The 71839-nt window shown below is 44.4% G+C and overlaps 3 protein-coding genes across 4 annotated transcripts in view; 2 read left to right on the top strand and 1 right to left on the bottom strand.

Moving 5' to 3' along the window:
• LOC119160163 (membrane metallo-endopeptidase-like 1) overlaps positions 1-5283 on the top strand; it is a 6182-nt gene extending 899 nt beyond the window's left edge. Inside the window, exons 2-4 of the mRNA XM_037412870.2 lie at positions 975-2450; positions 3456-3718; positions 4878-5283. Coding sequence (XP_037268767.2) covers positions 975-2450; positions 3456-3718; positions 4878-5283 — 2145 coding nt within the window. The remainder of the gene's footprint in view (positions 1-974; positions 2451-3455; positions 3719-4877) is intronic.
• Positions 5284-11246: 5963 nt separating this feature from the next.
• Positions 11247-25721, bottom strand: Pngl (N-glycanase Pngl). 2 transcript variants are annotated; one of them, XM_037412377.2, is made up of 4 exons: positions 25582-25721; positions 23932-25047; positions 21426-21621; positions 11247-11468 (listed from the first exon to the last, which is right to left on the bottom strand). In XM_037412377.2, the coding sequence occupies exons 1-4, from the start codon at positions 25588-25590 to the stop codon at positions 11299-11301; spliced, it is 1491 nt and encodes a 496-aa protein (XP_037268274.2). In that variant the 5' UTR covers positions 25591-25721; the 3' UTR covers positions 11247-11298. The 2 variants fall into 2 exon arrangements, with proteins under 2 accessions (XP_037268274.2, XP_075747611.1); XM_075891496.1 differs by lacking the exon at positions 11247-11468 and adding an exon at positions 18823-19046.
• Positions 25722-25885: 164 nt separating this feature from the next.
• Arpc2 (Actin-related protein 2/3 complex, subunit 2) lies at positions 25886-67020 on the top strand. Its single transcript, XM_037412378.2, has 10 exons — positions 25886-26044; positions 27550-27643; positions 29879-29932; positions 40135-40180; positions 44206-44392; positions 52950-53043; positions 53929-54055; positions 57601-57701; positions 61609-61709; positions 66474-67020. The coding sequence occupies exons 1-10, from the start codon at positions 25971-25973 to the stop codon at positions 66496-66498; spliced, it is 903 nt and encodes a 300-aa protein (XP_037268275.2). The 5' UTR covers positions 25886-25970; the 3' UTR covers positions 66499-67020.
• The last annotated feature ends 4819 nt before the right edge of the window (positions 67021-71839 follow it).

Raw genomic sequence — 71839 nt, 5'->3', positions numbered from 1 at the left:
TACAGCATGTTCTTCAGGACGAGAGAAAAAAATTACAGCGTGCAACTAACTTCTACTTCCACTCGTACTTGACCGATTCTAAAAATTTTCGGGCAGCTGATTCGCGATGCCGTAATACTACTTTAGCAAAGCGATTCGATAGTTACTCTAAAAGGCGTTGCAGCGCCTCTTGAGGACTTTACCTCAGGAAGAAGAGACGCACAATTAGGCTACTGCCACGAGGTTCAGTTGTTGGTCCACACAAATAAAGGTGCCACGATTTATGAAAAATTGGATTGCAAAGCACGATTCCCAACATTAATCATGGTAGTAGGAGATTACTGTATGAGAGAGAGAGGGGCGTTCAAATGATACAGGTTTCCTGTAGTGTTTTGCAGGAAAAAAAGATCAAGTCCGTCTGTCAGGCGACGAGCACGAGCCGCCGCGGCTCGTGAGATACTGCGGGTTACGCCTGACGCAGGACAAGGTTAAACTAATAAGAGCTTCGACTCTAAAAAAAAAGTTATCACGTGCACGTGATTTGGTTCCAAATTTAGTGATTTTCGCTGATAAGGCCAGTTCTGAAGAGCGTTATAGTATCAGGCTTTTTTTCGAACTGTATCCGATTCATTCGATAGTTCTAGAGCCGATCGCACATCCTCGCAACAGGGTATTGCATCGAGCCAGTTGGTATTTATCTATGCGGGCACGGATTGTATTTTGTGCTGTTTGTCTGTGTCCCTCATAAATTTTGTTTTTTAGCACGTTAGATTCCAATAAATAATTTTTATCGTAATTTGCGTGTCGCCTGCTACACGGCACTTCAAATACCGCGAAGTAAATGTCGTGTAATATACAAATAATTTGAACAATTAAGTCAGTTGGCTTACTAATGGCTCTAACGAGTTTTCGTTTTATATATTGTGTAGGTATTGCGTAGCGCTTATCTCTCCGACTTCTGTGTCAAAAAGCACAGCGCTCCTTATTCATCGCAGGAACTTCCAGGCGAACGCAACGGTGGTCCCGCTGCTAGCACCGGCACTTCCGAACCGACTGCTAGTCGTGCGCGCGACACCTCGACGCCGATTTTCTTCGTCGGCATCGCACTGATAGCTCTCTTTATAGTTCTCTCGAGAGCGCTCCTACCCGCGACGGACGACGCGTACCCCTCAAAGAAACTTGTATCGGCGAACCGCAGCGTGTGCCGGACAAGCCACTGCGTCGAGTACTCGAGACATCTGCAACGTTCTCTTTCCACAAAGACCAATCCGTGCTTCAACTTCTACCGCTACGTCTGCGGCACGTCCGAGAGTATACTGACCATGACTAGCGAGCGTCTCAAGACTGAAGTACTACGCGCCTGGATCGACGACCGCGCGTTCAGTGGCAGGAATGGGACCAACCAAAGGACACTGCTCGCAGCCTCACTGTTTCGCTCTTGCGTCTCTGGAGACGGTATTGAAAGCGGCTCATCTTCAGACAGCGTGACTCAACTTCGAGCACTTATGAATGAACGGGGCCTCCAGTGGCCAAACGTTTCGGTGCCTGCCCCGCCACGACAGGACCTCCTGGAAGTGCTCGTTGACTGGACTTTCAACTGGAACGTTGACGTTTGGTTCTCGCTGCGCGTGATTCTGGCCGACACGTCTCGCCGCAACTTCACGTTCCACGTGCGTCACAGCGCGTCGCTCCAGCGCTGGTCCAAGGAACGAGCTTCTATGCAAGACGGGGAACAGTACATGGCCTTCGTGACCGCATACGCGAGGGAGCTCGGGGCCAGCGAATCAGAAGAGTTGAACCCTATGGTCATGGACGTGGTAGAAGCGGAGCCGGAAATCGAGAAAATTCTCTCCGACTTTCCTTGGGACAGTTCCAAGCAACAGAAAAGCGAAATGAATGTCGAGCCTTGGAAGAGCGCAATTCAGCGTAAACTAGGGAATTCCGCTTACAACGTCACCGCGGAGGACATCGCAGTCATCTCTAGCCAAGGCCTTATCGCCGCGGTGGCTATTTTGCTGTCCAGAAACGATAAAAGACAAAAGTACTATTCTTCTATAGGCTGGTCAGTGGCCAGAGAGCTGGGTCGCCTCGTCAGTGGTAGTTTGAGGGCGCTGCACAGCACGAAAGGCGCGGACCTGCAGCTGTGGTGTTGGGACAGGATGGACAAGTTGAGCATGACCACCCTGGTAGCACCAGTGTACCGAAGCCTGTTACTGGGTAGCGCTGTGGCGCTATCGCGAGAGATTTTCGACATGCTTCGAAGCACTATTGCTCGCACGCTTAGCAAAAATTTGTGGATGGACAACCGGACGAAGGAGATCGCTTCCTCGAGGATAGCGGCACTGTCGCTCACCTTCTGTTTTGCCAAGGGAATCATTCCTCACGTTCCCCTCGAAGAGCGACCGTCACAAAGCGACGGAATCAGAACGACTTTCGAAACTTGGCAAAGAGCAGCCACGGCTTACCAATCGGTACGTTCATAGAAGTGACACAAGCAACGAGTGATACTCTTGTTTCGTTCTAAGCACTACCAGTCAATGTGCTTTAAGTAATAAAACTAGTACGACATCGATGGTCCTGGTTAAGCCTAAGAGTTACATTGAATAACAGTGATACCATTGCGTGAAACACGTCCGTGTTTGCAGGCACTGTCTCGTTAACATTAAGGTTACGGCCAATTTACTGTGAGTACAATTATTAAAAATTAACTTCGTGAATTCATTGAAAGAGCGGAAAGCTTTCTTGTCAGCAGCAGGGATTGTTGTGGCACCTTGCCGACGGAACAGATCTGAACCACAAACTGCTTCTTTCTGCGTAGATTTTGAGATCCGCTTCGTCAGTGCGACGAAACTCGAAGTTAATCCAAAGAACACACCAGACCGCACAAACGCCAAGGCGCGACGACCCCTCCAGTCACCTCAGTCGGTGACGTAGGCGGACATTTTTTTCGGGGTGGGGGGGGCACCTTTTTGGTCTGAAGTGAGGGCTAGGCGCCTATATCATTTATGCGCCAACTCTTGTCTTCGTTTCTTCGCGCTGTACATATTTACCACAAATATTCATTTTGCAATCTGTATGCCATGACGAAACACAAGATAAAGGTGGGGGGGGGGCTGTGTACCACCCCTAGCTACGCCACTGACTTCAGTTAAGGAGTAGGGTCATTTACAATTTTCGCCACACCTATTGGTGTACCAATCTGCATGCCTATGAACTCGAATACCACATTAGCTATAGTATAACATTGAACATGCATCAGGAATGATATGTTGATGAATAATTATATACTAAATTCACCTCACCCTGTTCATACAAGTATTCTAAACGTACTCGCTGAGCATTAGCAACATCATAGCCATTGACGTGCATCAGTAATTTAATGCGTGAACTTCGTTAGTGGCATGGCACGCTGCTCCCTAAGGAATCCTGGGGTCTCACGTTTGCGGCTTTTCTTTCTCGTGCTTTTAACATCCTAGTTGTCCCTGGAAGCGAAGGCGAGCTTGCATTCCCACGATCTGCTGATGAGCAACGCTTTCTTCCACGACGACACGGCCACGGTGCAGCTGCAGCCGACTCTGTTGCAGATGCCCCTGTACGCGGACTCGCTGCCCGTCAGCTTACGGTACGCGGGCCTCGGATACGTCCTTATGCACCAGATGATGCACGCCCTCAACGATATCTTCCCTTTGCTGGAAGGGGACTTACAAGACCCAAATTTACAGAGCCACCCTTCAATCCAGTAAGCGGCTGTAAATTCTTAAGGGTAAAAAAAACGCTTTTGTAATGAAAGCTGTGCTCTGTATACACAGCAGAATGTTTCCAATATAGCTTTAAGAAACATTTTGTAACCATACTACACAGAAAAAAATTTGTTGCCATATCAGTGTGGCACTAATTTGACGGTAAGATTATCTCTAAATACCCATATTTTTTCTGTGTCAAGTTTGTTTGTGAATGCGTGCAGTGCGCAATAGTGTTGCATATGTAGATCCCCTTAGAAAATTACGAAAATGCGATAGGGTATTACGACACCACTGCTCCTTTCTCGCTCGTTGTGCTTTAGCCGCTCCCTCTTCCAGTGACAGTGCGTACCCCGAACGAAAGGTACATCGCTGACAACGCGAAGGCAGAGAGTCAATTGGAAGGCATTAACACAGCGCAAAAAAAGACGGGGGCAAAGAAAGGGTGCCGCACAGCACTCTGTGTGCGTCGCCCTTCATTGTCTCCATCTTCTTTTGCGCTGCGTTCACTCCAATGTTACACAAATACACCAAAGCTTCAACGCTAAGTCATTGAAAGACAACAGCGAGGCGTTGATTGATTGATTGATTGAATGATTGATTGATTGATATGTGAGGTTCAACGTCCCGAAACCACCATATGATTATGAGAGACGCCGTAGTGGAAGGCTCCGGAAATTTCGACCACCTGGGGTTCTTTAACGTGCACCCAAATGTGAGCACATGGGCCTACAGCATTTCCGCCTCGATCGGAAATGCAACCGCCGCAGCCGGGATTTGATACCGCAACCTGCGGGTCATCAGCCGAATACCTTAGCCACTAGACCACCGCGGCGGGGCTACAGCGAGGCGTGGCAGCCACACAGTAATTTTTGAAGCATTTCTGCTGTTGGGGTGCCTTTATTGAAATTAGCAGTTGCTAAAGCACGAGCGAGAAAGGAGACGCTACCAGGTGCGGTAATGCCATATTTCCGTAACTTGCTGAAAGAGTATCTTTCCAGGCTTGTGCACCCGAGATCGAATAGATTCCGTTATTTTTCTAACCATTAATTTCATGACGCACGCTCAACAATCACGGGACCATGCCATGGGGCATTTTAACTATGTCGAGGCAGGCACGCCTCTGTACAAACGATATCTACGTGTCCGTAAACGCAGGGAGCGCAACCGACGCGTCCAGTGTTTGCGGAGCTTCCATCGAGAAGAGTCGGCGTCACTGGGCAACGCCCTCAGCCGCTACAAATACTCGGACTGGTTTCGCGGCTTCGCCACCGCGCCGTACCTGTACGAAGCGGTGTTCGAACCGTCGGGGAATGCCATCGGACGCACGAGCCGCGCCCAGCGAGAGGAACGGCTCGTGGGCATCGAAGAGCTCAGCGCCGAGCAACTCTTCTTCGTGGGCCTCTGCTCGACGCTGTGCGCCAGCGGCGATCCTGACACCGCCCTTGCGTCGGCCGAGGAGAGGTGTAATGTGCCGCTCATGCACATGCCGCAGTTCCAGAGCGCCTTCCGATGTGTCGCAGGTCAACCCATGATCCCGACCACGCGTTGCTCCTTCTGGTGACTGCTTTGGCAGAGTGGCAAAAGCCGCCCAAGCGAATAGACGCTGTCTGACGTCGATGTTCTACGTGTGCCTACCTTGCATGTTGCTGTGTGAACACGAACACCACGCAAAGCACGAATCAATGCCACGCTCAAGTTTCGCTAAATGTCGGGGATGTACTCATCACGATTTTTCTTACGCGCTGGCCCAGCGTTTCAGTTTAATATTTTGTGCGATAAAATAGGCGTTTCTTGGTTGGTGCATACTACGTAAACGTTTTTCGCTGCCACGTATCATCGCGCTCGGTCCGAGCTACACCGCGCGAGTGCGTGGCCAAGCGCACTGTAGGTAGTCTACTGTAGGCTAGGTTGTACAGCAGCGCCGATCGTGATATGTTTTCAAGCTATCTGGCGTGAGTTTGGTTGTTCCTGCGACTGCGCATCGCTCCGAATTGATTTCACGCTCATCCTCGTTTTGACCTGCGGTGGTATCAACTTCACGAATGATTATTTCGAGGGTGTAAGCAAGCAAGTGGGAGCGACGCACGCTCGCAGGGGCACCCAACTCTCTCTAGGTGCGAAATACCTCCAATTAACTCGTAAACAAGCCACTATCGGCGCCACTGTGCAATCTTGCAGTGCGCTCGGCCGCGCGCTCGCGTGGCGAAGCTCATACTGAGCGTGATAGAACAACACTACGCTTCGCCCAATCGTACCACCACCATTTATGTCCTCCTGTAAAGCGTGTTTCGCGGCACGGATACTCACCTTGAGGCGAAGCCTACATTGGGTATCACATGCATGACAAGACGCAGGTTCGGTCGCTGCCAGCGGCAACTCATCTTCTCGTCCACTTTTCATTGTTCATATTTATATTACAATTGATACTAATAACGTACCTTATACTTTCCTTGGCATTACTATCGGATTTATTTGATATTGTGTCCAACAACAACAACAACAACAACAACAACAAAAAGATGAGTCCTTGAATTTCCTCTTTCTTTTCTTCGAGAAATAAGGAATGAAACACAAACAGAACACGGGCGGCATGTCCAACTGTTTCACTCAGGTTCGACACCGATATTGAGTACGTGCAATAAAGTATGCGCAGAAAGGCAGAGGTACACTAACGGCCCAACCCACTTTCAAAGAACCTGATTTCTAAGCTTTGTGTGGGTATTTACGTGTGAATGAAAAAAAAAAGGGGGGGGGGGCATTAATGACGCATTTATTGGCGCATCGTACGTCCCTGTGCGACTTCCCCATTTTATTCGTGCTTGCGAAACTTCAACCAATCCATGCGTCAAACAGCTGGATTAGTAAACATAAACATGCTGCCGTTACAGTATACGGTTTACTAAGCAATGTCGAATGAAATTGTACATGACTCGTTTGTGAAATGTTGAGTGCCTACACCTCTCGGAGGTATCGATGTGTTGATCTCACCAGGCTTTCGTTGTTAACAAACGTATTTTCAACGCTGTCTTGCCCGCAAAAAGCTAAGCGAATTCCGTAACAATCAGCCTAATCCTGCCTCCTTTAAACTCCGCTACAATAAGCTGGTAGGAAACAACAAGTGTTACGTTTATAATGCTAGCCTTGGTATCGTCGAAGAATTGCAATCACATGCTTCTCACGTAGGTCGCCCTCGACATCCTCCTACAAATAGTTCACAAAGAAGGGCGGTGGTCTATTATCATCTTCCACAGCCCAGCTATCCATCCTTTATTCTAACAGTAAATCTGACTATCATCCGCGATAGATTCGCGCGGGGCTCATGTAATTGCCCTTAAGAAAATGTTGCTTTATTCAAATGCGCATGACAATGAATTGTTTGATAAAGCGCAAAACTTTACTGTCTGTCGCTGTGATCGCACCACGCGTCGAGGTGGAGGCGTGCTCCTGGCCATCTCTAAATGCATTCAGTCGTCATGCATTCAGATTAATCTCGACATTGAAGTATTATGGGTTCTGCTAACAATCGGTCACTTAAAAATTATCTTAGGGGTATTCTATCATTCCCCTTCATCTACACAAACATTCTTAAGTGAACTCCACGATTCCAGAAGCATAGTTGCTTCGTTTTCCTTCGATGCCCTTGTTCTTAGTAGGTGAATTAAACCACAGATCCACCATGCTTATCACCCTTTCCGGCCCACGCCAAGGATATCATAGATATCTGTTCTGATTTTCGTCTGTATCATCTGGTCACCCAACCTACCAGAGTAAAGAGTACTGCTTCAAATACATTTGAACTAATTTTAACTAACACACCTACCTTAGCTTCTAAAATCACTTGTCTGCCCCCTATCAGTGATCATTCCCTGCTTGCTTTTCACCTTAAAATGCCACCTCCCAAACGAACTAATGAGAAAAACGTAATATGTAATTTTAAAAGATTAAATTTTGATGCCATTAATGCTGAATTGTCTAATTTCATTGATTCCTTTTTTTCTCAATTTGATGATTGCTGTGTACAAGCAAACTGGGATGTTTTTGCTGAAAAAGTAGATGAACTCACCAAAAAATACATTCCTAACCGTATCATCATCTCTAATCAGAAGGCACCATGGCACGGCTACATCAGACGACTATCTAACCATAAAAAATGACTACAAATCTGCGAGACTAACACCCACTGAAGAACGTTGCGCGATTTCCAAGACTGCACACAACACTTACGTTGCCGCCCTGAAATCCTCCAAGTTTCACTTTCTCATACACTGCCGGAAAGGCTCTCAACCAATGTATGCAAATTTTGGCACCTAATTAACCCTTTGCCAGATAACAAAATAGCTCTAGTAGATTATTTTGTACATTGTATACCTTGTAAATTAGCAGATTGGAACAATCTACCCAAAGACATAGTAACTATTACTAATAATGATCTTTTCTATCAAGAATTACTTAATTTTGTATAATTAAAAAGTGTACAAAGCATTATGTTATGGTATGTATTTTTATGTATTATGTTAATATTGAATAATGAGTTTTTGTTAATTGAATAACTCAATTTCATGCTGTATTTTGTTCCTTGTAAACTTGTAACCACTCCCCTCTATAATGCCACATGGCCTTGAGGGTAAGTAAAATGAAATGAACACTATGAACATGAATTGGCAAGGTTTGGTTGATGTTGCAACTTGATGTATTTCAATGCATATCTTAAATTTTTAAGATACGTACCACAAGACAAATTTTGTTTCATTTACGATCTCCCAAAGGCAAGTGAGCATTTTCACCCTTCTGGACCCATTTTAAAAAAAAACACCAATGTAGTCTACAGTGATTGCTTAATTTGTTAAACTGGGTGTAGTAAGCAACTATTACAAGCTCTCAAATTAGAATAGCAAAATTATTAATCACTATGGCAGATATACACCCTAGATTCCAAACAAAAAAAACAAAAGGCAGTTTGAGAATAATCAAAAGCACTGAAACTCTCAAGTTTTGCAAACATAATTTAGCATCTAACGATGTTCTTACTAATGATGTTTAACAGCCAACTTGGCCCCTGTCCTGGCAGAAATAAATGAACAGTCGAATCTCCAATCACTTTGTGCCATCTCGTACTGAGGACTAATTATGATATATGTTTTGTCTTCATTATTGATATTAGCTGTTTATTCAGTCACACCAATTAAGCCTTGTCTCTGAAAAATTGTGAACCTTGGCAACGATGCTAAACAGACATGAAGACGTTGCTGTAGAAGTGCCAGGAAGTAAATCTAACGCTAACACAAGAGTCGGTTTAGAACTTATGTGCTTTACATTTAACAACAGCGACATTTTCTTAATTTCAGCGGCACAAGAAACCAGTGTCGATGTGTGCTGCTTTGATGACTCCTGTCTGTCTGTGTGTGTGTGCGTGCGTGTGTGTGTGTGTGCGTGCGCGCACGTTTCAGAGCACTGCCATTGCTGCCCAATGCTAAAAGCGTTGTTTGATACCCCTTGCTCACGTTACTCGCCCAACGCGTTACGGCAACAGGGATGCCGAGCAGACGATGTGGCGTGGATGAACAAATCATGAGGCGTGCTCGCTTGTCCTCTTGGCTAATCGGCCCCATAGCATCCACATCGCTGCAGCCACCTTGCGACATGGAGTATACAGTAGTATACATGCTATCAAGGTCATAAAGAATAAAAGCATACTAATGGGATCAGACCTATTCTCTTAATATCAGCGCCACAGTATGGGGCCTTAGTAGTGAAGTGCAAGAAGTTCATAAGTTGTCACAGCACAGTACAACAGGTTTTCTGTCTGATACCATCAGCTCTCACTGATACACGCAGTGAGAGCTGATGAAAAGCATCATTTAAGCTGTTTGTCTTACAATATGTGACATGAACAAAATGTCATGTTCGACAAAACGTTAGGATACAACAAATACAGTGAAAACTAAACACCTATTCATCGAACAATATACCTGGGTGCATAGCCAGTTAAAAGATAATAGAACTAGCACGTTCATGAAGCTCCACTAGCTTGCAGTGTTGAAACACAAATCCTGGCACTCCCCAACAAAGTGCCAAAATTCCTAACAATTGACTGGTGAAGATGAAAGTATTGCACATGTCTAGAAACAAAAGCGATATCAATTTCTTGACACAATGCTCACATGCTGCATGGACTCCTTCTACCTCAAACATCTGGGAGTAAAAGATTGTATCAAAAGCACCGAAAATTTTTTATCCAATATTTGGCATCTGACCAGCCTCTGCACTTTGCAATGATGTTTGGCACTGCCCTAAATTTCTACAAGAGTCACGAGCTCTGGCATACTGCCTCAATTTATCGAAAGCTTTCATCAAAGCAGCTCTATTTACCCGACATACGTTTCAGGATCACTGTGAGGATATATGGATATTATCAATCTATGCTCTATGCAGTTTCAGCTATTTGGCACTGCCAGTTCGATCATACTTTCATCAAACTTTTCGATAAGATACAAGCAATACGTTCACACAGTGTCAATCTTCAAATAGATTTATTTTTACATTCGAAGCCCCAATTTATTGCCAACACACTATTACATGCTGCATGTATGTCATAGCACACAAATAGGAACAAATATGTAGATTAAAAAAAATACGAATGTAATAGTGCTTACCCTGAACCTGCTACTGTAACATAACAACACAATTTTCGTGTGAAATATGGCATCAAAAACCTTGTTTGAGGTTACATTAAAAATATTCTGCCACAACCCAAAAACTTTTCTGTGCAATTATTTTATCATTAATAATCACTAGTGACACTTTTACCAATAACACCACAAACTTTTTTTAATCTCGAACAATCCTCACCATGATATTTTATTGGATTGTCGTATTGCAGGCGTTTAAATATTGAGTGCCTTGGTTACAATAACTGACAAGCCATAAACATAACAGAATGTAACTACGAAATCCCAATCTGTAAGATGTTTCAAAAAAAGAATTCATGCCAACATATCACAAATTAATGAACCAAATTTATTTACACCTCAATGGAGAAGTAAAGAAAGAAGCTTATTCCCAGGTTTTATGTGTCAGGAAGCTAGAAAAAGGTTCAGCTTTGCTAGAGTGTAGTAACAGTGTTCAACACAATATTTGTTTTTTGCTCGAGCAATAGCAATCATTGCACCTTCTCTGTGTCCCTACAACTGCTCAAGTAGCTACAGATCTGTGACAACGGTGCACAGTGTAACATTACAGATGATTTTGCACGAAACCAACGAGATGATGCATGACTTCGCATCATGTAAGCAATTCTATCATTTATAAATGTGGCACTTCCTGCGAGGATTATAAAATTTTAAGTGCGGTATAATATTCATGTGAGGCTATCAAAAACATGCACGTTTAAAGATCTGATTCAATGCATATTCCAAAGCATTTAAACACTTAATATAAAAACCTAAGTATAACAAACAAGATTTCCACTCAATTCTTTAAAAGCAACTCAATACCTAATTTGAGAACCACCTAACTCCTCAGGAGTTAGTCATGCTGCATAAAGTGAATAGTACACTTGGTGTATGCTTCTGTCTCTTCAGTCTGAAAGTGTCACAGCCATCTTTAAACTGTATTGCTGGTTTTCCAATGATTCCCTGCACAGCTGCGCGTGTTGCCAGGCAGTGGTTCCTCGGCCACCACTAACCACTGCCTTCAAGCACACAAACTTTGCCTTTTTCTGCAACTCTATTGAATGTGCCCCATTGGCTGAAAAGAAAAGGAGAAACAGGTCAACGGAACCAGTAAGCAAAAAAATTGATGTTAAACCTCTTAATGCTACCAAGGAAAACAGAAATAACTGCGCACATTCGTGGTTGGTGAACCAAAGTTTGTTGACTTTGGTTTGCCAACCACGAATCTGACATCGCAAACTGGTGAGCCTTCAATACCCCTTTGACAGAATAACTTACAGAGCTAATATTTGCAACATTATTCCATAAAAGCTCTATGTTAAAAATCCATATTTTGATTTGTTTTCCTAATGTTTACGCTATACGGAGTAGCATCAATGTTCATATGAAATTTTTTTTCTGCTTGCATTTTTCTGTTTTCATCATTTTCTGATATGTATAATAAATCTGTTGTTTGAAAGTAATGCTGTTAAAACGACCAATTTTTCTATCATTTCATACTCTATGCCTTGGCATCAATCGATTTATATGACAGGAGAAAAATGTTTCCTCGACTACCCAAAAGCAGACGATTCTTTCACAGTCCCGAAAGTGTTAAAGATTCCCACTTCAACGGTATAATGGTAAACTGTTGGTACTACAGAGAAGTTACTGAAACGATAACATGGTTTTATTTTCTTTTAGCTGGCGCTTGGTGTTTTTCTGTGAGACCAGTGCAGGCATCATGGCGTGATAAACAGCTGATAATAAGTTGTGCGCTGACAATAAGTCGTGCAAGTGTGTGTGCGCACAGTGCTCATGCCAGGGAGAAAAGCCACAGAACAGCCTAATCCACAATGTACAGCTAAATGAAAGAGGTGTGACAGTTCATCCGCATAGCTTGGTCATTTTTGAAGCTAAATGCATTATGATATGATGGTGCTCACTGGTGCAAGAGTTTGGTGTGGCCAAAAGACGCCATGACTGATGGTGTCGTGTTATCACTGACCAATGAATTACAATGCTGGAAGGCAGCCGAATGCAGTGTGCATCGCTTGGGTTTTTTTAAAGACTTTCTACACCTGTGCATGCGAAGTGCATTGGGGCATCAATGATACCTCGACAGCACAGTGGCAGGAGCAGTGTAAACACACCTCAAGTATAGTTATAATTGCCATTCGAATTTTTCAGAGGTCCTGCAATACCATTTCAGCTTGGTCAGATAATGCCACAGATTGGTAGTCGAGGCTCCTATGAACACACAACTACAAATTGTTTGCCCTTCTTTACATTAATAATACCATGAACCTTAATGATCACACCATAAATTAAAATTTGCGGCCATTGGTCAATTTAAGCATCGTGAGCAGTATATTTTCCAAAACCCACCACAAGATGCTGCCACATGTGTGCGGGTGGACTTGCATTCATATTGAAATTAAGTCGAGAGTTTGAAAATGCTTCTTTTCTTGATTTTTTTTAAGGTGCTCAAAATCATGACGCACCCTGAGGAAGAAAAGACACATATTTTCTTGCCCTCTTGCCATTCCCACCCTATGCCACTTTCAACGCTCTCACTGCTACAAAATGCAGAAAAAACACGAAGCGTGTGATAATTTCTAGTACCTCACTGATTTTTTAATGGCTTTTAACATTTTTGCAGCTGTCGATTCATGAGTCGATAAGCTCTTTTAGGGAAGTTATTTGATTATTACTTAAGGGGGGACGCGGGTCTTTGAATGGTGAAAAATGTCCAAAAAGTCGATTTTGAGAAAATGGGATATTTGAAATTTTTAGACCTATAAGCACCTGTCCTCAAATTGTGAATGCTGAATTCGATCAGTAAATGGATTAAAATTGATTATGAAGTCGCTACGGGAGCCGCAAAACAACCCACGTCAGGTCGAATTCGTTCAAGCTTTCCGCGCGCGCCGCCGGCGAGGCAGTCGGCCGATCGCCGCCATCTTGGGCTTGTTTTGAAGCTGATTCCTTTGTGCGCATTTTGCCGCCCTTCAAAACGGCGTCACTTAAACAGAACGGCTGCACTCGCCCCTTTTCCGGAGCCCCCTTCCGGGCCGCTGATTGGCCGGAGCGCGCGCGCACCAGGCGAGCCCCTTGTTCCTCGCTTCCCATTGGCTGATGCGGCCAAAGTTGCCCGCGCTTTTTTTTTATATTGTTCGTCGGCCACCGGTTCCGTTCGCGCACGTTGTTCGTCTGCTTCCCGCACGTGCCTGCTTGTGCTACGCGACCGACGCACCGACTTTCCGTCTTTTGCTGGCATGATTGGAGACACTCGTCTGAAGAAGAAGACGCGCCAAGCGTACGGCAAGAAACGGAGGCGCCCGTAGAACGCTCGCCAGAAGAAAGCAGCCGACAATGTGCAGCCGATTTCGCCCGATGCCACCGAAGCGGCGCATTCCGACGACGGCGCGCAGCCGCGGCCACTTGTGTCCGAAGAGGTGCACTCTCCTGTGCCTTGCAGCAGCACCTCATTGGATCGTGTCGTCGTCGGATCGTCATCTTGCACTTCCGGCAGCATCCTAGACCGCATTGACACAGCGTTTTATTCGGCGGACAAGTTTGCTGAGTGCGCGAGACATGCAGCGGGCTTGAAGGCATCACTCGCATCGCAGTGCGCGACGGAACGCAAGTACGAGTTACTAGATATTGATCTGGAGGATGGTGGCAAAGAAAACGGGACAGAATTTGTTATTGTTGATCTGGCGGCGATACGCTCGTTATTTGGACTTGTCGCGTGCCCAGAATGCGGTGAAAGAAGCGTCACTATTTCAAAGGCCAACAAAGAGTATGGGCTGTGTTCGAAGCTCATAGCCACGTGCGGCAGTTGTGACTTTCGCGAAGAGCGTTTTTTGTCCCCACGTATAGCCGACGAGACCGACGCCAAAATAAGGCTGTTTGAAGTTATTATGCGTGCCATGAAGGCCATCAAAAGTATCGGCAAGGAGGCAACGGCTCTGTCGGACTACTTCGCCGGGATGAATATTTCGCATCGAGGGCTTCACCACAAGAGTTACCAAAGCCACATGAATATAATGAAAGAAGCCTGCTGTGCGACTGCTGCCAAATGCGAAGCGGCGAGCGTTGCTTGCGTCAAGGAGCTTTATGCGGAGTTCGGCAACGCACCCGGAAACGTCGACGTCATTTATGACGGTACCTGGCTTACGCGTGGACATAGCTCGCATAATGTGTTGGCTACATTGTTGAGATGTATAGTGGCCTCGTGATAGACCATATCGTGCTATCGAACTTTTGCCTGGCTTGCACCACAGGACCCAAGGAAGGAGAAGCAGGACATTCTGCCTGGCTCATTCAGCATGCCCCTCTGTGCCAGAAGAATGTTGATTGTAATGCCGGCCAGATGAAAGTGGAGGCAGCACTACGCTTGTTTGAGCGGTCACTTGAAAAGCACAAGCTTCGTTATACGACAATGCTGTCAGACGGCGACAGCAGGACATTCCATGCGCTCACAGAAAAATAGGTATACGGCTTGATAAAGGTGGCCAAAAAGCACTGCATAAATCATGTGCACAAGCGTATGGGAGCTGCCTTACGTACCCTTGTAGAGAAGAAAAAAAGCTCAAGGTGGCTCACTTGGTGGAAAGGGTAGACTTACGCAACAAAAGATAAAGAAGATCACCTCATACTATGGCTACGCATTGAGAAGCCACAGGAACGATGTTCCAGGTATGCAGAAGGCTGTTCTAGCAACTTTGAACCACATGTCTTCAACTGATGAGACACCAAAGCATGACCTTTGCCCTGAAGGCCTTGAATCTTGGTGCAAATTTTAGAGAGCTCTTGCGAAAAATGAGAAGCCGCCACCACACAAGGACAGCCTGCCTGATTTCGTAACTGAGGCATTGGAGCCTGTGTTTAGGTGGCTGAGCGACAGTGCCCTCTTGGAAAGGTGTAGCGATGGGATTACCCAGAACCCAAGTGAGAGCCTGCACGCTATGATTTGGCAGCAGGCCCCCAAAACTCAGCATGCATCCTTGCGGAGCATTGAAAGGGCAGTTGCTGAAGCCATCAGTCGCTTCAACCAAGGCACAACCAAAAGCAACGTGGAAATTGCCGAGAAGCTGGGCTACAGCGCTGGCAATAACTTGGTGCATCGCAGCCTTGAGAAGGACAAGAGCAGGCTATAAAAATCGCAAAGAGAGCATCTCGACAGCAGTTCAATAAAGGAAAGACTTTCAAAGCGTCACAAGACAGCAGGGGACTCTGCTTACAGCCCTGGTCTGCTGTAAACAATCATGATGGCAAATAGAATTTTCGCAAAAATAAATGTTCTTGGTTTTAGGCCTAAAGATTGTGTAAATCTATTGTCTATCCAAGGACAACATTATTACATGATTTTTTTGTGTTCCTTTCACTTGCAAGGCACTGGAACGACCACAAAGTAAAAAAATAATAATTCTCATGCTGAGTCAATTACTATTTTATAGTTCTAGAACAAGCTGTGAGCAGTATTCTGGGTGGGTACAGTGAAATTTAGCATGGCCATTTATCCTATAACATAGAGCTACAGAATGATGTCATTAATATCGCTGCAGCTTCACTTTAGCAAAAGTTAAAGTTGCTAGAAACTTCAAATGCGTTTTTCTCAGTTCGATGTTCTTGCACATTGCACTCGGCCTTACGCGGGTTTTTCCTATGTTAAACTTGAGTGAATGCGACAAAGTTGGTATCATTTTATTCGTCTTGACATGATCTAGGGGGTGATGCTATTTCTATTTCTCTAGGATCACTTCAAAAAAAACATTGAAGATTTTAGTGAGAGAAATTTATTGTAATATAGTGACCATAAGTGTTCGTCCGTTTTCTTGCATATAAAATGCCTTCAAATGGACAAAAATAGCATCACCCCCTACAGCAAGTCTCCAGCATTGGGATTATGCATTCACTTTTTGGATTTAGCAAGAATAAATTGCCAAGAAGTCCCGTAAGAAGCACGCTATTAATTAAGATTCAGACCTTCATATTTCCTAAACCACTTGAAATATTAAGAAACAAATTAGAGATTTGAAATCAGCATGAAAAACTAGCATAGGTAGTGCAGTTTGATTAAGATTTAGCAAAAAATTAAAAAAAAATTTTAGAACCCACGTCCCCCCTTAAAAAAGTTGCAGAACCCTTTCAATGCCACTAAATAAAAAACCTTGCTTAATTATTGAGTCTCTCTATATTACTTTGCTACTTCATGGCTGCCAACAACTGCATGACGAGCTCCACCACCCCCTGACTTCTGCTGCTGTTTATAAAGAGACGCTGCATGCAGGGGATATACAATTATTTCTTATTGCTTTCTGAAGAGCTATTTCGCGTGCAAGTAAAACATGCGTGCAAGTAAAAACATGCGACATTGTCAGATGCGCCTGACAATGTCGCATGTTACTTGCACCTCCCAGTCAAAATGGCGTCTTCGTCTTTAGGTGAGCTAGAGTCGCCCACCAGCTGTTCCGACGACTCGCCGAACAGGCTTGTGTCGAAGTTCTCTCATTAATGGCTGTGAAAGCAGGCGTATCAAATTATGTGCAGTGGGATTACAGAGATGCGGTTGTCATTCGAAACGTGAGCCAAACTGGGCTACTTCGCGGAGTAGTACAAGAGCAGGAGATCCTGATGACACGGAAAGTTCTCCCCGAGTATAGTAATAAGATGTAAGTGCAACATATGCTGCTGCCACTTTAATACCATGTGCTTCAGAAGTTACAAGAAACCGGCTCTTTAAAATAAATGCAGCTGATATTGAGCAATATTATCATTGCAAGAAGCACTATATGAACTGTACCACAAAACATTGAAGCGTATATTGCAGGTTGTGCAGATGTGTCAGGGGTGAAAATCGTTCCTCGAGGAAACAAAGTGAGTTACCATTCTATTACCAAGCGAAGTGAGGTCACAAGTGTAGACAGGCCTTTATCGGGTAGCGAAACGAAGATTTTAGGTGGCTAAAACAGTTTGACAATCCTGGAGATAGTTCACCACTTAAGTTCAATCAACGAGCCAGTGAAAGACTGAACAAACACATGCAACAAGCTACATGCTCTGAAAAAGCCGGCGTGCAGTTGATCGCTTTACTAAATTAATATGCTCTGTCACACATATCTGCTTCAGTGGGGATATACAAATACATACAGTGGACTCTTATTAAACAAAACTCGCTTAAACAGAAAAGCCGCAAAAATGTAACTATCTAGGCATATTTGGTTGGTCTCCTATATATTTAATGATAAAAAGTTTCGGGTAATCGGAACACTTTTTTCCCTTACATCCATTAAATGAAACTGAAACGGGCAAAATCTATGAATGGTGGAAGTGGCAACAGCACTCTAGCAACCATGAAACAAATGCCAAAGCTAGCCTAGTCAAGCCAATAGAGCGATTGCACATGTCCGCGTACACCGACCAGCAAACGATCCATCTTGTTTCCATATTTTTTGTTTCCATCTAGTTGTGAACTTGAGATGGAAACAAAAAATGGCAGCACAATGCACTTTTGTTCGCAACGAAAGTAAAAATCATTCAAGAACATGACCGCAACGACCTATCGAACACAGGAACTGTAAGGACGCTCAATATTCCCAAGTCCACACTGTTGAGGATACTCAAGAACAAAGGGAAGATTGAAGAAGCAGCAAAGCTTGGGAACTTCACCACGGACAGATGCGGATGAGAACGGCGCGTACAAAGAAATTCAAGATGCTCTTTTTCTCTGATTCAAGTGTGGGTGCAGTGCGAACTTCCTGATCAGCAGCCCCATTTTCGAATAGAAGGCCAAAGAGATTACTACTCGCATGGGGATCGAGCACTTGCGCGTGAGTGATGGCTGTCTGAGCCATTTTAAAAAGCAGCATGGCGTTGTCTTTAAGATAGTTTCTAGAGAAAGTGCGGCTGTAAACAGATATATCTGTAAGCAATATTAGCAACATTTTTCTTTCTAATCCACTATAGTAGTATTGTATACTTCAAAATCCTTATGTTCTGTCAGCCACAGTTGGTGCTTTTGAAATAAAGTCTTATTTAATTCATTTTGTGGGCTTTGATTAAATGAAACTTCTCATAAATGGAACAAATTTTCTTGCCCCTTCGAGTTCCGTTTAAGAGGAGTCTGCTTTACATTTTTTTCATTTTACTGCGCAGTGATGCACAGACCAGAGTAAGCAACCAGCACACCTATGTGGGTAGTTAAAGGTAGGGCAAATTATGGACCATCTCCCCAAAGAGAACCTTGATGGGATGCGAAGCAGCAGTGGTGCGCACAGCATTGACCTGGTCGAAACGGGCATCGACGTGGGTGACGAAAAAACGGTTTGAATTGAAATTCTCTGTGTCGTTTACTCGAGTAAATGTTTGTTTGGAACGCAAAGACGCGGGAGGCTGGTTGGGTTTCGTGCAAGTTTTATCGCAGATAAACGAGCCGAAAGACCTTTTCCATTCGATGTGTGGTCAAGCGTTGCAGGTGGTGGAGAGGGTTAAGCGAGAGACGTGCGTGTTGCGAGCGGGCGGAGGAGCCAGCAGCTGTGGGTGCTGCGGCGAGCGTGCTGCGGGTGAGGAAGAGAGTGATCTCAGCGCATCTGCGAGGGAAGCATGCGAGGGGAGCATGATGTCAACGCCCAGCTGTGGTGTAACCTACTTGGCACTGCTCCAACACCTGCAGCGTTTGTACAGATGCACATACGTATGGCGTTAAACACGTGAGTCAAAGAGCTGCTTCGCATTTAAACAAAAATGTATTATTTAGTGTTACATCTGATAGGTTTTCTTCGCGGCTGACCAAAAATCTGGCAAGACATAGTATCTGGCAAGACAAGACTCTGTATCTAGCAGACAAAAATCTGGCAAGACTCGGTATCTAGCAAGATATTACAAAACATTGTACAGGCATTCCCAAACAAACCTTCACATTGAAACAAAAAGAAAAGATATAACATAATAGCTAGGCAACTTGGATGCAATCCGTGGGCGAAAAATTTGTGAATAAAAAAACAAAAACATGGCTGATCCCTCCGATCCCTCCGACAAATTGTAATGTCACGCGAGGAACAGCCAGCAGTTTTAAAACTTGCAGTGTAGACCTCAAGCAGAAAGCACACACGAAAAAAGCATACACAGGATGAGCACTGACTAACAACTGTCACAGCTCGACACTTAAAATGTGCTGCTCGAACGCAAAGACATGGGGCGAGCGTGAATGGCTGTCACAAGTCTTATAGTCATGAGCCCGGCGGATTTCTATTTGGTCGAAGACAAATGGGAATCTGCCGGACTCCGGTAGAATGCACAAAAATCTTTGTGCATTCTACCTTGGTTGATGGTTTTGTTTTATTCTAGTATGACACAATTCTTATTTCTTCATCTGTGAGCAGCAAACTTCTTGTGTAAACGCAGCTGCTACAGCGAGCAAAGAAACCTTCGTGCTGTAACTTCAAAGCTACATAACTAGCAGTGGAAGCAAAGACATACAAAACGCCCCAATAACGAGATAAGTGCGCGTGCCCGAGTGATCACGCCCTGAGGATATGCGCTAGCATTACAACGCACAGCGCGACGACCTTTAGGTTACGCCCAACGTATGCCCTTCATGCCATCTCGCTACTGATGATGAAAACACACCGAAGCTGCTGAGCTTCGAGAATCGCAAATTGTATGTGGTGTATATAAATAGCTCGCTGTTAGTAAGCTTGGCAATGTACACGGTGTGGCCTAGTGGTTTCGTGCCGCGAGCTGCGGAGCGAGAGGTTTTAGGTATGACGCCCGGCAATGAAACTTTCTCTTTTTTGTAATCTGTTTATATTTTACATCATATTCATAATAAAAATATATGAGCAGAGCCAAGGTGGACCGCGGCATAATATACTGGGAAGTTTGACACAACATATCATATTATTCTTTCACTATAAGGCTCTTTTTAATACTTGCTAATTTTGTAAGAGGACATGATTATCTTCTATATTTTGGGCTTGGCATTTTCCTGAACACAAGTGCAGTTGCGTTCAAATAACAAAATGTACAAGTACTGTAAGTGTGCACTGTGAGTGAGCATGCACTAGCTATCACCATTCCCACTTTACCAAAGCAGCTATACTCAAAGGGACGCTAAAGTCAAATAATTTATGTTGGAGTGAAAGATCATTGTATGACATGCCCTACTTACCAAGAAATTAAGGTAAATGCATGAGAACTCATGCACTACTATAAGACATTCACAAAATGGTCTCGATTTCTCGAGATGTACTGCCTACAATTAATCACTAGAAATTGAACTAGCAGTACTAAATAAAGAACTTTCCTTGCATAAAGAGGCGTAATGAAACGCTACTTGTTCGTTTGTTTGATTCATGGAAAAAAGAACCGCCGGACGTTATTATGGGGAATGGCACAAGTTGTTCAAAAGTTCAATTTTCGCCTGGTTAAACTGGACAAGTTATGTCATCTAGAGGGGCCCAGTTCAACCAAGCACATCTGCCATCTCGCAGGCCATGGCAGGAAATGGTTCAATGGTCGTTTTTGCTGCTGTGGCTCTCGCAACTTTCGTTCTATTGTTACTAGTGTCCGCAGCCGCGCAGTAGAGCTAAGCAACGTTGTTGACGGCAACAGTGACGCGACATGTTCTGCTTGAGGCGAGTAACTTGATATGCGCTAACCCGATTCGAACGGCTAAAACATGATTTAACTTCAAAAAAGGCAATCCCTTGGCACAAAAGTAACACTACAAGGTTTCTGGATTGCCATTTCACCAATCAACGTCAACTTATTAGTTGCCTTTAGTGTGCCTTTAATTTAAAGTGTTGCCAAAAATTGCTTAATGGAAACTTCATATTCACTAAAAACAAACAATACATCCTCTATTCCAGAAAATTCAAACACTGAGCATGACTAGGAAAGAATCTAAGCACAACATACCATGTATTTTTAAGACAGTGGTGCTCGAGTTGAAGTTGTTGACAACTCATGAACACCACGTAGAAGAAAATTCAAACCTCTAGAATTGCAGGTGCTGGTGTATAAGGCCTTGCTTGATTATACTCACAGCCCTTAATGGGAATGTTTTCCTCATCCGTAGACACGGACCAGTTGACTGATCCATTTTCATACGTGGTTCCCACACAGGTTAGGTCCAGCTTTTCCACTGTCCTTCCAGGAGGGATCTCAAGCCTCCAAGACAATGAACCCTCAGGTGCACCCTCCTGTCTCGCCAAGTAGCTCATCTTCCAGTCTTGTTCTACCTTGCAAACAGCACATCATCACTTGTAAAAACAGAAATCTCCATCACAAAAATAATGCACTTATTGCATCTTACTGGCGCAAAGGAGAGTTTGCATAAATGCCACCACAGCTTGCAAAAGACTGCTAGGAGCTGCTACACACCATGTGGACTACAACTTAAGAGACTTACAGTAGTATATTATGAAAAGATGCAAATTTGACCTTTGCAATACATTTCAAAAGTAACTGGACTCAGAACTAAAATTAAGTTATAAGTACAGCACTAGAATTATTAATAAAGTGTGCCAAACTTTTTAAAGATAATTTTCTAATGGAATCTTTCTTGAACTCTTCCACCCACTTTTTTAATGAGCTATGGCAATGTGTGACCAAGCACAACTACTTTAATACGACCAGAACTGGCTGATGGTTGGCTGGTGTTAGGTAATGTTGGCTAATTGTCAGCTAACAATGGCTATATACAGCAAAATTGTTTTTGTTCAGTCTCAATCCAATGCCAGAGCCTAAACCCTCACAAAAGTGCAGGAAACGTAATTTTGCATCCCAACGCTATTTTCTCTTCAAACTATAAGCAGAAGGATATTTCAAGATATCAAGTTTACAAAGACCTGTGCACTGCCTTCCATGTCACATGTAAGCCTGTCATAAAGCGTTAGCTGAAACACTGAATCCCGTGTGCTGCTTATGACATCACCACCAATGACACCCTTGTCCATTCTTTACCTTTTTTCAAATAACGCATTTTACCAAGAGATCCAAGTCTTGCAGAACAGTTAATGATGACAGCCTACTCAAAGGCATTAACCATTCGAATAAGCCAAATGAAGCATACCATGCAAGAAGCCAGCTAGACTCATCAAAGACAGTTTTGACTAGAAGTCAATTAATATTAGATTTTTTTTTCAGACCAGGCCATTTCTGTGATCATGCTAGCTGGACTGCTTTCGTCCTCGAAGTTAGGAGTGCAACACATTACATGCTGAGCTACCACGGTGCACAGGTATACATGACGACTCTGGTATGGCTTCTCCACCAACATACAAGCACTTTTATCCCTAAGTAAAAGTGTACACCATGATAAATCAACAATCATTATCATGTCTGCAACAGACATTACCCTCTCAATCGTTAACAAACATTATGCTGTTGTACTAGTAGTAGCAGCCACAGCTGCACTGCCATTGGAACTGTGACTGTTTAACAGAGCCCATATTGGAATGCCGTGAGCATTCTCAGAATGAATCGGTGCACTGGGATCTAACTGCATGATGTTCCCCATTTCAAACTATTTCGCATGTAGTATTTCCATATTTCCCTATTTCGCATGTAGTAAAAATACAAACAGTGGGACTGGAAGAAAGTGAACAGCTCAAGCAAAGCAGTGAAGACACTACAGCGGCATTGTTGTTAGTGCTGTCATGAGAGAGCAGACCCCCATCTGCAAACATCACCCACTACATCTTCCTAAGCCACACTGAGCATTGAGCAAAAAAACTTCCAGCAGCTATGACAAGTTTGCAATGAACATACTATAACGAAAATTCGTTTCAAAGGTGTCTTTACAAATTTCTAGGTGGCTGATAAATAAATACATAGTCCCTGCAGTTTCTTATGCACCTCTGCTATACTCCCTATTGGCACCACTTGCCGCTCTCTGAGCAAATGACTAAATGGAAGCTCCGTAAAAAGGTTCGATGACCCATAACAGAGCACGCCCGCCTCCTTTCTTAGTTCCTACAGCAAGCATTCGCACACTGCGACAGTCGTCTCTTAGGGGCTAACTAATCATTAGCATCAATCCAGGTAATGTCAGATGCACTTTGAATTTGTAGCTTAACCGTAGCACATAGCCATGCCATATTTCCAAAAGATAACCATCCAGCATGCTGTTTGTGATACAGGGGTTTTCACAAAATTTGTAAAGAAATTTTTAAAAGTTGTTTGGAGCTCTTTAAAAAATAGTATGGTAGTGCCACCCCTCAGATGACGTTGCCACTGCATTTCAATTACCATCTATTGCAACTGTACTGTAGTAAAATAATGTTTCTCAACTAGCTCCTTCATTGCAGTGTTCAGCTGCGAGTATAATTTAAGTGCATTGTGTGTCAGTATCTACATCCTCTGTACCCAACACACAACCTTGGTTTAGTTGCGCTTTTTGGTAAGAAACTTCTCACTGTCGGGCACCTCAAGAAAGCAAAAGAATGTTGCAGTCACAGGTATTAACCAGCAATTGCAGTAGAACTATATATCACAAATGGTCCACAATGGCTCCATCACAACAACAACAACACTGAAGCATGTCTAACCTTCCGAAACATTTTCTCAATAGAGAAAGCTCCTTTCGCCCAGCCCGAAATCTGGCTTGCTTCTTCGCCATCCTCACTGATGGAGTATTTGTCCACTGCTGACGAGTACTTGAAAATAATGTTCCTGCACTTGCTGTTGATCGGCTTGTATGCAAAGGGCACCCAGCTTCCAAGCTCACCTCTCTGCTGCCGCCACGCTAGAGCTCCCGACAACCTTCCGTGCAACTCACTCTCGGTAGCTTTCCTCGGCGTCAAGAACTCCGCTAGCTCCAGCACTCTCCTCAACAGCAATTCCTCCCTGCGTTTCTGCGTGTACGACACCTGGCATTGCCGGGTTAGTGAAAGCATGAGCTGAATGAGCTCCATTTCCGAGTAAGCCGTGCGCCTTGCGCGAACAGCTTCGAAGTTCGAGGTGTAGCGCCAAGTGACGTCCTGCACTTCGTCCTTGGAAAAGGCAAGAATGTAGGATAGCTTCTTTCCCCAACCAGCCTCATAAACGAGGGGCGCGTCGCAGAGAGCTTCGCACGGATCGCAGTGAAGCCAACGCTGCTGGCTGTCCGAGTAGACTTCAGTCCAAACGTGATCAGTCCAATCGAGCACATACCGAGCGTCAAAGGCCATCGACCTGGCAAAAAACGTAAAGCAATTGGCCCATTCTCCACAGCGCCCTCTCCGTGTTTCAATCAGCTTGGCAGGGTGGTTAAACCGGGGAAACCGTTCGTGGGTCCCGCACTTGCGACAGCCGTGCAGTTCAACGCGCGACGCCCCTCCGGCAATTTCGTCGGCTGTCGGCTCTCCAGCTCCAGTGTTTGTTGTGGAACCACCGCAATGGCTGCACTCGAGCGTATCCACCCAGGAAAAGAATGACTGCTTAAACCAGTGCAGCAGTTCCATTAATAAAAAGTCTCTGAAACCGGGATCCCGCTTATCTTTGGCCGGGTTGGCACTGGATGCATAGTTAATCATCGTGAGCTGCGCCTTGCGTGTAAGCTCTGAAACGGGTATGCAAGCCAACGCTTTCTCTTGCAGGTCCCTCCTCTCATATATCTGCACCCGTGATAGATTCGTCTTAATCTTGGAGTACATGTCTTCCCCAAACTCCATGATGAGTGCTTCCTGAAAAGAGAACATTACGATCAACATACGTTGCAACGGTGCATTTTGTGACGCGTGAAGCGAGGCCCGCTTTAAACGCAATGTATACACGTCATCACAACATTTCAATAAACAGCCCGCGTTTGTGCAACAATACGACGTAGAATACCACGAGAATCAAAGGAAAAAGTTCACTGCGCTTCACCACACAAATGATAATGACATTGTTAACCGTCGGCATCGGTGAAATAGTGTAAAATCGTTTATAGGCGGGGATTTCAAGCGATAATCTGCATATATAACCTACCACGTAGCCATGACATTCTGGTTGCACACGCTGGAAGCAACTGTTCGAAATCATGTAGGCAAGTAAATATTATACTACTATCATAGATCCAGTGTTTCAGGAGACTACCAGCGTCCCTACTCAAATATATGTTCATGTGTTCTTCGTTTAGCACTGCGCTTGTTCCAAGTGCACAGTTCTCAATGCGTAACCTATGTGTTGCGGCGCCGTTTTGTTGAAGCTGTAGAACAAAATGAGGCCATACTTACCATTTTCATGCAGTTGGTCTTTTTAGTAGAACTGTAGCAAAGGGTAAGTTATAATTTAGCAGCGCAGAGACTTAAACTGAGATGCCTGGTTTATCTTGCTATGATTAGTTCATTCACCACCCTCTCGTTTCTTGAATACGTAACTGGCGTTTTTTTTTGTTCTTGTTCAATTTGTTATACTCAATAACTATTTGTGACACAACATTATATTTGTAAAGTAAAGTTTAATTAGGTATTTATTTGTTTACAAATTGACTCTGCTTACTGCAACCAAACTTAAGGTTATACGAGACTAGTGACGGCTTTTTCGTCACGTCCTCGCGTCCGGCCGGTGGGTTTCCGGTGTAGTTGTTCGGGGTGTTGTGTGAAGTTTATATTTGCCGGTTAAGATGATATTATTGGAAATCAACAACAGAATAATCGAAGAAACACTACGGCTCAAGTTCAGAAATGCTCAGTCAGGGTAAGTACCTTGCTTTTGGCTCTTCGAGATTTCGTTTCACTTCTATAAGAAGGCGGCACGGCTCTTCGGCGATCGTCCATTGCTGATAAGAGTTTATAAAAGTGTATTCTTCTTTGATCATCTGCGTCTACTAGTACTGTTACGTGTGGTTTTCAACGTCATGTGACACTCTTTGTCACTTCGTGACTGGCCATTGGCTTCTGTATTGTCGTGTAAAACGGTGCACCTTGCTATGACAGCGTGCACCTGTGCGCTTCCTGCCCTACCCACTTGGCGACGTGAATCATTTGCTTTCTTTAAATTGTGTCGCGTCGTTGCGAAACCGCCTCCGATCGCTTCTCTTCAAGTTTTCGATCGTTGTTTCGTTTTACTGTTGTCCGCGTAAGGTCGCTCGACTGCTTCGGCCACAAAATTTCACGCTTGGAGAGTTAGTTCGGCAAAGTCTCCGCTATGCTAGGAACTTCGCTGGCACCTTACCGCACCGCACTTCGAGCGACTACGCTTAGCGTATTAGTCGATCGCGACCAACACCAAGCGAAGTGCGACACCGAGACCTGTCGTACTAAACGCGAGCGTGCTGGTTAAAGAAACAAAAAGGCGCATGCTTTTCCGAATGCTCAACGGCAACAGTTCGGAGTGTTGAACTGCTGTTGCAAAGCACTTCGAACATTTGAATTGTGCCGCACCGTAACAATCAAATGGCCCGTTCTGAACATGGCTGTCATCAAAACGGTCTTAGTTCTTTCTCACTACGTTTCAGTTTCGTAAATGTAAAATTCCGCTTAATTCGTGTAACGACGCAAAAGACAGACATTGCGGACACGAAGTGAAGAAATAAGTTAACCTTACATTTACAATCTGTCGCTACTATGCAAAGTTTTTGATCTTGTTTGTAAAAATGGGAGTGCATAAAAAACCTGATTTGTTTATTATTACCATAGTTATGCCATAAGACTGCTTGGACAAAATCAAAATTGTTCCTTAAGATTTTTCTGCATCTATTTGAACGTATAGTCAGTGACGAGTTTGTTGAGGCGAGAGGCAACAGCCAGTAGGTCACGTCGCCCGTCTCTCTAGACGAATAAATTACGAACACAGTCAAGCGTGCCAGCATCTTAAGTTTGCTTTTGACGGATGACTCGGCAGTCTGATCGCTTGTCCTGTGATAGAGAGAGAGCAGTCTGCAAGCATTGTGGTTGCGGCATTGTTAGGATATGAAGGGCTCATAATGAGCACTTATGCCTTCTCTCTATTGTTGTCTTCTGCGGGCTACATGCTATTGTCGCTACTGCATGCAACAATTATTTCGCACTGTGTGATCGTAGTGAAGTTTTCAATTTCATGGGTGCAGTGCAAAACAAGTAGACCTTTAAGCTGAAACTATTGCATTAGACCGCTATTTACTTTGTTGTTTTGTTTTGTCTTCTTACCTAAGCTGCAGTGTGTGTGGTTGCATAAAAAATAAACGCGTACTGCCCGTTTAACTTCCATTCACCGTCTTCCAGCAATAAACCAGAGGCTGTCGAAGTCAAAATTGCCGACTTCGATGGAGTTCTGTACCATGTATCCAATCCAAATGGTGACAAGACAAAGATAAGGGTGAGTTACCATACTGAGCTCCTTTTTGTGTGCAATTTGTGAGCAGCGCCATTTGCCACCTATGTTTCATGGCTCAAACTAGCAAGTGTTAGTATTTGTGTCAAGGCCGTCCTGGTAGGTTTGGGGGGCAGTGTAAGGTACTGTAAAGATCAAATTAGGAACAGTGTCTCGTTTTGATACACTATTTTGCTTCACATTATTTTTCATAAATTTAGGACATACTTGGATTAAAAAGAACGTCAAAAGTGAGTGCATATTGAAGAAATGGGTATGAATGAAACTGTCTCACACTTGATGGACACTGCAGTGGTTCTACTTGAAAGAGAAAGAGTCAAAAGAAAAGCATAAGTGGAATGCAGACACTTTATTACATCTTGAAGTATCTTCAAGAAAGCTTCTCCTCCTTCATTTATTATTTGTGTTTTGCCACTCATGGCGAGAAAAAATATTTACGCAGTAATTTGTGTGTTCAGTGATGGAGGTGCTGCTGCAATTGCTCCAAACGGCTCCAAAAGAGAAATGCTGCTTCAAAGTGCAATATTTGCTAGTAACTGCTCCAAAGTGGGGGTGTTGGCAAAATAAAAAGAATGAAGTTGAACCATGGGACCATCCCGTGAGCATAAGCAAAACCAAAAGCACGCTGTATACACTATCGTCCTAGCAGTGGCGTAAATCCAGAAAAATCTCAAGGGGTGACAGATATCAGGCCATCATGTCCAATTCGTATTTTTAATATGGGTTGTAATTTTATTTATATAAGAATTAAATCATGCCTTCAAATAAAACTTCAAAAAAAAAGCATGTGGTCCGACCTCGAGCAATTGTATTGTTCTATTTAGTCTATTTTTTTTTTTCACCTTTTTTTTATTTCGATAGTTCGCACAGCTGAGCGGTATTTAACACAAGTATGCAGTAAAAGATAAAAAGTCTTTCAAAAAGTTGACTGTGCTATACTTAACTTTTAACTCAAATATATCATGTGCTAAAGCTAAATCTCAAGTGGGACACTTGCAAGGGGTGCCCTCCACAGCCCGAACACCAGAAAAGTCCAGACTCTCTTGACACCCTCCCTCCGGTCTGCCCATTATTTATGCCAACTATACTGCTTGTATACCAGCTGCATACTAGCATACGCTATGTTTAATAATATAAATACTTATTAGATGCTTAAGTGATGTTTTAGACTTCAGGAGTCATTAGGAACATGCATTTGCTCTGAAAACACCAATACAACCCTAAGCTATAGCATTTTTTTCTGCTCCGAAGACACTTGAGCCTGCTCCAAAGCACCATTTTTTCTGCTCTAGCAATCTGCTCCGAAAAGCAAAATGTCGCTTCCATCACTGAGTGTTATTTGCTGAACTTCTGCTATCACTGTCACATTGTTGTTATTTAATATCTTCTGTGCTTTGCACTTAGCTGCAACATTATTGATTTGCAAATGCAGGCTCATTTTGAATTGCAAATGCAGGCTTAGTTACCTGACAGAACAACTTCATTTAAGAAGATGTGAGGAGTACAAAGACCTAAAATTGTGTTTTAAAAATGCACAAGAGAATGTTTTAATCTAGAGTGTTTTAATTGTTCATTTTATTATTTCGGAGTTCTCTGGTTGGGACATTACATGAGAGAGTGGCTTATGAAAAGGCTTACAATATAGTGAAAATACAAGTTATGGGGGGATGTTTTTGAAGAGCCACTAAAGTGCTTGTGGGACGGCGATGGTTGCAACTCAGGTGGGCATGTTTCTCATTTTCTTGGCTTTTTCTTTAACTTCACTAGTTGAATGACACTTTCACCCAAGAAGTGCCAACATTCCCATGTTTTTCAGTAATATTACCTTTACATTCTATAAAAGGGTGTAGCTCCTCATCATAAAGTACAGTTGCACTTAGACTCTCTGTCTGTATGATGCTCAAATAAATTTAAGAATGTTGAAAACAATTGTACTTCAACATATATGACAGTGTTCATGCGTTTAAGCAACGTCGGTCTTCTTTTAAGCGATGCGAGCACCGACTGCTTTCCCTACTTTTGAATCAATCTCTGGAAGTTTTAGAATGTACTTTTTACTTACAATGAATAGTTGACCAATAACCTTGCTTCTCAGTGGACAAAACACAATATCTTCTCAGATGAGCTATGCATATGTTGCTGTCATCTTGTTATATTCTGCATGATTCAATTTGTGGCTTCCCTTTCTTTGTGACATAACCATTACCCTGTTTTTCACAGGTCAGCATTTCATTGAAATTCTACAAGGAACTCCAAGAACACGGGGCAGACGAGGTAAGAAATGATGTTGCTGTATCCCGATTTTTAAAATAAGTTCTAATAAATGAATTCTATGGAATGACTATTGTACTTCATAGCTTGTTGGTATGCCTAATTGATACCATCAATCATAAGATTTCTGGATAATAGCACAATCCTCAGTTTCGAGACACTTCAGCCAAGCAAATGTAGATGTGAATAAATATTTCAGCAACCTTGCACTATACTCTTAAAGTGTTTCATGAATCACTTTTCCGTGTATGTAATCAATGAATGACCTTAATTTGAGAGGTTATTACCTCATGAATCAGTTGCTGTAGGAATTTCTCTCACCCATCAAAAACAAGTGGATTTAAGCGATTTGTTGCATGCGTTTAGCACTTTCTCTCGTCCCAACAAGCACACTGGACGCTACACAGGGAGGGATGACGCAGGGCAGAGAAACTACGAATGTTGATAAAGAAATAAGGTTCCCATCAAGGTTGCAAACAGAAAACATTGTTTATTTTCATAGCAATGTACATTGTTGGAAATACAAACATTTTTCTTGACTTTTTTTTGAAAAATTGCCATCTTTTTCTATGCTTTTTTTAGATAGTGTTCCAATTTCAGTATTTCAATCTCGTAGAACTCTGCCACCAACCTACTAAGGAAGCCTTCCACCTTTTTTTTTTACTTAATGGTCACTCCAAAAGCATTAGCCTCTTATGTGTTCTTTTAACTTACGGAACAAGTGATAATGGCTAGGCACGAGGTCTCGGACTGCACAGCGGGTAATGCCCGCAGGGGTGTCTGCGTAAGCAGGCGTTTGGTGTGTAGCGACACCACGGACCCGAGCTAACGGGGGGGTTTTGACTCCCTCCCACGCCTAGCCGTGCGTGGCTTTGCCGTGTCCGGGGAAAAGGAGATCCTGAGGGTTGAGTCGACGCCGGGTGATTGGACCTTTAATGCCCCCCGGCAGAGGCAACACAGCCCTTTTGCCCCGGCTTCGCGTAGACGGCACCCCTGAGCTGACCCACCCAGGGGAAATCGGCAGTCGCCTTTTCCTGTCTCTCTCTCTCTCCTGATCTTCATCTTTTCTCTCTTCCAATCTTTCCTGTCATCTCCTCACTTCTGGTTACTTCCATCTTCCAGGCGGCAAGGGTTAACCTTGTGTATGTGCCCTCTCTTGGTCACATAAATTGGGTTATAGTGGCTTTGTACAGCTGGTGCTGGCATGCCTTGTGCTGCCGCGTCCCCATGTTGGGCTCGATGGTGGGCGGCTGGCATGGTTGCCGAATTTATATATACTTTATGGCCTCTTTTTCATTTCCTAAACTGTCTGATCGCCCTCCTCCCAAGAGGGGGTGCACCGAAGCGACACTGAATGTATTTATAAAGCCGAAAGAAATTTTCTGGCACTTCCATGTGATCCACTGTGAAATGCAAGAAAAGAACGCAAGAACCATTTCTCCGTTTGTCATTTCTAAATGCCTCACCAATACTCTAGGTTCAGGATATCAGGCTACACGTATGGCTAGCGGGGACCTTCTTCTTGAAGTCTAAACCAAGACCCAGTATGAAAACCTGACAAAACTCACCTCTTTTGGAGCAACACCTGTATCTATCACACCACACCGCTCCCTGAACAGTTCCTGAGGCGTAGTGTCTGATCAAGACCTAATTAACCTGACAGAGAGTGAACTACTTGAGGGCTGGAACGAACAGCATGTAACGCATGTACAGAGAATTAAGATTAGGCGTGACAACAAAGAAACCCCCACAAAGCACCTCATTCTTACATTTAGCACAAGCACACTTTCAGAATATATTGAAACAGGCTACTTGAAGTTAAAGGTCCGACCCTACATCCCCAACCCCCGACGTTGTTTTAAGTGCCAGCGATTCGGCCACGGTTCTCAGAGCTGCCGTGGCCGTCAAACTTGTGCAAAGCTGTGTCTGTGGCATTTTCAAACCTGTGTCTGCGTCAACCTGTGTCTGTTCAAACCTGTGTCTGTGGCATGTTCGTGCGAACATGCCACAGACAATTGTGAAGAAACCACTACACACTGCGCGAGCTGCGATGGTGGACACCCCGCTTACTCTCGCACATGCCCTACATGGAAACATGAAAAAGAAGTACTCACACTGAAAGTAAATGAAAACATCTCGTTTAGGGAGGCACGCGAGTGTCTACTAATGCAGTGACCTTCGTTCGCGGAGGTGGCACGAAAGAGGGCAGTGCCACCAATATGAGCGGCAGTGCCATTTACCCCCTCAGCGGAAGTAGCACAGGCTCTTCCGCCACCAAAAGGCTTGCAGGCCTCCGGACCTGAAGCTCCAGGGCCTTCTGTCTCCACAGATAGCCCTAAGACCTCCGTGCCTTCATGCGTGAACCGCGAGCGGGCATCCAGCACCTCATCCTAGGTTATGGACACAACAGCAAGTCCAGCGGTGTCTTCGGCACCGAAGGAGAGGCGCGGCTCTTTGGAGCGCGCCAGAAAATCAAAAACCATCATTACGAGGCCTGACAAGGCTTCTTGACTTGATGCAATACTTCTTTAGTACACACAGCACTCATTTACAATCAAAATGGACACACAAATAATGCGATGGAACGTCAGAGGGCTGCTCAGAAACCTCGACGACATCCAGGAACTCTTACACAAACATTCCCCAAAAGTGCTGTGTGTACAAGAGACACACTTCAATTCCAAAAACACCAATTTTCTACGTCACTATGTAATATTCAAAAAGGACCGCAATGACGCTGTAGCATCATCTGGTGGTGTGGCCATTATAGTTGATCAGGGCGTAGCATGTACACATCTACCGCTACAAACATCCCTTGAGGCAGTGCCTGTTCGAGCAGTTCTTTTGAACAAACTTGTCTACATCTGCTCTCTTTACATACTTCCACAGTACCGTCTCGAAAAACACGAATTACAGTCACTGGTACATGAACTACCGGAACCTTATGTGGTCCTTGGTGACTTGAATGCACATAACGGTCTATGGGGCGACTCTCGTTGCGACACACGAGGTCGTCTAATCGAACAGTTCCTCTTTTCTTCGGGTGCGTGTCTGTTGAATAGGAAAGAGCCAACATACTTTAGCCTCGCCAACAAAACCTACTCATGGATAGATCTCAGCATTGTGTCCCCATCGCTTGTACTCCTACTTCAATGGAAAGTGATCAGCAATCCTTTCGGAAGTGATCGCTTTCTGATCATTCCAAGTACACCACTAGAAAAAGGTCCTCCACATGTTCCCAGATGGCAGACAGACAAAGCGGACTGGGAACAGTCTCACAACACTACTCGTTTAAGTTGGACCGACATATGTAGGTTAAACATAGATGAAGCTGTGCAGTACTTCAATGCTTTTCTTAGTGATGCAGCAGCCAAGTGCATACCGCAAACATCTGGTATGCCGGGCAAGCGATGCGTCTCGTGGTGGAACACTGAGCGTCGGAATGCGCGAAAGGAGCAGAACAGAGCATGGAGGTTGCTTCGGAATTCACCGACAGCCAAAAATATTGACAGCTTTAAGAAAATAAAGTCTCAAGGCAGGAGAACGCGTCGGCAGGCCAGAAGAGAAAGCTGGCACAAGTTTTTATCAGGGATAAATTCATATACACAAGAGGCTAAAGTCTGGAACATGGTTGGTAGGGTAGCAGGAAGACAAGTACATACACTCACTCTCACTCGTAAACACACAGGGTGACAGCCTGGAGGATCAGGCGAACTTCCTTGGTGTACACTACGAGCAGGTGTCTAGCTTGTCACACTATACTGAAGCTTTCCAAAGATACATAGGAAGGATAGAAAAGCAGAAACTAGAATACAAGTGCACTAATTACGAGGCATACAACCAACCTTTCAACTTAGCTGAGCTACAAACATCACTAAACTACTGCAGTAATTCTGCCCCAGGCTATGACCGTGTCATGTATGAAATGTTGAAAAACCTGCCGCTCGAAACGCGAAAAACTTTACTCTCCCTATACAATGCTATCTGGCTTTCTGGCACCATCCCTGCTTCCTGGAAAGAGGCTATTGTTATCCCTATTTTGAAACAGGGCAAGGACCCTTCCTCAGTTTTGAGTTATAGGCCCATTGCACTTACAAGCTGCCTTTGTAGACTTTTTGAGAAGATGATAAACCGCCGACTTTTACATTTCCTCGAAACACACAATCTGCTTGACCGATTCCAGTGCGGGTTTCGAGAGGGTAGATCCACCACCGACCATCTGGTGCGCATTGAGGGAGAGATCCGAGACGCATTCGTCCACAAACAATACTTCCTCTCTGTGTTTCTCGATATCGAGAAGGCATACGACACAACATGGCGTCTTGGCATATTAAGAAACCTGTCTCACTTGGGTGTGCACGGTAGAGTAGTTTCCATTTTCGAGAGTTACTTGTCCAATTGGACATTCCGTGTCCGTGTGGGCAGTATTCTCTCCCAAACATTTGTCCAAGAAACGGGAGTACCGCAAGGTGGTGTACTTAGTTGTACACTTTTAGATGCGGAAGCATCTTATACTCGCGCCTTGTAGTGCGCCGTCCGCACCGCTTCTCGAACATTCGACAGCTGACGCGCGCGCATGCGCCGTCCCGCCGTCGCCCACCATCTGTGCCGCGCGCGCTTCTCCTTCGAGAACATTCGACAGCTGACAGCGCATGCGCCGTCGCGCCGTCGCCATCTGTGCCGCGCGCGCGCTTCTCCTTCGAGAACATTCAACAGCTGACAGTGCATGCGCCGTCGCGCTGTATATATACTCAAGGTCGGTGCTCGCTCGCTCAGTTGCCGCTCGTCGGTTGGTTTGTACGGCGCGTCGACGTCCAAGGTCGCGGTGAAATGAATTCAAACGAATCCACAAACACAGTGATCGACGTCCCTTCGACCAGCGCCGTCCTTTCGCATACGTGTGTACGTGTTCACTCCTTTAAAACCCCCTCCTACAACCACGTTAACCAATTTAGCCATCGACCCAAGTAAGTCGCAATTTAACACCCCATTTCACAACCACGTTAACCAATTTAGCCATCGACCCAAGTAAGTCGCACTTTAACACCCCGTTAACCAATTATATGCTCCGCATCCTCCTCAGTGTTCCCCCGAGGGAAGCTGCGGGCAATTTTTTTATTATCAAAATGAATTCCTTGCACCTGTCCATCCCCCGCAACATGTTCTATTGCACCTGTCGATGACGTCCAGCTTGGCTTTAAGTCATGCAACCTGGCAATGTGTGAGCGGCAGGTTCAGTTAGGTTTAAACAAGGTCTCCAAATGGGCAGAGGAAAACGGATTCCGACTGAACCCACAAAAAAGCACGTGTGTCTTGTTCCCCCGAAAGAGAGGCATGCACGCAGCACCCGACATTGAACTGAACGGTCAACGCCTGTCAGTTAATGTGGAACATAAATTCTTAGGCTTAATCTTGGACAACAAGTTGACCTTCGTACCACACATAAAGTATTTAAAAACAAAATGTTTAAAAGCCAGTGTGCTGGGTGCCAGGGCACCGTGAGATCCAAGGCAACGTGATGGCGGATCAGCTTGCTGCATCCGTCCACGAAAGCACTGCCACTACACCCATATCAATCCCGGCCCTTGATCTTAAGTCGTCTCTCAAACGAAAGCTTAGAGACTACTGACAGAGCAAGTGGGATAGACACACACAAAACAAATTACACATTATTAAGCCACACCTTGGCCATTGGCTGCCAGTATCAAAATCACGTCATACAGAGGTAATACTAACGAGGCTCAGGATAGAACACACATACACGACACACACATCTTTTGTCCGGTGGCGATTCACCATTGTGTGACAGATGTGGTGAAGCACTAACAGTTCTTCACATTTTAATCCAGTGCAAACAGTTAGAAACTCCAAGAAAACAACACTTTCCATTACCCTACCGACAACATATACCTTTACACCCAGCAAAGTTCGTCGGTAGGGAACCACTTTTTAGTCATAAATCATTGTTAGCGTTTTTAAAAGAAATTCGTAGTTTTCATATCATATACCTGAGCACTCTGTAGCACGACCTCTCCAGAGAGGTTTTCGCTGCGGTGGCTACACACATCGAAAGCACTTGCCTCACGGCCCTTGCACGCAAGGGTATGAACGAGTGAGGCACTTGTGCTAATGCCATACATGTCCACCATCGTTTTTTATTATCACCAACTTTTGTCATCTATTCACACCGCACACAACTTTCACGGCATGGTCATGATTTTATTACTTGTATGTTTTTACCCGCCTTACCGCGAGAAATTTTATGGCCCTTACACAGCCGCTTATCACAATCATTGTCCATATCTTTAGTAAGATGAACTGACGCTCTTTGGCCATGGAATGGCCCTTGCGCCACAAAACATCAAACATCATCATCATGCGCAGTAGGTAAGGAATGACAGTCCACCGAAAGCTTGTCGAAAGGTCGGAGGTTTAGCAAACATGAGGTCGGGTATTGTCATGAAACAGCATTACACAAACTGTCAATCATCCTCCCCAGTGGTTCTGGATAGCCTGCCTTCGTTTTCTTAGTGTTGCACGATAACTATCAGAGTTGATTGCTGTCCCAGGTTTGAGAAAATCGATCAGCACTATCCTTTTACACCCTCAAAGCACACTGGCGATGACCTTGCCAGCAGAAGTTAGTGTGAACTTCTTTGGGACTAGTGACCCAGAAAGATGCCATTGTGTTTCATTTCAGGAGTGAAATGAAACAGCCATGTTTTTTCTCCTGTAACAATAGAGTCCAGCCATGCTTTATTTTCTTGACACTCTCAAAAGAACTGGCAAGCATGAGTAAAGCATTTCTCTTTTTTTATGCTGTCAACAAATGCGGTACCCATAAAGCACAACACCTGTAATGCTCCAATTTTTTTCGATTAGCACTAAACTCCCTGCCCCACATTCGGACATGTTGAATGGACATAGCTTGTAGCCGTACACCTCTGTACGCCGACAATGAGTATCCATGTGTCAAGTCCCCTTGGTGTGTAAAAAGCGAATTACAAACTGAATGTCGCACTTGGTGGGAGCAACAATGGGAGCAACAATGCACTTAGTGGGAGCAACAAGGTGCTCCCACTTAGTGGGAGCACCTTCATCTCGAATGGCTGCTGAGCCAAGATCAAACGGCGCAGCGTAGCACTGTCGGGCGAATTCAAAAGTGGGGGAACAGCTGCACATTGCGGTGATGCTTGATTTCGCCTCACACCTTCTCGTGTGGCTGGAGCTCTTTGTGAATATTGTTTTTGAATTGACATTGGCACATGTACATGCATCATGACCCTGAACACACGCCATGAAACGTGATTACTCACGCTTGTTGCTATTCTTTTGTGGCCTAGTGCTACTACTGTGTAATTTCCGCACGCCATGGAATGTGACGTTGGCACATGGCAACACCTTTAAAAAGAAGTGCACCTATCTAAAGGCCACTCCTGCATTATGTCGGTTATCAGCCAGTAGCAGAAATCCACTGTTGGGTGATATGCAGCTGGTGCCCTGTTCACGGAAGTGAGTTAGGATGGGGTATCTGTACAAGGAGAGGACACTCGAGAAAGTGGTAACTTAGCACTCCTCTTTTTAAACTTTATGTGCACAACTACATAACTTTACTGAACTGTTCATAGCAGTGTGTGCTTTTCTGTAGAGGGTTTTTTCACTGACTGTAATGAAGTTCAGAGTACGATGGAAGTCTGTCTGGTTGGGAAAATTCATGACGGGAAATAGTAAGCACCAACCAGTCGTTGAAATAAAAACAGAAATGAAGTTTCGGCCTTACTATGGAGGCTTTGTTTACCTACGGAAAGAAGGAATTTTAAGAGCTCATTTTTGATGCGGAGCATCTCTTGCTCGTAGGTGTGTCACATGTCCATCGTCCCCACTCACACTATGCATGCGCAACTCTCCTTTCCTCTTTCCAACAGCTGCACGTCACTCTCTCCACTTCTCTCCTACCACTTGCTTGCGCTCGCTCCCACACTGCGCATGCGCGTCCTGCAAAGGTTTCAAGGTCGATGGCAGGAACGGCGGGCTTCTTTAAGGTAGCTGGCTTCCCGCCGTCGTCCGCATAGCCGATCTTCGCCAGTGAAGGGACGCATTAAGAGAGGTAGAACGAAGATTTATTTACATTATAGAAGAAAGATAGGAACTGTGCAGGGATCCTGAATATCCCGCAATATGTACAACAGAGATTAAGTTCATGATTCAGCTCATGATTCCGCACATGATTCACAAAACGCTTCAGCTTTTATAGCTCGCCGTCTCCTTTACACCGAGATCCCAAGAAGGCGACGGTAAGCACTCTCGCCACAAATCAGGCGACGAAGTCTCAATGGTCCAATGGGAGCACGAGCGCACCACACAATGATGCACCCGGCCCCCGCCTTTAAGGCGCTGCAGGGCGATGAGGTAGAGTCCGGAGAGGGAAGGTTGAGCTCCTCCGGGGAGATGGTTGCTAACCCGAACGTCAGCAACGGTCCATGCTGCTTTCAACTTCAGGCAGTCCAAACGCTCTATCCTGGGGACGACTTCTTCAAAGTCTTCCCATGCTTCAGGACTGACCGTGCCTTTGTGACGATTTCGCGTCGGCGACGACAATAGCCGAGTCAAAAGGTTGTCTTAATGAGACCAGCCACAGTGGCGCCGTCCCACGCTGTTCGAGCCGGTTCAACAAAACGCTCGTCTCGCAAAGCTTTTGTTGAGACCCGACTGCTTCCTGGAACATCTAGAAGACAGCGTCTTGCAGACTGGGCGCCGATGGGGTTGAAAGACTTTCTAGCAGACTGGCTTACGCACAATGGCGTCTGCCCAGACGAATTGCCGGGCCAAACGTAAAGTACCTTCCCCTCCTCTCCTGTGCTCCCCCTCTCCATCCTCGCAACGCCGATGCTGGGAGCATCTACTAACCTACGCTCGCTCCCCCTCTCATCTAGGCATTCCTCCCTGCGGCGTCTCGCAAAGCCAACGCAGGCAGAGTGTGCTAGCGAGTTTCCTAATTGAAAAAATCGACTGCTCGCGCTGCACAATTACGGTGCTCTGCATCACCCCATAGTTCTTTCGGGGAGAGCGGTTGTAATATTATTGCCTTTGTTAGACACAGTAATAATGAGAACTAACAAACACCGATTCCACGGAAAGCATAGGGGATGTTATTTGTAGCAATTGTGATATAGATGTGAAGAAAGTAAAGTGTACGAAAAGACTTTCCGCCAGCAGGGATCGAGCCTGCAGCCTTCAAATTGGGCTTCCCATGCTATGTCATTTGAGCTACAGCGGTGGGCATCATCCTGTCCACTTTATTGGGTATATCTCTGCATGTAAACCTGGGAGTGTTTGTTAGCGACTGCAGCTATGGTGGCAAATGTAGAATTCTCTTTTTTTCTGCCTGCTGGCATCATGTAGCACGTGCCATAAAGTTTTCTATAAATACTCTAGAGAGAACTCTGGCTCTGGTGTCTATGTGAGCTGCAATGCACGTCACTTTAGTGAGGATGGGAATGATGGGTAGTACACAAATTTGTCTAATCTTTATACATTTAGCTACATTTTGCTTTGCTTGGCTTAGAGCTGCTTTGTCATGTAATGACGATCGACAAATGTTCTCCAGTTGCTCTTCACCACCATAATATTTTAGGCTCACCAATTCAATTCTGGTCACGAAGCCCACAATTGTGCATATTATTCCAAATAAAACCGAAACACAGCCATGAACAAAGCCAGAAGTGCATTCGAAGCCAGCAAGCATGAAGATTAGGCAAATTTGTGTACTACCCATAATTCCCATTGTCACTCAACAAACACAGTGCCAGAATCCCCCCCTAGTTAACTGTATGAAACTCTATGGCATGTGCCCTTTTTTATGAGCTGGCAGCTGACCAATAATTCTTTGCATACTACCACGAGGCATGAAGTCTGCCAACGCGGGACCCTCGCTATGAGTAAACCAAAGAAGGTTAAATTCAAGGGCTATTTTTTTAAAGAATTATTTTGTTAGATAGGTAATTACATAAAATTAATAGAGTTTTATCATTTATATCATAATTACTAGAACTAACATCTCCTATACTTTCCTTGACATTATTGTTTATTAGTTCTCATTAACACTTCGAAAAGCAGTACGTTTTATTTCTTTTGTCACTATGTTTCTATCATGTCATAGGGCTATGAATATTTATCTAAATGCAGTGTTTCTTCTCTATTTGCAGCTGTTGAAAAGAGAATATGGTCCCTTGCTAACAACAACTGAGGATGGTATGTGCTGCTGATGCTGCTTCCACACGGGTTTTCTCAGTTTCAGACCTCAATGCGATACATGTGTATCTCATGTAGTAGTTTCCATTGTGTTTTGTGCAGCTTGCTATGCTCTCCTCTGCTTCAGTATGCACATGAAACTATGTATGACACTCCTGAATTTTGCAGTAATATATATTTAAATGCAGATCATCAAAAGGAACAGAGTCCTTTCAGACTCAATCCTGTCAGAACCAGACGCTGCCATACATTCATTAATACACTAGGCAGGCTCTTATTGCAGTAAAACTGATAGCTGGGAAGTTGGTATGTATCTATATTAACCATTTTTAGCACGCATGAAACACAGGGACAAGAAAGAGACAGAGGAGTGTGTGTCTGTCTTTTTCGAGCACTTGCCTGACGGACAAGCACTCGTCTGCGTTAGTACGCATTCTGTGTAATACTTAAAATTTGGCACATACGTAATAAACATTGCACTCGTCTGTCTCTTTCTTGTGCCTGTGTTCTGTGCGCACTGAAGAAAAGTTCAAAGAACAGGCAGGCTCATTCGTACCCACGATCTTTTAGGGCTGTGGTCACTGAGGCTCTTTGAGTCGCATCACCAACTCACTGATGAAATGCCAGTTGGTTAGCTTGTGGAATAATGATGCATTATCAAGGTTATTGCCTTAAGTTTAAATCTGTAGAGCAAAGGACAAAGTACTATTGTGAGTACTGTGAGAGGGAACACGCGAGCGTGTGGCAAGTAGCTTCAATTCAATTGCTCTTGGATGACGCTTTTAAAATATAGAAGGCACAACACTTTTTTTTTTTTGCACTTTTGTTACTTCCACTTTGCGTCTGCTTTTGCTAAGCATGGAAGGTATGATACAGACAGCTTGAAATAGCAGCTCCTGTTGTGTACTGATGCCGCATGTGCACACAGAGCCAACAAACTAACTTAACGGATGAATAGCAATCTGCTTTGTTTTCCTGCCTTATCACTGCGAGTGTCCGATGACCAGCACTCAACTGCCATTTTGTATCAGCAACACTGCGATGGCAGTGCCAATGTTTAGCAGAAACGTGGTGCCTTTTCTGTATGTTTTCCGTCAGCTGCTGTCAATTGCCTTATGTTGTGTTTGAGGCTGTAGACCATGAGCTGGCCCGTTTCCACTCATATTCTTCACGGTAGTACATATGATTTTCACACCTCACAAACTTAGACTGAACACCACAGTCTTGATGCTTTTTGTGTCAATCACACCTTGAAAGTCTCTACTAGTAGTTCTTTGATGTTGATCGCATTATGCAACTATGATATGTTTAACATGAAATCCATGTGGTGTAAGGAGATTGATCACTTTTTGAGGATCTCAATTTACAGAAGCTCAAAGCAGTGCTCCAAAATATTGTGTGTCATTACACATTCTATTTAACATTTAGTATTCAATGGCACATAAATAAGACAAATCGCAACACAGTAGGGAGCCTTGTTTTATAATATATGCACCTGCTTTTCTGCAGGTTCAGATGTGTTCATATACTACATTCAGTAGATGTTCAGTAAACATCAAGCTGTTAAATGGAACTGCTGTTAAAATCGAGCAACTAACTCTAATATGATTGATTGGTTTTGTGCTCAAATTTTACAGCCTTCATCTTCTCTCACTAAGTAGCACTCCTGTTGAACTGAACATATTTTCCAGGTCCCTTTAGGTTCTGTTCTATTAGAGTCTGCTGTAGTTTATTTAGACATTCGATAGGACTTTATATTCTCATTTCATCTCGATTTAACACCTTTTTTTCTGACACCTGTAGTGTGCATTCGAAGTTTGATATCTCATTTGTGTGTGCAATATTGGGGCTTTGTTCATAAACGTAATCACACTAGAGTCTCTAATTGTGCCACATCAGTGCTTCTTTTGACACCTTTTTCTTGAAGAATGTGTTGCTCACAGTGGACCCAGGCTGTATCTTTCTCTTTCTTTGGGAGACAAGTGCAATACTTGTGACATGCCACTGCCGCCATAGTTCCTTTAGCTGTTGGCTCAAGATTTGGCAAGATATCCTTAGACACACTTTTTCAGAAGTGCAACCACTTCAGCAAGATTTCACATGAATCGCGTCAAATACATTAGAGCCCATAGAGTTTCGTACAGTATAAACCAGAAGGAACTATGGTGCTTTTGATGTTAAGCAACCGTGAAAACGACAAGTATTATCCCCCTTTGCCTAGGCTTCGCGCTTGCAAGCTTCCAACACACCTGTGGCTTTGTTTATTGTTGTGTTTGGTTTTGTTTTGAATAAAGGAATGGGCCGTCGTCAGTTTTGTGAGCTGATTTTAGTGGGTGAGCCTAAAAAGGTCAAGGTGGTGAAATGTAACTTCTGAACTTTTGTTAAACTTCATCTTGCGACAAAGCGAATACAGGCCACAGGGTGCAAAATGGAGCTGAAAGTGCGAAGTTTATACAAACCCCTGTACTACCCACCATTCCCATGCTGGCTGAAGTTCCATGTGCTACAGGTGCCATAGACACAGAGTTCTCTCTAGTGTGTTTATAGGCGCCCTGCCGCGGTGCTCTAGTGGCTAAGGTACTCGGCTGCTGACCCGCAGGTCGCGGAATCGAATCCCCGCTGCGGCAACTGCATTTCCGATGGAGGCGGAAGTTTTGTAGGCCCGTGTGCTCAGATTTGGGTGCACATAAAGGACCCCCAGGTAGTCGAAATTTCCGGAGCCCTCTAGTACGGCATCTCTCGTAATCCTATGGTGGTTTTGGGACCTTAAAGCCCACATATCAAATCAGTGTGTTTATAGGAAACTCTATATTAGCGCCTATGGGTAACAATGTCTTCTGCCATGGAGCTAAGCATGCAGTGTAAGTACAGTGCCAGTGATACCACTTGCTATTAGCATTAACATGCCTCCTGTTAGCAATATCAAATTACGAATTAAGTAGTAGGACACCCAAAAGTGAACAAAAAAAAAATGCTACTCAAGCATGACGAAGAAAAGAACTCTTTTGTTGCAATTCTTTTGAGACTCTCAACCGCTGCTATCAAGGGGCAGAAAGGTTGCCAGAAGACTATGAAAATATAAGGCACTGAGTTCAGTGTGATTAGTCTCCTTGTTATTAGTGTGTCTGTGGAGCTTCTACTCGAAGCTGGATGTATCAAACTCAAAGGGGGTCATGCAGTAGTTTGATATATTGATTACTTGAAATCTAAAACGTCCCAATTCAAAATGTTATCCAAAATATTAAATCGAGTTGAAACTCGATTTAACGAAGTGGTGGGGATGTTCTAAGTATTTTGTTAAGTCTGGAATTTCATATAATCAAAAAAAGGATTTATTGGTCCTTCAAAATCTAAAAATGCAACGTGGAGGCACCCGACCCGGAAACAACAGCGTTTTTTTTTTTTTTTCATCTCTTGCTCGCGCATCTGAAAAGTCTGCGAAGGCAGCCAAGGCATAAGGGACACCATATCTTGGTGATGCAGGCCAGATATATGGCCACATAGAGTTATGACCCTTTACTTAAATGCTCTGGTGTAGAGAATGAATGCAGTGACTGTGTCAGCTGCTTGAGAGAGAGATCGGAGGCAATAATCAGTGCTATACATTGCATAAACCATTAAATAACCAGAGAAGCCACTGCCAGCTCTGATACAATCCAGTACATAAGAACGTTACTGGCCGCCAAGTCCATTGTTCAGTGCTCTGGTGAATTTTGCAGCCTTGTCAAAGCAAAGCTAGGGCCGTTGCTGTGATACCTAGATATATTAACATTAGAGTACATGCTCGAATAAAAACCAGTCTCCGTCGAAATTGGAAGGAAATTACCTCTTTTTCAATATGTTACTTCAGGAAAAACTATGTTAAACCGGGTTTGGTGACCAAAGTAGTTGGTTGATTTAGGATGACGGCAACACTGGATGACTTTTTGTCAGGGAATAAAAATTTCTTCGTTATATCAGGAACTTAGTTTTCCACATCCTTACTTTTCCTCTTTCTGACATTGCTGTTTTCTTTCCTTTTGAAGGTTACAATGTGTCGCTGTTGTTTGATCTGGAAAACCTTCCCGAAGATACAGATGGTGCTGCACGCAAGGCCAGCCACCTCAAAAGGAACTGCTTTGCGTCTGTGTTTGAGAAGTACTTTGACTTCCAGGAGCGTGGCGAAATCGGTGACAAGAGGGCTGTTATTCACTACAGGGACGATGAAACTATGTAGGTACACTTTAGCTTTCTTCATTCAGTAAAGCCTGGGGATTACCATCGAGTGATATATAATAGATCCCTGATGAAATCACTTGATTGATTTCTGAAAGTACAATCTGAATGCTCTTGCTTGGTAAACTTGAAGCTCAAGAGTAAATCTTACATACCAACACTACAGTTCATCTGTAATAGTTGTAAAGGAAGTGTCATTGCAAGGGTGCCACTCTATTGCGAGCGGCTCTTTTAATATGCAGTGTTGTCTGATCTTGTTTTGTTTGTGGACCCACCTTGTTAACTTAGCGGCAGTGGTATTCTTCTGCTGAGAATGAGGTCATGGGTCTAGTTCTTGACAGTTTCCACCACATCCCGATTTAATGCGAAAACACTTTTGCCTACTGTAATATCTTAAGCAAGCATTTCATGGTGATATCAATAGCAACTGTGGGCTTGTCCTAAGCAAATGGACGGATTGTGGGACTTATTTTTAGTCCAGTCGAGACTCGACTAGTGCGCTGTGGGAATCTCCTACGTTGGGGCGGGTAGCTTGACTGCCGCATCGTGGGCTCCCTGGACGGCCCAAAACTTCTTCCTCTTGCTGGATAGTACTTTCATTTTGATTCTGGGTGTTTTGGAAGCACACCTAAGAAAAGCTACAATGTCACTAATGATAATCTGTCGGGGGCTGCACTTTTGTTTTCATTGGTTGCAACACTCTAGCTTTGTTTGAACATGATGCATGTTGGCTTCATTTATTGAGAACCGCAGAGCCTCAGTGATTCCTGGACTGCCCAAGTCAGTGCCTTCAGCTACTCAGCATGCCATGTGATGCATCTCAGGCAACTAGGGACGTTCAAAGTTGTCTAATCAAAGGGTCTCATTACTCTTTTGTTGCTGTCACTGTCCCATACGATTGCTTATGATCTACTTATAGCGTTTTGTCAAAAAAGTTGCAAAACTTTCTTGGTGCAGGGTAATGCTTAAACGCAGTACTGTACTGACACATGCGGAATTGAAGTAAACGGATAGAAGACATTTACGTTTCATGTATTCATTTAGCTACAAGATCACAAGGCCACACGACCCTTACCATACTTTATTGATTAGTACATTGGAACCTCTATTGTACATCCCACAATCATGCAACAATATTATGGTGAATTGTTTCGGTCGCTGTGAAGTGTTTTAGAAGTAATGCGTCAAAAGCTTTGGTTATATGAGGCAACTTTACTTTAACTTCGCCTTGTACAGTGAAATCTTGTTTATCCAGATCTCATTAGCTTGAAAATTTAGTTAACTTGGACTCGTGCGGTGGTCTCCGCAAAACTGTGTGTACTTCCATGGTATAAAAGGCTCATTAATTGGGAGGGATTGTGTGACACACCGGTCAACTCGGACAACTCCGGAGAGGGATATCGGGATTCCATGCTATGAGTCGTGCAAACTCGGCGGCTTGGAGGCTCAAGCATTGCTTGCCGTAACCGACAGCACAACCGGAGAAAATGAAACAAAGTGAAAAACTTCAGAAGAATATGACCGTTCTTATAGTAAATGAAGGGGAAGTGGCTAAGTGGTGCTAGTCACTACCTGGCAGAAGCGATTGGGCTGCCTGCACATCCAGTGTCTACTAAAAGAGGAACAACATGGACAACAGGATGGTTTGCACTGCCACTGCCACCACAGCTGCTCGCTACGCCTACATTGCTGGTTTTTTTCACCACCATTTTCCTGTATCTTCACCACCTTCCTGCAGATTATAGCATCAGTAGAGAGGCCTGGATGACCTTATACATTTTCCAAGCTTGGCTGCAGCAACTCGACCGCTGTTTCTCCGCTAACAAGCACAATGTTTTACTTGTAGTTTGTAACTGCAGCGCTCATACCAATGTGATTGGGCTGGAGTGCATCGAACTTCTATTGTTATTTCCAAACACGACAGCTGCTCTGCAGCTGCTCAATCAAGGGATAAATCAGTTCATAAAAAGCAGGTACAGAAAGCATGTACTAGAACGGATCCTGCTGTGCAATGAAGCAGTACGAGAAAATGAACTAAGTCTTCTGACCGCAATTCGCATGTCAGCGCATGTCTGAAGTGACACGCCGCCTAAGGTCATTGCAAATTCATTATGGCATAGTCACTTTGTCCGCTGTGATGGCTTATATGTTTCTCCGGAGGCGACTCCGGAGGACACTCACAAGCCCACTGAAAATATGGAGGATGAAGAGGTGAACGACATGCATTTTGAGTATCTTTTTTTTTGTGGCATCCAGCTTGTAGACTACGCCGCTATAGACAATGCCGCCGTTGCTGGTCCACTGACTGACGATGATATATTATCAGGAGTGCTTCAAGCAAATCAGAATCGCTCTTCCGATGATGACAATCAAGATGAGCCAATGCGCGACTGCACAGCGCAGGAGGCCGAGGCGCCTAAGACCTTGATGGCCTCAAGGAGTTGTGTGTCGGCTCCCGTGACAGCTAGCGAGCACACCACCGCCTGATGATGTTGAAGAAGATCATTGTAGCACCAATTCTGATGAGAAGGCAGACAAAAATAACACAGTTTTTAATTAAATAAAGGTTTGTCTATTCAGAGTACATTTTCCTTTTGTTTTCGTAGTGCATTCGATAATCCTAAATTCGGTGAACCCGGACATCCCGTGAGATTCATGTTAACGAGGTTTTACTGTAAATGCTGAGAGATGGTCATTCTGTGATAAAGGGAAAGTCCATTGTGCTGCATGAACTTTTCGATCGAGCCTCTACTCGCCTTTAACATTGGCTGACCGATTGTATCTCGTACCAACTGCTGGGCTTTGATGCTGATGACCTCACAAGACACCTGAAGGCTCTTTGCATGCTTCTTTTTTACATGTAGCCTCAGTTCTTTCTTGAGACCGCCATTGCCTCCCAGTTTGCTGGGCTGCGTAAGGCACAATGCGCCACTCATTGCGTGATAAGGTTGGTCCACTGCTTCCTCTAACTTGTAATCAGCCGCAATGAGCTTTTTATTCGTGTTAAAACTCGCATTGAGCAGTGCTCTTGTTAGCGTTCTTGGCAAGTCCTACTTCAAGTCCTACTTGACACTTGAAGTCACCGGTGTTGCCCTGCCGACGTGAAATTGTCACAGAGCTAGGCAACAACAAATGCGAACTGTCATGTAGAAATGTTCACAAAATGGCAACAATGAGCAAAGCAACCAACACGGACTTGTACATTCTGAGTATGCTCATCAATTATAAGCCCCGCCTGAAATCTGCAAAGTGAACAACTTAAAAGCCAATGTCAGCGCTACCTTTCTCCCTATTAATTTGTAATAAGTGTATTTCTTTAAATGAAAACTTTTTGGCATGGCTACCTTTTTTGTTGGATTTTGAACCCTTCAGTTTGTTGCTAGGCCTCTCCCGACAGCGCAACACGGCCGCAGCAGTTCCCTGGTGGGCACCTAACGCTGCCCAAATATCGCTAAAAGGCTTATGCACAATATGAACTGCAAAAGTAAACATCCAAGGAGTTTTCTTGCTCAGTTGTTTTTTTCCTGTGAACATGTGAGCCATATATTACGCTGTAGAGCGCAGCAGGAGACTTACAATGCATATAAGAGTTAAATGAAATTGGCTCGCTATGAGCTCGAATTGTACAGTATATAATAATTGTCAAGGTTTAACGTCTCAAAGCCGCAATAGGATTATGAGAAACCTCTCTCTCTTTCTCTCTCTCTCTCTCTGAGAAATGCCGTAGCGGATGGCTCTCGAAATTTCGACCACCTACGGTTCTTTAACTCAAATTGTATTTTAGGCTGGTCCGGGTGTGACATAGGCGGAAGGACATCGCTATTGGCTGATTTTAGCATTTGTGTGCTGCATACTTGCCACGACTGCCACAGGTTGCCACCACGTACCCGTGCCATGCTCTGTAGGGCTACAATCTTACATTCAGAAATGGTGCTAGCATACTTGTGATCACATCAAAATTGAGGTGTTGCATTTAAGTGATGAGAGAGAAGGAAGTACTCAAGGTCATGACACATGCAGCCATAGCTTCGTGCTTGTTTGGTGTCTCTTCCTGTCCAAATGAGTGCCTTAAGTGCACTCATTTGGACAAAAAGAGGGAGGAAGCGCCTGAAGTGTGTTACAAGTTGCTGCAACTCAGCTTGTGGTTCCCAGCTTCAAAAATTTTTGGAGCAATTGATTAGTGAGGCACTAAGTGATAATAATGAGGCCATCTTATGATTACTTGGAAAATTATGACGGGGCCTTTTCATCTAAGTCTTTTAGTTTTTGTGGCATTTCCATCTGTGCTGCAAATGTACATACCGTATTTACTCGATTCTACCGCGCCCTCGATTTCCACCGCGAAAAAAAAAAAACGCAAGACATCGATTGCAACGCGCACCCATTTTTCTCGCTGGCCCGCACGATCACACCACTCGAAAAAACGACTCCTTTCGGGAGCGTCTTCCATATAAATATGAGGTACGGGCGAAGCTTGTGCCGATCTGACGTGTAACAGAGCATTGCCGTCACTGTAGTTTTACCGTGGACCGATGTCAGCACGCGAACTTGCTTCGTTCCCTTCTTCTCGACGGTTGTGGTGCCAGGCATGTCGAAGTAAAGAGGCGTCTGATCGGCATTCCCGATTTGCCCAAGCAGGTAGCCGTTGTTGTGCCGCAAGTTCAAGATGAACCTCTGAAAACTGTGAAGCTTTTCATCGTACTCCTCCGCAAAACTTTTCGCATATGCCCGTTCACCTTCAGAGGGAAAAGCCTTTCCTCTTCATAAAGTTAGTTAGCCAGCACCTGCTCACATTAAACTGGCTCCGCGTTAGACCTTTTTCTAAGGCTAATTGCATAGCCCGCACTTGGAGCAGTTCTGTCGTCACGGGCCGCTGTGCTGCTCGCTGCTCAAGCACATACTCGCCTAGCAGTTCTTCAATTTGCGGAAACCGACCCTGCTGTGGTCCACTGAAGCCTTTGCGTGAAGCTTTGCTGTCGACAATCTTCTGCTTTTGTTTCCGCCGGTCCCGCACGCACGTTTCGGGAACTCCGAACGACCGCGATGCGGCCCGATTTCCGACCGTTTCTGCACACGCGATGACTTTTCTTTTAAAAGCGGCATCGTGGTGCACTCGAGTTTTTGGAGTTGGCCCTTCCACGCTGTTGATGCTAATGCAATACTAGATGACGAACTCCTCAGCACACGTACGAAGTGCCGCACATGGGAACTTTTCTTTTAAAAGCGGCATCGTGGTGCACTCGAGTTTTTGGAGTCGGCCCTTCCACGCTGTTGATGCTAATGCAATACTAGATGACGAACTCCTCAGCACACGTACGAAGTGCCGCACATGGGAAACACATAGGCAGAAATGGCCGACGTGCCATGCCGACGCACGTTGGGGGCGGCCATTTCGGATTTGCCGATGGCAATAGATTGACCGTAATTTTTTTGTTCGTACTCGATTCTAACGCGCATGCGATTTATGAACTCGCTTAACCGGAAGAAAGGTGCGCATTAGATTCCAGTAATTACGGTATGTAATATACCGGTGTAGCCGGCACTGCTTGAAAAACAACAGGTGCAACAATGGAACTTTATTAGCTCAATAGCTTTGATCACAAATATAGGTCATAATTCTCTGGTCATGTATACACAGCAGGTCGATTGCTAATTGTGGACAGCTTTTCAGGAGAAAAAAACTTACCGGTATTTGAATAAATATGGTATCTTCCAGATGACTTGTCAATATGGTTGATTGGGCGAGTTGTTGATACATGATTGTTTGAAATAAGAGCGCACTACGTAGACGCGGACAGGATAGACAGGGACAAGTGGTTGTCCCCGTCTGTCTATCCAGTTCGCGTCTACGTAGTGCGCTCTTATTTCAAACAATCTTACAGATGAACTTTTCTTCATTTTCGTTCGAATAAAACAAGCAGTGTACTATTTCACATGGAAACTTAGCTTATTACAAGCTCTTGCTATCATAATTTCTTAAATGGATTTCATTTTTGTGGGACCCAAATAATTTGCATTGAAAATAAATTTATATTGTTTATATTGAAACATAACAGTGTCAATTCGATGGGCCACCAGAGATGTTTGTCCAAGTTTTGGTGAAGCAAAATCGGAGAACGTTGTGGTACAACTCCAACAAAAGGTCCAGGTCTGGGGCAATCGTGTTGTCGAATGCGTCATCATCAGATGTCGGGCTAGCAGCAGGGCTGCCTGGAGGCAGCTGTGGGGCATCAATGGCCAGGGCAACAGGGTCGCTTGCGTCTAAAGGTGATACCGTGCCCATCGTGATACCTTCTGGAAGCAGTTGTGCACAGCGTCCAAAGTTCAGGACAGGCATGAAAGCGTTGTTTGCAGAAACAGCCACAAGAGAGTGAGGCAGAGCTACTCGTCGTGTCAGAACAACATCCAAGAAAGGGGTAATCAAGTAGTCGCCATCACGTACCGGTGGGACTGCGTTAAATGAGACTTAAGTTGCTGTACCTGGGCCCAAGCAAACAAACTGGACAACACATAAACGTGGTGGCGACGGGATAGTGAGATCAGGTATTGCAGAAAGCTCTAACTGTAACAAACCAGACAAGCAGTCAATCAAGGCAGAGTGTGTCCTCAGAAAGTCGTGGCCGAGGGTAAGGTCATGAGGGCACTCGTTCAGAACAGCAAAAAGAACTGAGGTCTTGTGGTCATTGAAGCTCACACGCGCAGAACACATTCCATGGATGGTAGGTGTACGGCCATTGGCTACGCGAGAAACAGGTGATGAGGCAGGTGTAACGACTTTACGGAGACGTCGAGAAAGGTGAGCGCTCATGACTGATAATTGGGCACCTATCGATGAGCGCTGAAACAGGCACACCCTCTACTTCTACGTCCAAGAGGCTTTGCCGGGTCACCAGAGTTAACAGAGGATTTCCGGGTCGATAGGTCAATGCAGCATCACCTCCAATAGCTGCACTGGTCAGTTTTCCGAGAAGGGACGGCGTGGGAAAGGCGAAGGGGAGTGACGAGACATAGCTGACCAAGAACATCGCTGGGTCTGGGGAGACGGAGAGCGGCCGTAACGTGGCGTCGATGTTCAGCCATTAGGGTTCGGTCGGTCCTCATGGCTGTGCAAAGGGGAAGATCTAGTGTCGTCTGGATGGTATGATAAAGTAGGGGACGATGGCTGACAATGGCGGGAAATGTGACCGACGTCATTGCAGTTGAAACATATCGGCCTCTCATCACGCATGCGCCACTGGTTCGGATTACGATACTTGGAATATGTCTGTTGTGGCCGGTAGTATGAAGCAGGGCTAACTGCTAGACGACTTAGGGCATATACTGGCTGGATGCTTGCATTTTTCAGTTCTTCGCGCACGGCGGCCTAGATTAGTGACACTGTTGGACACGCTTCCTCATGAGAACGAGCCTGGAGAGCGGATGGAGTTGCTGCCTCGATCTCTCGCCGCGCAAGACGCAAGAAGTTTTTGGTACTGGGTGGCGGCTGAATCTGGACGTCTTGACACGACAACGTAGCAGCAGTGTTAGGGAGCCGAACGAGTTGCTGCGCCGGCTCTTTGCTTCTTTGCACCGTCCGCACTCCCTGATAATGTCGTCAATGGTGGAGCAGTCTTTATACACAAGTAAGTGAAAGGCGTCGTCAGCGACACCTTGAGAATGTGGCTGACTTTGTCGGCTTCAGGCATTTGACTATCAACTTGCCGGCACAAGGCTCAGACATTGTATGTACGCCATGTACTGCCCCATTAAGGTTTGTGCCTGGCACGAGAGTTCTTTCTGGGTGGCTCGTTGGTGTGCAATAGGCTTTCCGAAAAGGTCTTTCGTTTTTTGCTTACATACGCCCCAGCTGGTCAGCTCCTCCTCCTGCGTGTCGAACCACACACTGGTCGTACCTCTGAGGTAGTAGCTGCCATTTGCAAGAATGAAGTCCGGTTCTAGCGATTGGTCGTGCTGGCGCGCTCATAGTCGGCCAGCCGCTTCTCCACGTACACGTTACCAGTCTTGCAAAAGGGGCCAGGGTCTCGAGGGTGGGTCACAACAACGTGGCTCGGTGCATTCGGCATAGCGGGGGCTGGATCGGCGGGATTGTCTGTCGACGTGATGGACTGTCCAAGCAAACGCCCGCTGCGAAGTTCCGTCTTGCGTGAAGTGAGTACCCTGCACCTTCCACCAATGATGTTCCAGTCTACGTAACAATATAGTCATGCATAATATTTGGCTTTGGCTTTGATAGCCAGTCATTTATACAGTCGTCTCTCCAATGCATTTTTTGTTCACAGTATGAATTAACAGTTCACTCTTCAGCTTGAATGGCCTCTTCAGCTTGAATGGTTTCATTGACAAAACCAGTGATTAACTCAAAAGGAACCAAAAGCAACTATTCTGTCGCCATATTGATACATTTGTGAGCGACTGCTTAGTGTTACAGCATTCACTTCGAGCATTAGTATCAGGAGAGTGGCTGATAATGCTGGGCAATGCACTTGTTACGTTCTTGTGTACTCGTGCGGCTGAGCATACAGAACCTAATGTTCATGGCCTTGTTCGTTTTTAGGTATGTCGAGGCAAAGCCAGACAGGGTCACTGTAGTCTTCAGCACCATATTCAAGGATGAAGGCGATGTTGTACTTGGAAAAGTGTTCATGCAGGTGAGACCACTGTGCACACTATATTTTTTTACGATAACTTTAGACAGTTTCCAGCATGTGCATTTCTCGTCATGCATTTTGCACTGCATATTTCGCTCCTGGCCTTATGACCTGTGTTAGTTAATATAACTTTTTTTTTTCACAAAATTGATTGTCACAATGCACAAAACTCTGCAAAACTTGTTTGGTGCCATAGCCTGGTTGGCTAATAATGAAGTCAATTGTTTGGCAAACCTGCATAATTTAGCAAGCTGTTGCTACAATCACAAAAGGGAAACAAAACTAGATGAACATAGTAACAGCAGACAAATTGACCACTTCTGTGTTTATACGACTTATCCACTGATAAGTCGCATGATATGTTTGATGGCCACGGAAAAATTTCGCCGTCACGTAATTTGTGTGGTATTCCTAGTGAAACTGTCTCGAGATGTTGGAAATAGTGCTTTCAAACAATGTCTCAATCTTCTAGTGATATCTGGGAAAAGAAGTGTTAGGGTTCGCTAAGTTAACCGTCTGTGTGTGTGCAGGCTTCTTCTGTTGCTGCCTGTTGAACGCACTTCTACATTGTTGCTTGCCTTCTTCACATTGCCACTGTCCATCAATTCGTCCCTTGCCCTTGTAAAAGTGTGCTGCCTTTTCCACAATGTGCTGTATAAATCAATGTTAACTAGTGTAGAACCTTTGTATTAGTGATTTGGTAAGAGGCATTATCTATATTAACATGCTTTGCTTTTGAGGCAGGGCACGGACGATAGCAGTGTTGTCCATTTATTTATGTTGTGATTCATTTTTCTCAGAGTACTGTTGGAGATATTTATGCCTTTGGAGTGCTTGTCTGTGTGCTTTAGTGGCGAGTCCATGATGTCTCTTCTTGTGTGCTAGGAATTCAAAGAAGGCCGCAAGGCAAGCCACACAGCACCGCAAGTGCTCTTCAGCCACCGTGAGCCTCCAAAGGAGTTAGAGAACACGGATGCTCGTGTCGGCAACAGCATTGGCTACATCACATTTGGTGGGTAGCTGGCCCCTTACGGCTTGGCCAGTGGATACAGGCATGCCCTACCACATTACTTGTGCATTGGGCCTCATGACTTGTACGAAATGGCACTCACTGTACACATGTTGCTGGACTTTTGTAAGGATATTATACGCTTATGGGGCTCTTGTACACTCTGTACAGTGCTGAAGCTCCTTTAAGTAGTTAACTGATTTCCTTTCGCAAAGCCAGTAAAAAAAACGATTTGCTTTTAAAAGAGAAGAGCGAGCTGATACCGTAGAATGACATAAGGTTGAGCTAGCTGAGAGTGATTCATCGTAACAAATGCAATGCATGAAAACATGATAGTGATAGATGTGGATTACATGGCACAGATTAAGTTTTTGTGCCTAGCTACTTTTGTGTGGCCGTGAGTTGGCGTTTGTATTGTCTAGGTCTCCTCTGCTGTGTCCCATGTTTGCACGCCTTATCTGGCTTAACTATCACAGCAAACTGTTGGGACAGCAGTTCTGTGAAAGGATTTTTTTCCTCGGCTAATGGCAACTTGTTCATTCTGTCAGCACTGTTGGCCTCGAGGACATACCGTGGTGCCACCCACGTGATGACGTCACTCATAGGATGCCGGGTTGACTTTGTCTGCTAGAACACCGCATTTATTGCGCTTTTGCTGGGGACACTGTGCGTGCTTCCCTTTGTTTTGAAGCTCAGTGCTTAAAGAAGCGGTAAGACCTGATAATACGGGCAAGCAAACTAGGAATCGGTAGCCCCGGTGGCACTCTAGTGTCTTATTTGCATCGTAAAGTCGCGACTAAGAACCAGTGCAGCCATGGGGGACAATGCAAGTGGTGTCACGAAAGCAAAGCTGCCGTATTCCACAACTACGTAACCTATCTGTGACGTCAAAACTATCGCAGCGCTGTCCTCTCTAGTGGAGGCCTTCACGGCCAATACATTATCAGTTATGGCAGTTACAATTGGTGAGCTCACTTTGTTGTGAAATATGTTTTGAGTTACTATGAGTGTGAAAGTTTAAACTTCGCAAGTCTAGCACAGACGTATTGATAACATCAGTTATAACGTCAGCAGGAATAGCCAAGCACCTGCGATTCAGGAGCCTATGTTTTATGTATGCTCGAGTTTTTTGCACAAACTGCTGGTGCCAGATTACGTGACTGCAATTATGTGAAAAAAAAAAAAAAAGGTGACAAGTAAATCAACGTCACCGCCCACCTTCCACCCCCGGTGGCCGAAATCTCTCGGATTCAGAATCTTTAAACTTGGCAGGTATTTGTGTCAGATTATCAATGGCTCTAACTATCCATCGATTACCAATGAGAGTCATGCCAAAGGGATCATACAGGTCAACGCCAATGACCTTACATAGTTTCAGCACACACGGGAGTGGTTGCAGTTGTTTGCTTTGAGCTGATGTAGGGAGCTTTCGATGCTGACAGTAGGAGCATGAAGCAACGTATTTCTCTGCACTAGTGGACAAGCCGGGCCAGTAGTTGCGACTTCTGACGCAACTACTAGTGCAACTGAATGGGCACCTAGACTTGACCGTCAGTGTAAAGTCAACTGGTTGGTGGATGGTGATGAGGTGTAAGGTTTTCTGATGGAAAAGAATGTAGATATAACGAATAAATTACAAAAATATAACATGCATTATTAACATGTATGCATACGCCTGCATTAATAGGTTCTTTGCTGGTCGAATTTGACTGAATTTGAGTGGAGTTCAAATATGGTTACCTTTAGTCCACCTGATAAAAGCCTGCTGTGTACAACTGATGAGGGGTGTGAAAAAGGAGCTTTTACAAATTTGCTCATGCTGTTACCTATGCTTATTTTGCATTTATATTAGTACGTTTGTCAGCACTTTCTTTTAAATGTTCACTGACCACTCCTGTGATTAAGAATTCGCCTCCCCCCACCCCCTTCATAAATAGTGTTCAAGAGGGCGAGTTTAATTTTTAGGAGTGAAGCTCCTTAAGGTGTGCAATTGTCAGTCGTCTGTCGTAACCACCTGTGGCACTCGGATTGCTCACTAGATTATGCTGCGAGGTTCGCTCCCATTGCCAGCTTATTCACGTGGCAGCAACTCGAAAGCGGCGGGCACGAGTTCATTGACAAAGTGTTCGACCGAGACCTGCCCTTCATGCGGGGCGCACCCAACACGATGCAATACTGGCAAAAGCACCGCAAGGAACTTTTTGTCATGATTTGCCAGCTGGGCAAACTGAATGCATTCCTCGCGCTTTCTGCCGCAGCAGTACTCTGGGACAGGCTCCTCGAAACTCTGAAACGGCTGTGAGTAGAATTCACGGTTTACCGATGTACCTCCAGAGTCCACTCATTATCATTCACTCTGTGGATATGCTGTGATGGTTTTTTGTTGTGAAACACTCATTTTGCACATTCGCTGAAGTGACTGTCAAGTGAACACAAGGTGACAAGCAATGACAAAAACACTTAGTGGCCTGAAGTAAAACGGACAGCATACAAAGCAAAGGAAGGAGCATTCGAACATTCAAAATAATTATTTAGGAAGTTGAAATGGCTCCAGCCAAGTTTATAAGGAGCCCGACGTTTTTGGACTGCTTCAAGCCCTTCCTCAGGGGTTGACTGAGTTGGTCATGGAAGCATCTCCAGGTCTTGTTTCACCACAGCTACGGCTTTCTTTCTCATTCCCTAACGTTTTTGAAGACCGTGAATGTATACGCATCGTTCCTAGTGAACAGTTCACATTTGCAGGTGTGTTCTGAATGTGTCGGGACCCAAGCAAGAGCTTTCTCAGATCCCCTTCTGTTTTTAGTAGAGAAGTACTATCAACATCGTGCTTCTCAAAGTGCTCTGCAAAAGTGCTGTGGTTCACTTCCACCTTCCTGATGTCATTCATATGTTGGCATATTCTTTCTGGGAAACACTTCCTCTTGCCTATGTAGCTGGCTGGACATTCAGAACACGGCGCCTTATAGACAAAGTCCTGGTGTTGTTCCTTAGAAGGTTGACCCTCCAGCCGCAGTAACAAGCAAGTGAATGTCAACGCAGGCGTGTGAATCACCTTGATCCCTGCATTTTCGAGTATTCTGAAGAGCTCTGCACTGATAATTCTTGGCTGTTGAACTACTGAAAGTTTGCATAAGCTGTTCGCTACTCCCTTCTACGGTAATTTAGTGGCTTCAGCACTTTGAGCTAGCTTAAAGCGGATGTTAGCAGTCTCAGGTTGAACACTAAGTTAGCTCAAAGCGGATGGTTGCTGTTTCATGCAGTCTAATTTGCTGAAAGCAGTACTTCAGTAGTGCAAAATGGCCTCTGCAGCCATCTGCCCTCATTGCCGCCTATTCCAATGCCAGACCATAAAAAAACGTTATGACGCGCCCAAAAAATAGATGCTGATGCAAACAAATCACCTTGTAGTAATTGCCGAACATCCTATTGCTGTATGGGCCCATTTCGTTTCCCAGGTTTCTCCACATTTTCACTGGTTTATTGCATGGTGCAAAACCTTCAGCACGCTTTACAATTTTATCATTTCTATTCCCCCCTTCTTGTTCCAGTGCTCTTCCCTAGGCACACGAACCGTCAAGCAAGGGACAATACAATAAACTTGATTCACATCTTCCGTGACTACCTGCACTATCACATCAAGTGTTCTAAGGTAAGCCAAGGTCTCAGACTAGGGCACTTTGTACACTTCCCAAGTTGCTTACACCCAGCACTATTTCGAAAAGAAACATGTGAACTTAGCAACTGTTCAGGATCCCTTTGAAAAAGGGTTTGCTATTCTATTTTAAAGAACTGTCAATCAATTTCTCTTGACCCAGCTTTTTATGCGCAGCAACATGATCATCCTTCGTATTAAGAGTACTCAAAGTTGGGCGAGTTGGCACTGATTTATGGCTAAAACTTGTGCCACAAAAAAACATAGACAAGAAGAGACCGACACCCGTGGTGTCTGTCTCTTCTTGTTCATGTTTTTTGTTGTGCAAGTTTTAGCCATGCATTCTTTGTATTGTTTGTGACTGCAGCAGTTCGTCCTAAAAGCGCATGGCTAGTTTTTCCCGTCTGAAAAGTCCCTAACCCCTTTGGGCACAAATTATGATGCACTGTCTACGAATGCGTCAAATTGAGATGGCATGATTTCAAGGCACTCAGTATTAAATTCCAAGAAAGAACATAAATGAATATAGTGGTTTGCATGAGTTTCAGTAATTATTGTTAATTAGCACATACTTAAATATTTAATTTTTCTCCAATTGGTCGACTTTGTCACTTGCACAAAAGTAATGAAATATTAGGTCCAAAATGCATGTGCAGTTTGCTTTTTGGTTGATTTATTTATTTATTTTACACATACAGTACTGCAGTGCTAATTGCACTATGGCAAGAGTAGGTATACAAGGATACACAAAAATATAACTAAAAACAATGAGAATAACACAAGCAGAAATGAAATGAAATAATAAGTTGTGCGATCATTAAAGCAAGAATATTAAAAAAAGGAACAAAGAAATACCATTTGCATACAGGTCAGCATATTTCGCTTACATGTGTTATGAATTTCGGCTAGAAAACTCTTCGATGCGCATGAACGAACAGAACCAGGTAATGAATTCTAGTCTTCAATAGAAAATGGGAAAAACTGAACTTGTACATATTAGTTTGAGCGTATTAAGGCCTCAAATTTAGGTTGTGATAGCTTCTTGTCGTTGACTGTGGGGTGAAGTTTATGTATTTCTTGTTATTTGACAGTTTACCTGTGGAAGAAACGACGCTTAGCAAGAATTTTAATGACTGTTCGGTGACACTTATCGCGGTCGTAACGATGACATATGAATCTTACCGCCTTTTTCTGGACTGCTTACAGTTATAGAATCTCGCTCTGCTTATACGGGTTCCAGACAGCGGACGTGTAGTCAAGTACAGGATGAATTAGCGATTTATATTAGAGGAGTTTTGTGTCTTTTGGGGATTTAGACAGAGTGTGACGTTGATAGCCTAGTTTTTTTCAATGCTTTGTTACATATATAGGTAGTCAATGTGCTTGGACCATGACATATTGTGTGTAAAAATAACACCAAGATACTTGTATTCGAAAACCATACTTACAGGACAGTTATCAAAAAAGTAATCAAAAGCAGAGGGTGATTTATTACAAAAATACATAAGCATAGTTTTTTAAAACTTGTGTTCATCTGCCAGCTTTTGCACCGCAAAACCCAGCAAACGACTCTTGCAAGCGGTACTGGTCGGTGTGTTTTGATCACTTCATACAAAGCGCAATCGTTGGCATACAAACGAACTGGAGAGGATGTGTGGGCAGGCAAGTCATTTGTGTAAAGTAAAAAAAAGTAAAGGCCCAAGAACGGACCTTGTGGCACTCCAGATGTTACATTAATAACAGCAGGGTTAGTTGACCTGTAAGAAACAAACTGAGATCGAGATGAGAAAAAGCTAGATATGCAGTTGACGAATTGAGGATTGTTTAGTATCACAGTTGTATTCATTTCGAGCGGAGGCAAAAAAGAAAAAATACTGTTGACATTGGTTTTGGAATTGAACGTTCATCGAACATGGTGGTGTTTTCAGCAAAGCGATTCTCTGCAGCAGAACAAAGTTCGATGACTGCATGTTGTCTGCTCAGAAAGCCTGCACTAATGTGCACACTGCGTTTCGAGCCATTTTAAGAAACATGCAATGCGTGATGCACCTTCAAAGTTTGTGTATTGCACGTGGCCGCTGAAGGGGCTAAACTGTGCGTAGACGTCCTCTAGCAACGCTGTGAAATGATAGCAATGTCGATAGCCCTCCTTGCATTACGCTCAAAATCCTGCTTTCATAGGAGTTAGTGAAACTGTGGTTAACCGCCTCCATATTGACATTTCCAACTGCAGGTCGTATATGCAGCTGTAGTGCACTTGTGATGCCTGCGCAAACGTGTTATTGCCCGCAATTATGTGAGAGCTTGTTGGCGATTGTGAACATGCCACCATCAGAGACAGGCCTTGGGAGCAATAGCTGCAGTTAGCGAGGTGCTGTAAATTGGCATTCGTACTAGTGCCATCACCCCACAGCAGAAACTTGGGACCGTGTGCCACGCGATAAACTCTTCTAGGGCATAGAAAGCTGGATCAATAGCTTCACGTTGTCTTCGTGCTGTCTCATTTGCTCTATCCGCTATTCCTACAGGCCTGCATAAGTTTTTTTCCGAATTTTCATCATCACGCGATGTCTTTTTATCACCTCGTGAGCAAAGCGCGCGTGGCCTCTGACTACTTTCGGCAATAAGTCGTTGTCGCTGGAGAATCTCGGTGGCTGCGAGGCGCTCTTCGTACTTCTCAGACTCGTCGGCAGGTGCTGTGAGGCCCTCAACTAGCAACGTTCCTGCTGCCACTCAATCAGCAGACCATACGTCAAGTGAAGGCCGTGCCTCTGTTCTGCACAGTGCAAACGAAGGCATATCTGCACGTTTTAAATTAGAAGACATTATAATGAAAAGTGTACTGCATTTCAGCACTAATATAGAGACAATTAATAGTATTCATCAATAAAATATCATGTGATCATCTACAAGTTCACATTTGCTTTTTTTGCCACCAGAGGCGCCAACATAATTTGATTGAATAAATAAGTTTATAGATCCACATTTGTTTAGACAACACAATAGCCAATCCTTCTATCAGATGGGTTATCTCAATTCCTGATATTAGCGGTTGTCGGTCTCTTCAGAAGGAACATTTGTCTCAAATGTTATCGATAATCAACCCTCACTTGTCACATGTCTTCTCTAGGTTTCAATTAAAATTGTCTTAGCTACAGATAGTGTGACACATAACGTATGATTATTCAATGCTTTGAAGTGTTCATGTAAGCTTAACGATCCACAAAAAAAAAATTGCTAAATTCCTACATCGTGCACCGGCGACTTCTGGTGGGCATGCTCATACCTATTGTTGTGTTGCTATTCTTGGCGTCTCAAGCATTCTTAGTAACCCTTACATAGACAAGCGAGCTTGTCCACACCTTTTTTACCACTTCCACCTAAGACAAGCGGCACTCATTCACACTGTAACAAGTGTCTGGCCATGCGGCAGTCAAGCTACCCTAATCCATTTTGTTGAGTTCTTTCCAGCTTCAGCAAATGGTGGAAAAAGAAATTCCCAACCTCAGATATTGCATAAAGTGTGACATGCCGTAGACGCAGCTAATTCATTTCTGGGGATTTTCTTAAGTGATATTTCAATTGTGTATAGTGCAAGCAGGTGGAAGCAGAGGTAGGAATGAGATGGGACATGTTGCTGTCTGGCATAATGGGAAACATTAACCCCATTTTTGTTAGATCTCAGTTTACATCAGGTTGTTTTTGAAAATGCCTTTGTTAACAATTTATTTCATACACTGTTTAAAAAGCATCGTGCTCATTCCAGCATTGTGCTCAGTTCAAATAAATGACGTTTTAAGCCCCCCTCACCTCTCTACTTGGCTATTCGTTTTTGGAAGTGTAGGATCAGTAGCTTCGCGTTGTCTTCATGCTGTCTCATTTGCTCTATCCGCTATTCCTACAGGCCTACATACACTCCCGGATGCGTGCCAAGACGTCTGACTTTCTCAAGGTGCTCAATCGTGCAAGACCTGATCCAAAATCTGTAGAGAAGAAGACAATCACGTGAGCATGGCACACCTTTTTTTTTAGGGGGGGGGGGGGGGGAACACATTTTGTGCTGTGATACATACATATGGGAAACATGTCTATGAATTCCTCTACTTTCTTCTTGCTTCTGTAGAAAATTTTGCACATTTGCCTTTGTTGCTTGAGTTTTTTTCTACTTTCTCAATTATACTACTTCATTTTTATACATACTGCTATAGATGCAAACAGGTTGACCTGTGGTGGCTGCTAACATAGTTTCCCATGACAAGAAATGTGAGAGTATAGTAATCTACCTAATACAGTCATGTTGACTACCTTTCAAATAGTAATTAAGCAGACAACAGCTTTATTAATCATGTAAAAGATTGTTCACGAACTTGCTCATTCTGAGACTGTTTGTCAGAAGCCTAAATGGGGTGTTTTTGTAATGATCGGTAGTTTGTTCACATACCCAGCATTCTTCGTGGAGTCGAAATGATCGTGGCTTTTAAGCAAAATTTGACTTCCCAGAATGATTTACAGGACGATAGTTATAGCGCGAGAACAAAACGGCGACACAGAGACAAGAAGGACACGAGCTCTAACTTCCAACTGAGTTTATGCGCAGATCACGAAAATATATAGACGGAGACAGTAACCATGTGATAAAAACCATATGGCACAAAGAGCAGAACATGAGTAAGAGAAAAACAACGACAAAAAACACAAAAACAAAGGCACAGAAAAACGGCAAAGAAAAATCTATAAGAAAAGAAACAGAAAGGTAAAGATAATATAACTACCTGCGCGCACCGAAACCTTCGAAGAACCTGAGTTCCTTCTCGGACAGAGCCACGGGGGGCTTGCTAATGCAAGGCACCTGTTCGCGTGCCATCTGCGTGGCCTCGACGATGACTCGTGTGCGCTCATCTCTGTGCTTGTACAGCGTCGATGTGTCCTTGAAGAGGGGAACACAATTGCACTCAGTGCAGTGCTGAGCAAGAAAACCATCTTTCCCGTTTCTAACATTATTAGCGTGTTCTCTCGGCCACCTTCCGGTGTTCAGACACTTTCCGGTCGTTCCGACATAACAAGCACTGCATGAAAAGGGGGTCCTATAGACAACTTCCCGGGAGCAGGCCGCATACCTGTTTCTATGTTGAACTCTGCATTCCGTTGATGACTGCGTTTTCAGGGGGTTTGTTAAAAGACTGTTTAAAGCCTCTTGTGTTGACACATGAAATGCCCGAGAATGACAAGTTATGCTTTTTGGATTTAAAACTGGTTTTTAGCTCACAGCACATCTGTTGGTGTTATGAACCACGTGCGCAGAAACATCTACTTCCCTTTTCGTCCGCTCACAGCAAGTTAGTTAAGCGAGGCATAGCACGAACCTGTCTTGAGAATGCCTTAAATAGGTCGTGCGCCCACAATATCTTTGCGAGCTTCAAAGCTCAAGTTTCCCGGCTTAAAGCTTCGGGTTTCCCCGAGGCGTTTATCGCTTCCGTTGCTGAGACGATCCTGAGGACTAATAAGGCAGAGCACAGGCAGCGACAGAATCCGAGCAACACGAATACAGAACGTGAAAGGATAGCCGTGATTCCATACAAACACCAGATATCACACAGGCTCAAGAAAATCGGAAAACGTGTTGGAGTTCGTGTCCTGTTCTCGGCACCGTTCAAATTAATAAGCCTCACCAAATCTACAAACCCCCTGAAAACGCAGTCATCAACGGAATGCAGAGTTCAACATAGAAACAGGTATGCGGCCTGCTCCCGGGAAGTTGTCTATAGGACCCCCCTTTCATGCGGTGCTTGTTATGTCGGAACGACCGGAAGGTGTCTGAACGATCGGCTGAGAGAACACGCTAACAATGTTAGAAACGAGAAAGATGGTTTTCTTGCTCAGCACTGCACTGAGTGCAATTGTGTTGCCCTCTTCAAGGACACAGCGACGCTGTACAAGCACAGAGATGAGCGCACCCGAGTCATTGTCGAGGCCGCGCAGATGGCACGCGAACAGGTGCCTTGTATTAGCAAGCCCTCCATGGCTCTGTTCGAGAAGAAACTCAGGTTCCTCGAAGGTTTCGGTGCGCGCAGGTAGAGTTATCTTTACCTTTCTGTTTCGTTTTCTTATAGATTTTTCTTCGCCGTATGCGGAAGCATCTTATACTCGCGCCTTGTAGTGCGCCGTCCGCACCGCTTTTCGAACATTCGACAGCTGACGCGCGCGCATGCGCCGTCGCGCCGTCGCCCACCATCTGTGCCGCGCGCGCTTCTCCTTCGAGAACATTCGACAGCTGACAGCGCATGCGCCGTCGCGCCGTCGCCATCTGTGCCGCGCGCGCGCTTCTCCTTCGAGAACATTCAACAGCTGACAGTGCATGCGCCATCGCACTGTATATATACTCAAGGTCGGCGTTCGCTCGCTCAGTTGCCGCTCGTTGGTTGGTTTGTACGGCGCGTCGACGTCCAAGGTCGCGGTGAAATGAATTCCAACGAATCCACAAACACAATGATCGACGTCCCTTCGACCAGCGCCGTCCTTTCGCATACGTGTGTACGTGTTCACTCATTTAACACCCCCTCCTACAACCACGTTAACCAATTTAGCCATCGACCCAAGTAAGTCGCAATTTAACACCCCATTTCACAACCACGTTAACCAATTTAGCCATCGACCCAAGTAAGTCGCACTTTAACACCCCGTTAACCAATTATATGCTCCGCATCCTCCTCAGTGTTCCCCCGAGGGAAGCTGCGGGCAATTTTTTTCTGTGCTTTTGTTTTTGTGTTTTTTGTCTTTGTTTTTCTCTTACTCATGTTCTGCTCTTTGTGCCATATGGTTCTTATCACATGGTTACTGTCTCCGTCTATATATTTTCGTGCTCTGCGCAATAAACTCAGTTGTAAGTTAGCGCTCATGTCTTTCGTGTCTTTCTTGTCTCTGTGTCGTCGTTTTGTTCTCGCGCTATAACTATCGTCATGTTATACCAACTAGCCCAAGCTGCCACACTTCTATGATTTACAGCTCTACTACATAATTTGCCAAATTTTTCTGTTGCAACGATGGCTACCAAGATGAAATTTATTGCTTTATCGCCCCAGTTTTCATTGGTTTGGACCCACAAAAAGGTTATTTAGAAAATATTTGTTTAATTGGAGGCTGAGTTAAATAGAGTGTCATTTAATTCATTGCTCAATTTCGATTTTATTTTTTCAATTCACACATTAATGCTGCTAATTATGCCATTTGCATCTAATATAGCTTATATTTTGTTCATCTCTTGCGAGTATTGCTTAATGATTTGTGGTGATTAATGTTACACTCTAGTTCAGCTCATCATTGACAATTTTTTGGCTGACATCTGCATGTGTAGCAGTCAGTGTTAGGGCTTTGTTTCTACGTGTATCTTGATTGTAAAGCTGAGCACTACTTTAGATTCTCGCTCACTAATAAACTATTATGACCGAATCAGTGAAAAGGCAGCACAGTCATCAAGTAAGCCTGATATGCTGGTTAGTTAGTATGCCATAATGACGTATACGTATTGATATGTTTTAAAAGGGGCCGCCCATAGTTAGCCATCACATTTTGCACTCAATAGTGGAAAAACTGTGCAAACCTGTTACTTGTACAAGCAACTAGAGCAGCTTTTGACGTGTTATCAGTCAGAATGATTGGCTGTTGACTCAGAAAAAACTGCCTGGCCTGCACGGAAGGTGCAGCACAGTCAAAGCGAAAGCTAGAAGAGTGGCCTTTCAAAGCCTTTTCTAAATACTCATTGGGTAATTGCTGCAAGCACACTTGCTTGATACCCACCAGGTATTAATAATAAAAGATTTAGGGTAGTAGGCTGCCATTCGCTGTGCTATTTTTTGTCATTTTTCTGAGAAGCGTGGTATACACTAAACTATTGCGAGGAATTTTGTGTCAATCGTTCATGCAGCGGCTGACAACGATGAGGTATCATGTCTGAAGTGGGTATGTGCCACAATTAATAGCTTAACAAGAACGAGTTTTTGTAATAGTTTAGAGCATTGGATGACCCACTCGTTACGCTATTCGCATTGTGCGACGACTTGTTGTTCTCTTTCTATTTTAAAACGACTTATAATTTGTATTAACGCCATTGCTTTCCCGACATCAAGCCTGTCTAAAGAAAATTAGCCAACAAGTCCCAAGCACCGGCGTGACTCAGTGGTAGGATACTGGGCTGGCACCCAGCGGACCCGGGTTTGAGCCTGACTGTGTCGTTGGTACTAGTTTTTTTTTTTTTTTTTTCTAATTTCGTGCGATGTGGTTACAGAGACCGGCGGTGGCGGCAGTGGCGACAGACAACTGTGCATTATTCGAGTTGTTATCTCATAACAGCTTTCGCTGTAATATGTGCACTGCTTCCTCCGTTGTACAAATCTTATCAGGGGCATTGTGCTGTTTCGCACAGCACCAGCTGATAACCATGGCTGCTCCTATCTCTGCAGGGTTGTTGGCACACATAACAGCATGTCTCACAAATATTTCACCAGTAGTTATTGCAGAAGTGTGAACATTAACGTTACTTGGTAACATTGTAAATTATGTCTCTGTACACACTTGGAAGAGCAATGGCTTTCAGCACTGTAGAACGCTAGTTGGGCATTCTTTCAAATTATCATATATCATGTTTGCTGTCACGCTATCAGTGAACTGGACAGTGCAGCTTTATTAGTCGACACATTTCTGATGTTATGACTACATCTCTGCTTGCAAGTGCAGCGTTGTATTGACTAGAATAACTGGTGTCTTTTATTGCAGGGGACGGACGTTCACACGCAACTAGCAATGACAAGCTGTTATCCACGCAAAAGGCCTCCAAAAGAAGGAGGCCCCATTTGTTTAACCTTGGCACACAAGACGCAATTGACCCAATGGGTTTTTAATTTATGCGCCAGAGACGCTTACCAGCCTTGTTGTGTTTGACAGATGCAGATTTATAGTTACATCTTCCCCCTTTTTTTGTATTATTTTCTCGAGATTTTTTTGTTTGTTTTCCCTTCCCAGTTACACATTCATTTGTCACACTTGTGGGAATAAATTTTGTGATGTTGTAAAAAAAAAAAGAAATAGGGAGCACGGTTACACACAAGTGATTGACACTAAACATATGCATTATGGTATTACTTGGCTGCTTTCCAAATAAGGCTAGGTGCGCCTCCGTTCTTGATTTTTTTTATATTGAGCACTGATTTCTAGGCTTATAGAAATCTTTTTTTGAATCATTGATTGCAGCTGTTTGCGGGGACAAACACTGTGTGCTGTAAATATTGAGGTGATGATGATGATTAAACTAAGTTCTTTATAATTTTGTCTTCGCTATTACTGCTCCGATTTGCGTTTAATTTAAAAACGTGAGTGCAGAACAATCTGCATTGTTTCTTGTTTTTGCACATGTTCAGGGGCATTTTCTTTTTTATTTGTAGTTAATGTGTGGCTGAAATATCGTGCCAGTTTCACGTGACAGCTATATTGCTCCAAAAGCAGTGCGGCTGCTAGTGGCGTAGCCAGAGCTTGGCACATCGAGCTTGTGCCCCCTGCCTCTAAAAAAATATTTTTTCGCTGTGGCATACAGAGCTCTAAATGACACTCGACCACATCATCTGCCTGCCCTTCCCCCAATTCAGATAAAAGGGCTGTATCCACCCCACTTCCCAAAAAAGAACACCAGGCCTGTGCAGAAGGCACAGCACAGTCGCAGCGAAAACTAAAAGAGCGACCTTTCAGAGCCTTTTCTAAACTCTCATTGGGTAATTGCTTGATACCCACTACGGCATTAATAAAAATTTTAGGGTAGTAGGTCTGCATTCGCTATGTTATTTTTGTCATTTTTTTTAGAAGTGTGGTATTCCCTAAACTATTGCGAGGAATTTTGTGCCAATTGTTCATACAGTGGCTGATGACGGTGAGGAATTATGCTTAAAGTGGGTATGTGCCACAGTTAATAGCTGAACAAAAACAAGTTTTTGTTATGGGTTGGAGCATTGGACAACCCACTCATTAGGCTATTCGCATTGTGCAACGACTGGTTGTTCGTTCGCTGTTTTAAAATGCCATTTATGTCGCATTAACGCGATCGCTTTCCCAACATCAAGCCTGCCCAAGGGAAGTTTGCCAACAAGTCCCAAGCACCGGCGTGGCTCAGTGGTAGTATACTGGGCCGGCACCCAGTGGACCCAGGTTCAAGCCCCACTGTGTCATTGGTACTAGGCTTTTTCTTTCTCATTTCGCACAATTGGTTAGGAACACAACACCCGAGTTGTGATCTCATAACAGCTTTCGCTGTAAAATAAATCCTGTCTACGCCCCTGTTGGCTGCTGTGGCCCTGGGCACAAAATCTTCCTTTTGGGGGGCATTGTACCACTGAGACACTGATATTTCAGGGGTAAAAAAAATTCGCTTGGTCCAGAGTCCTTACAAGCAACCACACAACAGTGAAGTCACGGTGGGAATCTGAAAATTTTGGTGCCACAGTAGCACGCATAGCGGAAAAGCAGTGCGCGTGAAGTTAAGCCATGATGCACGCGTGACAGTGTCCCTCAACTTCTGCAACTCCTGTCCCACAATTGTGTATATGTGAACTGTAGTAAGGTTTTTGACCAGGCTAGTTGGTGAACACCCATTATAGCTTACAGCGTACTCTGACACATGGACTTCTGTGTATTAGAGTGCAATGGAGGAAGGAAAAGGAAGCAACAAAAAGGGAGAAGGCAGGGAGGTTAACCAGAAAGACATCCGGTTGGCTACCCTACACTGGGGGATAAAGGAAGGGGACAAGAAAGACGAGAAAGAGGGAAGAGAGGAAAAAAAGGGGGGTGGGGGAGAGACTGACAGTAATTTCACTGCAGCGTGTAGAACTCTACCGCATGTCAGAGGCGTTCACACAAGCCTGTCTTTCTCAGGAAACGCAGCAGGGCTTTCACTGCCTTGTGGGCTGTCGAGGCATGTGTACGTTGCTGTAATAGCACCTGCACAGAAAGAGGCCGATCATCCAGTCGCCGCATTGCGTTGGCAAGTACTTGTCTCTCTGAGGCAAATCGAGGACAATGACACAGCAGGTGTTCGATATTTTCGTCGGTGCCGCAAACATCGCATGCCGCACTGTCAGTAATTCTGATTAACGTGGTATAAGCCTTCGTGAAAGCAACTCCCAGCCAAAGGCGATAGAGAAGCGAAGCTTCACGTCGATGTAGGCCGGGTGGAGGCAGGAGTTGTAGTGAAGGGTCGAGCTCGTGCAGTCGTGTACGTCGTATGCTTGGTGTGTTCCACTCAGTCAGTGTGAGACTGCGGGCCAGTTGACGAATCTGCCTCGCCGCATCCGCTCTTGAAAGCGGTATCGGAACGCTGTTCGCTTCTTTATGTGACGTGCGAGCAGCATGATCTGCAGAATCATTGCCGCCTATACCACTATGCCCAGGCAACCACTGAAAGACGATGTCATGGCCTTTTTGTATTAACAGGTGGTGAAGTTTCACGGTTTGGTAGGTCAACTGGTCGTGGCATCCGCGTCGGAGAACTGATATCAGGCACTGTAACGCTGGTTTTGAGTCAGTCATTAGAGTGCAATGAAAGCTATAATGCTTGTAATGTGAAACAGGCATGATGCCACCATTGTCCCGAAAAGCAGCTGATATATGGAGGTTAGGTTTGTTTAAACCCTAACTTCTGTGTGTGCAATGCGGGTCAGGAGGCATGAAAAAAAATACGGGAAAGGTAGTACCTTATTTGTAAGAATTTCATTTACGATTTGTTGACACCAGGCTCCAGAACGTTTTTTGGACCGTTGGTGCCGGAGATGTAGCTGCACTGCACTTCGTTCCTGAGCAGATCTATAGTTGCCAGGTTTGGGCATCAGTGGTGTGGTGGTTACCACAACAAGACTGTATGATGTAAACAAAGGCAGTTTCGTCACCAAACATAGTGCACATCACTTGTTAGCCTCATTGAAACATAAATAGTGGGAATGCCCTACATGAAAATGCAATGGTGTGTGCTAGTTAAATTTAACAAATAATTAAACCTTGCTGGGGACTGAGACACTGGATATTGATGCATGGCCAAGTTATACAACAGTTGCTGACCAGATTTTGTTTTTTATGTATTGCAGATAATTTCGATCATGTGCAGCTTGTAAATACTTAGGACACCAGACACTGCGACAAACAAGCACACAAAAATAAAAACTGAAGAAAGAAGTTTGTGGGTGATTATTAAAGCTCTGACCAGAAAGTTTGGAAAATTGGAAGTGTATGGAAGAGAAACAAGACTGACACACTTTGCTCATGCCACTGATGCAGTAATTAATGGATGATTCGGGTTGTTGTTTAGGGGTGCTCTGGCAGTATTTAAAAGAGGTGGAGTCAACAGGCTCGACTCTCTATGTTGAGAAATTGCAGGTAAGCAACTGAGTGAGGTTTATCTTTCCCGATTACGTACTGGCCTGCTTATTTTGGTAGTGTAGCCTAGTTGCTCTTCTAAGTCAATATGTTACGGCCTATGAAGCGCACTAAAACAATCTCCTGAGTGTACTATTATAGGCAGGTCACCGCTGTAGTGTGTCCATCTTTCTGTTGTCTATGTCTCCCTTTTTTTGCGCTGCATGTTCCAGGTATATTGGAACATCAGATTTTCTTTGTTGTTGAGTTCAAATGTGCACATGATGAGGCCACTCGAGAAACATGAATTCCGACTTACCACATCATTTGTGCATACCTGGTGACGAAAAGTGGTGACTATCAAATGCAAGTAGAGGTAAGTCAGTCGGTAATTCTTGCTAGTGCTGAAATACATGCATATGTAGCAGCCCCAGGTCAGCTCTGTAGAAACTTTGATTCGTGGCGCGTTCACACTTGGCATCAAGTGAGTGAAAGCGGCAAAACTCGCCAGAATTCTGCGGCCGGAAAACTACGCAGCGAGCCTCATCCGACAAAAAAAAAATCGATCCGGGACCAGCCTTTCCTGCCACGCGAAAGCGCCGCACCTTCACGCTGCACAGAAAGCTATGCTTTGGCTTTGCTAGCATACAAATCGCGTATTGCAAACATCCCGCAACAAGCATAGATTTACCATGTTACTCTATGCCCCAAGTTCGAAACCGCGGTCTCGCTAAACCATAGAGTTTCCATGCGCAAACTTGTGCCTTTCTCAGCTAAATTCGCAGCCTCTACAAGGACGTGTACCGCGAAAATTCTCATTTGGGTGAAGATAGCCGAAAAGACGGTAATTAGTGAAAGGTGTAGCAGCAGTGCGTCGGCTTGCCGCACGCATATTTCGTCCTTGCACAGCCGGGCGAATTTGCCGCCGCCGCTACCGGTGTGTCCACTTGTGTGGCTTCTGTGGGGTGCCTCCTGGAACAACGGCCTGAAAAGGTAAAAACTTTTCCGTGTCCTGCATGTGTTACTTCAATTTTTTACGAAATAAAATGCTAATTAGGCGGGCAAAGTGACGGGGGTACACCAATCAATTTTTACGGCCTGTGTTCTTCAGTGCATACATTGAAAAGCAAAGTGTCTTAAAGGAACACTAATGAGCAAAACGATTTTTTGCGTATTAGTAAAATACAATTTTACAATCCAGAAAACACCACTTTTACCGCGACAATACGCTTGGCAAGCGAGGAAATGAGCGAAACGCGGGGGCTGTTTTCTTTCTCTATGGTGCGAATAGAAAGTGCGGGGGCCACAGTGACATTCCCGATTCCTTCACCTCATTCCTCCATGACCTGCCTTCACTGAACATCGTGACGTAATAAATTTTGGAGGCGTCTAGTGAAGCGTACAAAACTTCTACTCGACGAAAATGAAGTATATTGTCTTCTGTGGGTGCACCGGACCTAGCATACAAAGTCTTGAAAAATTTTCATCTAGCCAATGTCGCGAAATTACGAAGCATACATTGTAAAATTTGCCACATCATGCGCGCAGATGTCTGCGCGAAATTCAAAAATAAAACTTCAACAATAGTTTTCTCCGTTAATAATAAACTTACGGCACTAAAACTCAACCTGTCCAGTTGCCAAACTCTCCGCCTCCGCCGTCCATTGAAAGCGGCGTTGGCGGCGCAAAGCTTACTTTCGGTCCAGGTGGCGCGACTGCAGCAACAGGCTCCTCGTAGCAGACGAAGCGTG

The sequence above is a fragment of the Rhipicephalus microplus genome, chromosome 1 (assembly GCF_043290135.1).
Source record: "Rhipicephalus microplus isolate Deutch F79 chromosome 1, USDA_Rmic, whole genome shotgun sequence".
NCBI lineage: Eukaryota > Metazoa > Arthropoda > Arachnida > Ixodida > Ixodidae > Rhipicephalus > Rhipicephalus microplus.
This window is presented reverse-complemented; position numbering and strand designations above follow the sequence as displayed.

What these genes read in the sequence shown, in the direction of transcription:
- Pngl (XM_037412377.2), bottom strand. An exon ending in TTGAGAAAATGTTTCGGAAG is followed by an intron (nt 21,622 to 23,931) that starts GTTAGACATGCT and finishes GCTGTTTGCAAG; the next exon opens with GTAGAACAAGACTGGAAGAT. An exon ending in AAACATTCCCATTAAGGGCT is followed by an intron (nt 11,469 to 21,425) that starts GTGAGTATAATC and finishes TTTTCTTTTCAG; the next exon opens with CCAATGGGGCACATTCAATA.
- Arpc2 (XM_037412378.2), top strand. Translation starts at nt 25,971, where the DNA reads ATGATATTATTGGAAATCAACAACAGAATAATCGAAGAAACACTACGG. An exon ending in AAGAACACGGGGCAGACGAG is followed by an intron (nt 29,933 to 40,134) that starts GTAAGAAATGAT and finishes CTCTATTTGCAG; the next exon opens with CTGTTGAAAAGAGAATATGG. An exon ending in TTGGAAAAGTGTTCATGCAG is followed by an intron (nt 53,044 to 53,928) that starts GTGAGACCACTG and finishes CTTGTGTGCTAG; the next exon opens with GAATTCAAAGAAGGCCGCAA.